Consider the following 72,089-nt stretch of genomic DNA (forward strand, 5'->3'; position numbering starts at 1 on the left):
AAACTTAAAAAATTTTAATTATTGCAATTATTGTATTAATCCTCAATCTTAGAATAAGTGTATAAATACATTATTAGGTGAAATATAATATTTCAAATTTATAGCTCATTATAGTCTTTAAAGCATTTTCACATATATGACTTCAGTTGATTAACCTTGAACAACCCTGGGAGATGTCAGACTAGAAATCACTCTTTTTAATTTTAGGATAAATTAAGTTGAGCTAGGTTACATGACTTTCCCAATTCCATTGCTAGAAGTTGGATCTGATATCACTGATTCAAAAAGAACTTTTTTATTTTTACTTATTTCTACTTTTGAAAAACTCAATTAACCAGAATCTACCATATTAATTGTGGTATGCCCTAGATCAGTGATGGCGAACCTATGACACACGCATCAGAGGTGACACGCGAACTCATTTTTTTGGTTGATTTTACTTTGTTAAATGGCATTTAAATATATAAAATAAATATCAAAAATATAAGTCTTTGTTTTACTATGGCTGCAAATATCAAAAAAATTCTATATGTGACACGGCACCAGAATTAAGTTAGGGTTTTTCAAAATGCTGACATGCCGAGCTCAAAAGGTTCGCCATCACTGACCTAGGTAAATGAATACCTTGGACCTTCCCCTTAAGGACTCTGAATTACCTTCAGGTGCTCCGTGCCTTACTCATCTGTGGATTCAAATGAGATCACTGTGTAAATGAACGTTTCTCCAGATCAGGTTCATTCCCTGAAAAAGGTAGGCACTTAAACCTCCATACAATTCCCACTACCCTCAAAGCCCCTCGCCAAGACATTTCCTTTTGAGCATGTTCCGTGAGTGCTCTTGAACCATCTTCTCATTTTTTTTCACACTCAGAACCCAAGTGCTCGATGTCACCCAGGGGCAGCCCCAGACGACCACTACTGCCATCGGTGCCCTTCTGGGATGCTGTGTCCGACAGGGGTGTCCTTGCTCTATTCTTGAGTTTCCAGCCTGGGAGGTACCAGAGCAGCAGGGAGAAGCTGGTACAAATGGTTGGACTTGGAGATACAGAAGGGAGTCAGCCCAACTGTGGAAACTGCCGATGTAAACTGTTAGTAAACAACTTAGCCCATCTGTCATTAAAGAGGGTCTGGAATTCTTTTTTTTTTTTTTTTAAATGAGATCCAAATGTGCTTTTGGCCCCAACCTTCCCTGAGCCTCCCTGCTCGGCCGAGACCCTGAGAAGCAGGCAGTGTGCTTGGCTCACCGGTTCCCTGTTCTCTTTATCATGTGGGCATCAAAGCAGAATACTTGGCTCCCTTGCCTCAAGACTTGCTCAAGAAAAACATCCCTCAGCCCCCTAGCAGATCTCTCTGTTGGGCTCAGACTTGAATCTGCAGGCTGAGCAGGGAATTCATATCTAAAGTCAGTCACCAGACTTCCCTCAGTTCCTGGTCTTGCCCTCACCCATCCTGGCATGCACATACCCATGTGCTCAAAATCTTCAGCAAAAACCATATACGTCTACATCTGAAACTGTTGTAAAATAATACTGAATGTCAAATGTAATTGAAATATAAAAATAAACAAATAACAAAAAACTTCATATGCAAATAAATTACGGTGGCTGCACCTATTGGTCACCACACAGGCCAGAGTGCTCAGAGATATCAAATCTCGCTTTTGGTTGAAGCTGGACCTCTGCCTCACTTCCTACCCAGCTGGAGAAACAAGACTAACACCCGTGAAAAGATTAGCGCACAGTCCAAGATAGAATGTAATCAAGTGCTAGACAAACCATATGTACTGTAAGTGCTATAGGGTTTCAGGTCCAGAAAGGTCCCTATGGGCAGGTGTGGTTAAAAAAGACTCCATGTGAGGGTAGAAGTGTGCTAAACCTAAAACAATGATAGGGTTTTGATAGGAGTGTCCCTGTGTCACATTAATTCTACCTGAGGGACAATATTATAGAGGTCATTACATGATTTTTCTAATTTTCAGGTTTTTAATTAAAACCAAATTGCTGGCCTTCCCTCCCCTCCCCCACCCCATCTTCTGGCATTAGAAAGATAAGAGTTTCCTATGCTTCAATATATTGAAGTGATTCAGGCAGGAGATGTGGCTCCTAAGACCAAAGACGGAGCTACAGAGACACTGGATTTCAATGTTTGCTGATGAGTTGCATGTAAAGGCGAGGAAAAGAAATGGCTCAAAAACGATTGCAGGAATTTTGGCCTGATCAATTGGAAGGATAGAGGTCCCATCAATTGAGCTAAAAAAAAAAAAAAAAAAAAAGACTCTAAGTTGAAGATGTTTTTGAGGGGAGAATATTAGGAGTTCAATTTTGGACACTTTCCATTTGACATCCAAATGGAGATACACAATAGCCAGTTGGACATCTGAGTCTGGAGTGCAGAGGTAGAAAGGTTTGGGATGAGATGCAAAAGTAAAGTCAATGGCATGGAGATGGCCTTTAAAACCACTTAGAAAGTGGGAGGAGATGGAGAAGAGGCCAACTCCCAGGACTGAGCCTTGAGCTAAGGGGTCCAGCCAACATTTATTTATTTATTTATTTATTTATTTATTTATTTATTTATTCATTCATTCATTCATTTATTTATTCGTTTTTAGAGAAAGAGGAAGAGAAAGAGAAAGAGAGAAACATTGATTGGTTGCCTCCCATGCATTCCCGGACCGCAATCCTGGTATGTGCCCTGGCTGAGAATCTAATCCACGACCTTCCAGGGCACAGGACAATGCTCCAACTAACGGAGCCACACTGGCCAGGAGGGCAAGCCAACTTTCTTAATAATCAATGTGTATTCCCATCATTGGGCTTCCCTGCCCTGCATGCCATCTCCAGCCCAGCTGCCATGTGGTGTCTGCTGAGCACTGAGCAATTTTTTTCTGGTAGGTAGACACTCACAGACTGGGCGACCTGGGCCAGGCACCACTGCCATCTGCTGGGCACTCATGGGGCTTCTCCACCAGCTGTATCCTCTGGATGCCACAGTGCTGTCTCTCGCAGAGTTGTTGATGTCCTGGGTGGGTGTTTGAAGCCCTAGAGGTGGGTGAATGGTAGAGGTGAGTATTGGGGACATAGAGGTTTACCAAAAGGAATATAAGTATGGGCCCAAATCCAACAGGTGAAAACTCCAAATTCTCTCTCCTACAGTCACCTACCTTCATCACATTCATGAGACTCAAATTCTAGTGACAAGCACCATGCTGACCTTACAGCTGTCCCTTCCCTGACCCATGGGCCAGGCTTATTTATTTGACCTTCCCTTTCCTTGGAATTAGTTCTCCCTGGGAGGTTTCTTCATCCCTCATTCAAATAGACATTTGGCAAGTCTAGCACATTGGTTTGCCAGACATGCCTAGATATGGATTTGTCCCAGCAGTGGGGCTGTTAGGCATTTATGGGGCCTAAAGAGAGACTATTTCTACTTTACATGAGAACACACCTCAAGTATTAGTTAATCTGAAGCCTATTGCTTTACACTTGATTTATTGTAACATGCAAAAGATATGTTTTGATGTGTAGGTATCTTTTCTGAAACCTCTGATCATTAGTATGAAGAAAACACAATTCAGTTGGCATTCGCAAAGACAAGGCAACTGCATGGCAGTTGATGGGCACTTGCTATTTAGCCGGTTTAAGTGGTGAAATTATGTGAAAGGCTTCTAGACTGTCATCACACTTTTAGGCAGTGAATGATACTTAAAAATGTGTGGAAATGTGATGGTTAAAATCACATTTTAATTCATTTTAGTAATATTGTATTATGATGATGCTTGCTTTAAATTTTGTTTCAAAAATTTAACATTTAAATTACCATTAGAAATTTATGTATGCCTTAACAAGTACTTATTTTTGAATGGGGGCAGGCCCCACAAAAGACATTGTCCATGTGCCTATTTTGCTGGCTACACCACTCCCCCCTCTGTATTATATGTAGATCCTGCCGAGTCAGGGCTGGCATTCTGCTAGCAAGCCCCAGAACTGCTGGTCCGTGTTTACCCTGACTGCTGAGTGTCCTCTGATTAGTTCATGCCAAACCACATCAGCCAATAAATACTTTGAGGATCATTCCTGGTTTTAAATAGAGCTCCTAACCCATTGATTTAGAAATTTACATTGTATAGACTACTTTTACATAGTGATCATATTAGAAAATTATAACAACTCTCTGGGGAAGATACAATATTCATTACTATTATTCTATATAATAAAAGCCTAATATGCAAATCAACTGACTGGCAGAATGACTGGTTGCTATGATGTGCACTGACCACCAGGGGCAGGCGCTCAATGCAGGAGCTGCTCCCAGCCTGCAGGCCCCAGGCTGGCCAAGGCAGGTGCAAGCAGTCCACCGCCCCCCCGCCCAGATAGCCCTGCCAGTTGCCTCGCAGATCGGCCCTGATCGCTGGCCAGGCCTAAGGACCCTACTCGTGCATGAATTTTGTGCACTGGGCCTCTAGTTGGAAATACAAGAAAACTCAGTCATGATGACCATGGCCCAAATTATACCACAAGAAAGTATTAACATTATCTTTAGAATATCTTTAAAACTAGGTACTTTGACCCCCAGAAAGGGCTCTCTCCATTAGGCAGCCCTCCCTCTGGAGGCTCTTCTGCCCTTTGGGTCATTATCTACAGGCAGTTTCGTTTCTCTTCAGAGTTACCATAAAGGAGGAAAAGTAGAAACTTTTGCTAGTGCATGTTTTCCATAATTTTAAAAAGTGACATCTCTCCTCATTATGGGTTTGTGTATTTGGGAAGGATGTCTTATCTAAAAGGGAAAATTAGGATGTGAATTTACAGGCTGATGTATAGGTAGAGGAGGGGAGTGTTTTGTGGGTGATGACAGGTGTGTGAGGGATGTGAGGTTGGGAGCAGGTGTGTGAGAGGGTGTGATGGAACACAGTGATGTCAGGCTGAGTAACATTTCCTCTCCACAGGGTAATTTACTATGGGACACTTGACACAGCAGGAAATGGGGGAATGAGTAGTGTAAGAACAGCTGGAACACCTGGAGAAACTTTATATTTGGAGGGAACTGTGGATTCAACATCTTTATTTCCTTTGCTACCTGGTATTGTTTATTACCTTTCTCTGGGTGTGTTTATTTTTTTTTCTAAGTGTATGCCAAGCTTCACAGATGGAAAAAATGGTAATTTGCTTCATTTTATCCCTGTAATGTCTCACCACTGCTAGGCTCATTGTATAAGTTTAGACCCCATTATTAATGAATTGATTCCTGCCATTCCCAGTGGTCATATATCGTATTTCTTCACAAGCTGTAGTTTAAAAAAACCTCCAAAACACAAAAATCCATGAGACCCCTAAGGAAAATCAATTAACAGGCACTGCTTCCCTTAAGTCAGAAGAAGTCCTAACCCAGTAAAGCTGTCATTTGGGTCTGCAAATAGATTTTTAGAAAACATTTTAATAAAAACTGAACAAACATTTTTGGAAAGTCTGGCCAAAATAGTCTCTCTCTAGAAGGTTTTGTTTTTCTAACCTTAATCATTCTATAGACTTAATCATTTATTTCCTGAGATTTGCCTCATGACCCATCTCACCCCAGATTTTCATAATTACCATTTGCTAGCAGTAGACACTCTCTAGTGGCAGAGAGGTTAAAATGTAACCTCCATGAAGGTAAGGACTTGGCACCAATAAGATGCTTGTGGTTGATGGCACAAAAGGCCTCAGATTATTCATCTCCCTCTTTCACAGCCCCTTGCAATTGACTTTACAGTTCTTATCAAGTTTGGAGTCTTTATCTCCACTTCTTAGATCTGGGCTGAACTTGATTTTGTCAATGGGACATTAACATGATGAAAGCAGAGACTTGAAAAGAGCTTTAGGAACTTGCTACTTTTGGAATCCCAAGACACATGTGAACAAGCCCAGGACAGCTGACCACATGAGAGCCATGTAGCCCAGTTACCCCTGTTGTCCCAGCTGACAGCCAACCAGCCCTAGAAGCAAAACTGCCTTAGGTGACTGACAGCTGACTGTAAACACATAAATGAGCCCCACTGAGACTAGCAGAAGAACCACACAGCTGAGCCCCGCCCAAATTGCCTCTCTGCTGAATTGTGAACTAAATAAATGTTTGGTGTTTTAAGGTACTAAGTTTTGGGGGTGGTTACACAGTAAAAGTCAACTAATATAGTGCTCATTAAAATTTTCTTAAATAGATAAATGAAATGAATGAATTAATAAATGAATAAAATTAGATAGGTGGTTATTTAATTCAGTCCCCCTATTTCACAAGAAACTGGAAACAGAGTAGTTAAAAAACTTGGTTAATATTAGGCACCAAGTTAATGGAAGAACCACTATAAAATATCTGTTTATTTCTTTTAAATTAATGTCCAGTCTCTCCAATGAAATTGTAAGCTCCTTGAGATCAGGAATCTCTCTTTGTTTAGATCAACAATGTCCAACAAAGTATTTTATGTATTTTCTATTCTAATGTCACTTATAAATATAGAATACATGCACACAACGCACAGAGTTGAAGGTACAAAGGCTTCAATTAAAAGCAAATCTCCATCCCACCCCTTTCATGGAGCCACCCAAATTTCCTCCCCAGAGCCATTTACCTGCAAAGTTTTTGTTTGCTTGTGGCTTTGTTTTGTATACTTGTGTATGAAGTTTATCATCCATTTGATATAGCTGTTGGTGACTAAAACTCAGGGCTTGCTTGTTTCTAAAAGTCAGGGAACAGAGAGTGGAGGCAACAAATAAGACCCAGTATTTGTCCCCTCCCTCCCCTCCCCCCTCCCCCAGCCCAGCCATCTGCTATACCATCTACAAAGCTGAACCATTTGAGAGGCAGAGTTAAAATAGAAAAGAATAAGGACTTATCAGAATACTCAGAGTAAGTGTACCTTCTGGGTTATTGTGATCTATATCTATCCCAGAAAAGCTAAGGAAAACAACAGCAATGGGAAATGTAGAGTTTTCCCTGGACACTGGCCAAGATCCATGTTCTTAAATATTTTGTCTGGATCAGAAACAACTAGAACACACCTCCAAAGCATTGCATAGGTACTGCTGTACTCTGGAAGTGTACAGCAAGGACAGCCGCGCAGAGAGAACACAGATGCTCAGCATGGGGATTGGGAAAGATGCAACAAAGAGAAAGGGAAGAATCCCAGAAGTGGGGGGGGGATGGGGCTTTCAACAATTCAAAACGTGGCAGAGAAATTCAAAGGATGAAACTTGGAAAAGGGGTTGGAAGGAGCCTATGGAAATATTATACATTTCAATAGCAGCAAAGATATAGAAGCCAGAAGGGTGGCAATTAAAAAGTAGGGGAAGGAAGGAGAGAGGACTTGTAGGTAGCAAGTGAAGACCGTGTGTGCTTTTATGAGAGAGTGAAAAGTGGGATGGTGTAGAATAGGAGAAAGCACTAAAGTAAGGTTTTTAATATATTTTTAGATGGTTTTAAGATAAGGAAGTTGAGAACATGGAGAGGGGTCAATAGGGGATGAAGGAGACATATGTAATACTTTAAACAATAAAGATTTTTTTTAAAAAAGAAAATTATATGTTGATTTTTTAAAAAGGGGGGAGCCAAAGAAAGAAAAATTGTGGCCCTAGCTGGTTTGGCTCAGTGGATAGAGCGTCGGCCTGCGGACTGAAGGGTCCCAGGTTTGATTCTGGTCAAGGGCGCATGCCTGGGTTGCGGGCTCGATCCCCAGTAGGGGGCGTGCAGGAGGCAGACGATCAATAATCCCCTCTCATCACTGATGTTTCTATCTCTCTCTCCCTCTCCCTTCCTATCTGAAGGCAATAAAAATATATTTGAAAAAAGAAAAATTGCAGAAAGACGTCAGTCTTGGATAAAGAGTACACATTTAGTTGTATTAATAATATGGATAACATTATTTTGTCAAAGTGTTTCAATGTACTTTATGTCACAGATATTTCCTATTATAAAATACTTCCATGCTATACAAATTTATAGTTATTTTCCTTGTTTCAGCAAGCCAAGCATTTTTACAATTACATTTTAGCTTTTTATAAAATAAAATAAAAATTCTTTTCTCCTCTTTTCTTTCTTTTTCTTAATAATTTCTCCTCTTATAGTCACCACCTTCCACACATGCCTACTTGCTTCAGCATTTGTCCTGAAATGTCTTGAAGTGTCATCTACTGTCATTTTCTTTCAAAACAACTCCACAAACTTGTTCTACCTTACAGTGTTTCTCCAAATGTTCATTGTTAAAATTTCATAGCTCACCTCTTTTCTACAAGGGTGCTTTAGGCAGCCTCCTTTCCTCCTTCAGGGCGACGTAGGTTTTTACCAGCCATCTGATACATTCCTCACACTATCTAGCCTTTCACTGTGGTGGCTGTCACAGGGGGCAGGCTGACCTGACTCTTAGCAGAGTCTTTTTCTGCCACCACCAGCTTAGTTGTGTGTGGTGAAGGTCTTTTAGGTCCTGGTGGCCTTCTCATGTGTGCCAGCATTTCCTGGAAACAAGAGAACTGGATTTCTTTCTGGAGGTGCCCATGGAAACAGGCCTTTCTCCATACCCCCTGCATTTGCTCATTCTTGCCTTGCTTTAAGGTATGGCTTCTCTTTGGAGGCTAACCAAAGGTAAGGCAGAAGACATTTCTCCACAACAGAACTGTACTCATGCCCATAATCAGGAAACCGTGTAGATACTATAGTCTGGAAATTTCCTGGGCCTGGGAAATCAGGGGAGTTTGTTGTTGGTACTCCTAATAACTCTTTTCAGCATTCTGTTGTGTCTCCCCACCATTTCTCTCCTCAAAGTGCTCTTGCTGGTAAAACTGGAACAAACACAGTCATGAGAAGTGTGATTTGGGGAGAAGGCAGTGCTAGACCTGACCCTCCGAGGTGGTTTCTGAGAGCCCATGGGACCCTGAGAGGAGGTGCGCTTGCACAGGGCAGAGTCTGCCAGGTGCTCTCTGGTCCACCCAGCACGTTCTCGCCTCTACTTGCTCATAGATGGCTGTGGTGATAAGTGTCGGTACTTATGCAATGGCTTGAGGCTGCCTTGTAGCTGGTGCCTCTGCTGAGTGATAGCTTCTCCTCCCCTCGTCGCCGCCTGGAAGCTTGACCTGCTGGGCCACGTTGGCCACCTGCACCTATAGGTTGAGCTTTGTCTGTATGATCTGTCCCTGCAACTTCCCTGAACTGGAAGAGGAGGAAGGAAGAAGAACTAAAAAAATTCTCCTCGCTGAGAATTCATTGCAGCAGAATTACCCAGCACTGGGCTATGATTTCCAGGTTCCCTCCCACGCACTGCCCGCCACGCTGGAAGCCCTATCTGCACAGCCCGGACCAGTGTCGGCTTTGATAAGAGCGGGAGTAATCAGCACAGCCACTGTTCTCCGGCTCCCGTTTCCCTTTGTGGCTTCTTCATTCCTGAGGATAATTAAAGGAGGCTTTTCTTGCCATGCCGAAGGCTATAGAAAATATGTTAATAGGTAATTCATTAGCTGCCAGGGAGCCAGGGACTTGCTGCTGCTGGTAAGGTTCCCATCCTTAGGGTATAGTCACTGAGGGGGAAGCTTGACGCTCAGACTCAGCCCTTTGGAATTGGATGACTGGGAGAGTCAACTTGGCTGGGTGCTCTGCTGAAATGTAAGCAGCGTACAGAACATCCTATGAGAGTGTTTATAGGGCCTTGAGAGGGACCATTGGTCTTTCTTCTTACCTTCCTATCCAGTCTTTTCTTTCAAACTCTAGATTTCGTAATTCTCTTTCACATTCTTTTCACTCTGCAGCTCAGTCTGATTAAATTTAAAATAAATGTAGAGGGGACGTGGTCTCTAGGTGACATGGGTATTCAGTTATCAGTTTCTTTCTGCCTTTTCAAGGTTGCACATGGACACAACCTTGATGATAGGTGCCTTGAAAGAGTGCTCTTTATTTTGGGGTTACTGGGTGTTCACTGATGCTCTCTCACAATGGCCGAGGGCCATTTTCCTTTTCCTGGAGGCCTTGGCTAACCCCTCTGTAATGAGGGTTAGGCTCCATCACAGCCAAGGAAACTTCCACTGAAGTGTTTGGGCCTGGAGGAGTGGGGGTAGTGGGAAGCCTGTTTTGATTAGTCACAGATGCTTTACTTGCATTCAGTCCGCCTTTGGCACAAAGGGAGAGAATAGTTGAGGCCATTATTCAGGTTAATTTGTTTAAAAAGAATATCCCCCTAACTCAACTTCCCTGTCACTGAAGAAGGTGAGTTTGGTTGTGAATGAGCCAAGATTTCGGATTCAATGAATGAGTGTGATGCTCAAGATATACATTTGCTTTTATCGTCGGCCCACATTGTTCTCTGGCATAGAAAAGGCACAACACTAGAAAGGACTGGGAGGGCAGTTCCAGGAGCTCATCACCGCAAAACCTCGAAGGCAGCGATTTTCAACCAGTGCGCCGTGGCACACTCGTGTGCTGCAATAATTTGTTAAGCGTGAATAAATAAAAATTATACCTATTTTTTTTTTGTCAGATCGACAAAAAATATATTTTTTGATATGCTGCAGAATTGTAGTAATTAGTTTATGTGTGCTATGAGATGAAAAAAGATTGAAAATCACTGCTCTAAGGCAACCCCTCTGAGTCCTCACAGCGCCCAAATCCACTAGCACCTAAGTCAGGTGCTAGCAACATTACTTCTTGCACTCCTAAATGCTACCCTTGACTCTAAGGTTTATTCTGGAATCATCTATAGCTCATTTCTGGTTTCTGTTTTGGACGTTAAGATTCTGGTTTCATACATTTCTCTCCATCCATCCTTCGGTACTATCTTCACAGTTCCATTCCAAATCTTACCAACAACTCTTTTTCTTTCCTGATTGCTAATGAATCATTTCATACTTGCTGCACATGTACTGTCACGTACAGAGTTATTCTTGATCAATTCAGAATTTCCCTTTGGTTTTCCACCCTAAGTTGACTTCAGACTCCAGCTCTTCTCAAGGTTATTCATTTGACTGCAGGGTAGGTGATGAAACAGTTACCACCACACATCTATTTGCTGACTCATCCAGGAATCCCAAAGATATAATTATGATAACTTACAAGGGAATTACTCAACCACATTATAAGACCAGGGCTGCCACAATGCACAACTGCAGGGGACACAATTCACAAAGAATGTAATGGGCATGGTGTGGCCTAGAGCTGCGCTATGTAAAGACTTGGATGAAAGCTTTGACCATGTAAAGCAACTTTCTCTTTAACTCCAATATGCAGAATTATATTTTAGAAGAAGCTGAAATTGGCCTGTTTAGAGATTGAAAGATTTTAAGATCAGACTTGCTATAGTTAACTGATTTATTATTGCCTTCTGTGCCTGCACTCTAAATATAAGTGATAGAGCCACATTCAAGCTGGTCATGCACCATAGTATGAAAACAGAAAGTAGATCACATATGCCCACATACTTTTTCCACATCACCCCAACACACTTAGGCATCTCTAGTCCTAGTTTTCCCAATTGTCCTCAACCTGAAATATCCCCTGTGGTCTGTCCTATTTTTGGTTAATTTCCTTCCTAACATATACTATATCCTGATTCCCTCTTCTTTTTGTCACAAACGTATTTCTATGAACGTTTCTCTTATTGGATTTCTTTGCTGATGGCAATTTTGCAGGGTGGTTTCTCATGTAACTTTCAGAATTCTTTGTTAGAAGGCTGGGAAAGATGGGTTCTTTTACTATAAGAAGAGCACGGGGTTTGGCTAAGCTATAAACATATCCTTCCTGTGTAGATATATGATTAGGACTTTGGTAACTACTTTTTATCCCTTTACTAGTATGTATTTTCTGTTATGATCAGATAATTGGACTTTACAGCTCCAGGGATACCACTGATCATTGAACATATTACATATAGTGATTTAGTACTTTTTAAGTGTCTACTCTGTGCCAAGTTCTGTGCTAGAACTATAGTAGCAAACAAGAGAGGTGTGGATCTGATGTTATAGCAAAGGAGATAAATATTTCACAATTAATTATAAAACATTTCATTATAGTTCCTTTAAAGCCTTTGAAAGAAAAGTATAGCAGGCTGTAGTAGCTGATAATATGGGTACTAGCAGGTCTTGGAGGCAAGGGAAGACTTCTTTAAGCTGGAGTTGAGATTTGAATATAGTGTGAGAATTAATTAGGCAAAGAGGTGAAGTGATGGTGATGAAGGAATGGGAAGTAGAAGTGAGCTGGCAGTATTCCAGGTATAGTCTAAGATCCCAAGGCAGGAAGAAAAATCTCATATCCAAGGACTTGAAAGAAGGTCAGTGGCATGTCTATAGGGAGCTTGAGGAAGCATGGTATAGGGTTAGAAGAGGTCAGATCATATAGGACCTTCTAGATAAAGTTAAAGATATTTTGTAAGCCAGGCTCCCAAGAAGCATACTCTGAGATACAGATTAGATGCAGGAAGTTTATTGGTGAGTACTCTAGGGGTCAATACTTATGGATGAGTGAAGAAAATAGGACTAGGCAGAGAGAGAAGTTGGGCTATAATGCAGTCTTAAGAAACATATTATGTCCAATAGGAAGCTGAGAGGTGTCTTCAGAGTTGTCACAGTTTAGGTAAGAGGCTGTGTCTTCATACTTTCTCTAGGGCCAGTTGAGAATGCGAACTCCCCTGAGAAAGAGTGTGTGATCTTGGTTAAAGTGGCTGTCTTTATTCAAGGGCAAATCTTGGAGTGGGACTCATTTGAGAGCTATCAGCTGCTACATGCCTAGCAGCTGGCAGAATGTGTGCCTTGGTGCAGACAGGGAGTATTGCAGTGCACACCGCAACATCACTATATACAGTATATTATTCTAAATCTGGTGAGAAAATAAGGGGAGGTTTCCAGCCTGGAAGTAATATCATATTTGTGTAAAAAGATTCTACTGGCTGTTGCAGGGAGGATGGGTCAAAAGGGTGGCTAAATTGTCTTCAAAGAAACTAGTTATGAAGCTATTGTAGTGACTCAGGCAACAGATGAAAATAGATTGGACTGGATGGTGGCAGAGGAGATGGACGGGTACATATATTTGAGTGAAAATAGATCAAATATGGAAAAGGGGATCTGACAACAGATTGGTTGGGAGAGATTGAATGGTAGAGAAATTCAAGTTAAACTGCAGAGTTCTTGGCTTATAGTAATGGGTTGATGGTGAGACCATTCACCAAGATTCTTCTATTTTGAGGAGGAGAATGAATTTTGAGTCCAATTTAGGGTTAGTTAAGTTAAGTTGCTTGTGAGATATTCAAATAGAGGAGGTAGTTGGATATATAATTCTAGAGCTCAGAAAAGATGTCTGGGATGTAGATGGAAACTTTAGAACTCTTATGGTGTTTGAGACCATGGGCTTAGATAAAAGATGACCTAGAAAATGCCCTAGCCCTGTGGTCGGCAAACTGCGGCTCGTGAGCCACATGCGGCTCTTTGGCCCCTTGAGTGTGGCTCTTCCTAAGCCTTAGGAGTACCCTAATTAAGTTAATAACAATGTACCTACCTATATAGTTTAACTTTAAAAAATTTGGCTCTCAAAAGAAATTTCAATCATTGTACTGTTGATATTTGGTTCTGTTGACTAATGAGTTTGCCGACCACTGCCCTAGCTGGTTTGGCTGAGTGGATAGAGTGTCAGCCTGTGGACTGAAGGGTCCCACGTTCAATTCCGGTCAGGGCACATGCCCAGGTTGCAGGCTCGATTCCCAGTAGAAGGTGTGCATCATCATCATCATTGATGTTTCTATCTTTTCCTCTCCCTTCCTCTCTGAAATCAATAAAAATGTATTTTTTAAAAAAAGATGACCTAGAAAAGAGTGTGGGGTACAAGTAACCCTAAAGGGGTGCCCACATTTCAAGATCAAGTGGCAAAGTGTTCTTAATTAAATAGAAGAGGAACAACTAAAGGGGTAGGAGGAAAGTCAGGGGAGCATAATATAACAGAAAACAAGAAGGTTGTTATGATGAAGAGTCAAATATTGCCTCTGTAGTAAGTAGGAGTATAGTCATGCTTCAGACACCTTTTATATTGTTATAAAATGCTATCGTCTAAAGATGATGTAAATGTATATAAAATCTGGTTATGGTGTTTTGACATTCTTGTTTCAATATGTGTTCATATATCATGCTCCCAATTAAAGAAATTCTTTACCCTGATGCAAAGAAGGGAACATTCCTTTTCTGTCTTATCATAAAGACAAATACTTGGTGAGAATCTACTGAGTGCCTGGATACAAGAATGTCCAAAGCTTAAAACTAAATGAAGAAATAAGACTTGCTACTTCATTAGCTGAGACTTAGTAACAAACGAATGGTGCCACAGCACAGCGATAAGAGCAAAAGGATAGTGATGTCAACAAAGCCGTAGGTGGAGACGCTGAAGTTTGTACTTGATTCTGAAGGTTGGGTAGGATCCGAATGGTAGGGGAGACACTTCAGGTGAAGGTAGAATTTACAAAAAGGGAGAGGGTGAAATACACAAGATACATTTAAATAATTGAGGAACGCATCAACTTGGCGTTACTTGAATGCTGTTTGAAATAACTGCCATATTCTAAATTCTTACCTTGTTTCAAGGCCTTTAAGTATCTGATATTCAGTTGGTGACACCTGTTGAGGTTCTGAAATCTTCTGATGAAATATTTTTGTTTGCATTTCTTCTGAATTTTAATCCATGTGTGCTTTGCTTTGTGTTTTTAAATTTCAGATTAGCTGATTTAGGCATTAAGCCCAAAGAGGTTTCCTCTGAAACATGGTCCAGTGAACTCCCACACTGTACTTCGTTTTTTCACCCCCACTGCACGCACAGAGCGTATAGCCTGCACTTTTATTGATGAGTTACAGACAACAGGTTTGGTGATGCTTTATAATCCAGAATGAGTAATTCTTTGAATCATCTAAAATCTTTGCTTATACTCTTTCTACATTTATTTAGAATTGATAGACTATAAAAAAGGGAATATATGAACAGCACATTTATGTTGAAATAGCAGGCATATCTGTGCAGCATTACTTTTATGAGACTTGAACTTATTTATTAAGTGGCAGATTGCTGTCTGGCTCTCTCCCAAACATATGACACTTAATATCATTTCACAGGTTTGTAATCTTCAAACTTAAATTGCTGGAAGCTTATCTCTTCATGCCTGCTATGACCAGTTCCAAAATATAACAGTTCCAGAGAGCACCACTGACCTCATGCTTTATGTAAGTCCCGCCATCTACCGCCCTCCCTGCGCAGTGCATAGCCTGTGCCATATGTAGAAACTCTGCTTGCAAACGGTGTAGCCGGTAGAGGTGGTTTCCAGACGATGCCTTTAGTAGAAACAACCAGCTTCCCCAGCCGCAGGAGGAAGCGATAGTTCTAAAATCTCACGCCATGTTGCATGGGCACAAACCAGCCTCTACCTACTCTAACACTTGATTCATAGTTTGGTTGAATGAAGAGCTCGAGGTTGAAATTTATGTTTCCTAAGAATTTTAAAGACTGTTCCATTTCTTTTTCTTAAAAAAAAAGTATTTCTATTTAAAAGGCGGATATACTTGATTCTTTGTATATGGTAAGTTTTATCTCTTTAGATAGTTAGGGTCTTCTCTTTGTTCCCAGGGCTATCAAATTTTCTGGATTCTGAGTTATTTTCTCTCTTGTTTACTTCTTTCTTTTGGTAAAGCGCATTGCTCAATAGCTTGAGAGGTAAATTATCCAACACATTACGTATCTGAAAATATCTTCAGATATTTTAGTTTTTTTTGTTTGATATTTTGGCTAGGTATAGAGGTCTAGGTAAAAATTATTTTCTCTCACAGTTTTGAAGAATTGAATCATACTCATAACCTCTAGAGTTGCCATTGCGAAGGTGATTGCCATTGTGATTTTCCTCCCTTGATAAGATTTGTATTTTCTCTTATAAAGAAGTGGTTCTTCTTTTTACCCTGGGAGTTCTAGAATTTCATAATAAAATGTCAAGGTGTGAATTTGTAAAAAAATATTTATTATGTTTGAACTTTGATAGGTGCTTTCAATCTGGAAATTCATTACTGTAGTTCTGTGAACTCTTTTGTATTAATAATATATTAATTTTTCTTTCTGGAAAAGAATCAAACTCTTAAAAATAGACTATACTAGTCTGATTCTCTAAATTTCATAGTTTTTAGCTTCCTTTTAAAAAATCTGTTTCTGTTTAATCTTTTCTGCTAGCTTTCTTATATTGAGTGTTTTATTTGTACTTTCACATTTTTAATTTCCAAGAATTTTCCTTATTCTTGGAATGTTCTTTTTTAAAAATAGCATCATGTTCTGTTTCGTGGATTTAATATCTTTTCTTATCTCTATGAGAACATTAGTGATAATGAAAACAATTTTTGCCTTCTTTTTCCTTTAGGACCTTTTTGCTTGTTTCTTTTGGTCTCTGTCCATCATTTTTTCATGCTTTTCTCATATATCTGGTGATCCAGGGCATTATTTAATATTTGAGAATGAAATTCATAAAAGGTAACCTCTGTGTGAGGCTCATCAACTGGTGGATTCATTGTTGGATGACTGTGCCAGGCTGTTTCACTGGGCTGGTCCATTGATCCAGAAGGGCCTTTGAATCTTCTGCTGGAGGCTTATAAGCATGGCTGTTTTTATTCCAGGAGTGAAATAGAGGATGGGACTGCGAGTCTCACTGTTCAGTGTCTAAACTTTCCTGTAATCTGATCCTCAGCTGTGCCTGGCATTCCTATAAACCATTCTTACTGAATGTCTAGGAAAATACAGTCTTTTCCTGGTTGGGGCGGGGGGTGGGGGGGCCGAGGAGAGGAGAGTGATATACGTCTATTGTCTTTGTCCTTATAGATTTATGCCTTTAAAAAAAGAAATTTACCTTGTTTTTTTAATAGATATTTGGGAGGCATTCAAAGTTTATCTCTCTTTCTTTCTCTTTTTTTGTTAACCTCCTGTATTTAACCTGGGCCAGTGGCATCCTCTTTGGAGGCCAGGGCCTCTTGCCCATTGGGCACCCTCTACGGCCATGATGTGGATGTCAGATTTCCATGTCACTGCAGCCACAGCAAATTTTTACCAGAAAGCGGTGATTCTTAAATTTGCCTCTACTACCTGTGCAAAGTCTGCCTGTAGGTGTGGTGGTTTCTCACCCTTCCTGCAGCCTCCAGTTCCTCTCTTCAGAATCACCAAAAAATAGCACCTCAGTAAGATTCTGTATGAATTCCAAAGCAAACAAAATTTGTGGACTATTGGCCAGGTCACATTCTGTGAGTTCATGATGCCTCTGGTCCCCTGGGAGACTCAGTCTCCACACATGAAATCTCGAGTCCAGATGGTCCCAAACTTACGTTGAATCTCTGTCACCGTGTCATCTACAATGCAGCCCTTCCAGTCCTCTGTCTTCCCACTTCCTACTGTTGTCACCCCTCTGCTTACTTCTGCATCACTCTTCTCATCGCTCAGCGTCTGTGTTAGGAGCATCGCCACATCTTCAACAAGCTTTTCTTCATCTCTAGTCTCTTTATAGAAACCTAACGGTTTCCTTAACTTGACTGCATGTATAAACTTATGTGCCTCCTTTGCAATATTTCATGAATCTTTTGACTGTTTTTTAGAATTTCTAATTCATTAAATTATTTTTGAGTGGCATATAATAAAGAAGTACTTTCAAGGAAAAAAACTTTTATTTATATCAGTATTTCATTAAAGTTCTTATTATAAATTTTTTTAAAAATATATTTTATTGATTTTTTACAGAGAGGAAGGGAGAGAGATAGAGAGTTAGAAACATCGATGAGAGAGAAACATCGATCAGCTGCCTCCTGCACATCTCCTACTGGGGATGTGCCCGCAACCCAGGTACATGCCCTTGACCGGAATCAAACCTGGGACCCTTCAGTCCGCAGGCCAACGCTCTATCCACTGAGCCAAACCGGTTTCGGCGAAGTTCTTATTATAAATTTTATTAAAATATAACTTCTATATTGGATTCTCAAATCAAGAAAAGGAAAAATAGAATTTTTTATATATAAAATAAAGATGATTTATTATTACATATTTAATACTTCCTCACATGTATATTTTAATTTTTCCATTTAAAAACTGAAGCATACACTTCATTTTACTGGAAATTGAAACATATATTGTAGAAACTACATTGCAACTTAATCATATATTACTTCACCAGGAGAGCACTTAATGGCCTGATGTTTCCCATTACTTTATTTTCTATTTTAATTGAAACATAGTTCTTCTTCTAAGAATGTCATCTTCTTAGAACTCTTGAGTAGAGACAGCTGTTCTCTCATCTCCCAGGCAAGGATATGCCATCAACAATTTCTCCCTTCCCTTTGCCAATCTGACCATTTCTATTGTCTGGATTTCAGGCATTCTCCTCCATTAGTTGAAGGTATTGTCATCTGACTACAATGCTCTTCCATCCTCAACAGCACTGTATGCTATGATGGGTGAGTGTTGTCTTCAGTGTATGGAGGGGAACATCCCATCCCATTTGACAATACTAGCCTGTGCCCATTCTGCATCGCCTCTGAAATCATCCGCCTCAATAACCATTCTCCATCCACAACTCTCCATGCCTCCAGTCCTCCCCCTTGTACTCCCCCAGTGTCCTGGCCTTAGACCTCACTATGACCTCCAATCTCTCTTTTCCTTCTCTTTCAGACCCAAGGGAGACAGAAGATAGAAATATTGTATAGAATAATTATTTTTTTCTGGAATGTCACTCTAATATAAACTGGAATGCAAATTTTAAAGAAGAAATGCTTTAAAAAATTTTTTAATCATCACTATTTTGTTTCTAGACAGTGGAATAAATTTCAAAAAAATATGTTATTGAGAAAAATTCCTGATTTCTACAATTCTTTGTTCTATTGTTCTAAGTTTCCATTTACTACATGTCTTGCATGTAGTAGGTGCCAAGTAAGTATACAATTGATTGAATTTGTTTTAGCTTCACTACACACCACTCCCCATTGGCTTGTATTTCAGTTGCCAGGTAACTTTCAAAGGCTTCATTCTGCAAGAAACAAAGAAGAGAGAAAAAAATAAAAGACAAACAGCCAGGCAGGTGTGGCTCAGTGGATGAGGGTCGCTCTATGGACGAGAAGGTCATGGTTCAATTTCCGGTCAGGGCACATGCCCAGGTTGTGGACTCAATCCCCAGTAGGGGGCATGCAGGAGGCAGCAGATTAATGATTTTCTCTCATCATTGATGATTCTATCTCTCTCCCCCTCTCCCTTCTTCTCTGAAATCAATAAAAAAAATATCCTGAGGATTCTCCCCTCCCCAAGTATCACATAATAAAAACAAAATAAGACATGGAGTGCTGTTATACATTGTGGAGAAAGATTAATTTTAAGGTTAGGAAGTAGGCTTCCCTCCATGCCTGGCTTTGGCTAAACCATGGTGCATCATGGCCAAACTGTATATGGCCAGGGCAGGCCAATGGGAAGTTCCTCTTTCAGAAGTGGCTGGGCCCACACCTGCACAAATACCTTTAAGAAAGACCAGCCCCCATTACTCTTTCATCCGGACTTTCTCTTGCTTTACTCCATTTGTCCAGCATGTGCCTTGGCTAGCCTATCTGAAATGGACACTTCTGTGGCTTTCCTGGGGTCATGATGTTGAAGACGCTGGGTATTGGCTTCCTAGGGTTAATGAAACAGTGTCCTTTCTTGCCTGGAAGCACTGAAGCCCCAAGTGTCAGGGTTTTCACAGCTGCCTTATATTCAGGAGAAGGTGAATCACCACCAATTATTTTGTCATCATTATGTCCTGAGGTAAAATTGTGCCACATGGGAAAGAAAATATGGGAATACACTGGCAGTTGTTGCCTGTGGAGAAGGTGCCATGCAAATTTCAGCTTTATCTCAAAACCAGGTGGATCCTTAAGAAATTCCATTGTCAACTAGGGAAATCTGAATCATTACTTTTCAGCCTCCATTTTATCTTCTGATTTCTGTATTCCTTTATAATTCTACTTAAAAACACCTCCTGCTGGCAGGCATGCAGCAGGAAGGTGCATGTCTGGTCACCATCGTGTGATGCTGGACATCTGTCTCAGTCTATAGGCTAAGTAGGTTTTAAGTGGCCAAGCAATCCTACATAAGCTGCTCATTTTTATAAGAAATTATACACTTGAGTTATATGCCACCAGGTGAACAGTGGAGCTGGAACCAGGTTAAATGCATACTGATTGGAAAATTGAAAAAGGCAGGAGTGTTCTTTTTAATAATCTCACTTGTTTCCATATAATTAAACACTTGATATTGTATATTACATTAAATTTTATATTAAAGCAAAAAACAACCATTTTAAATGAGGCTTTTATTCTTTCTTATTCCTTTATGAGGGGCCCAGTGCATGAATTCATGCACCATGAAAGGAACTGTGGGCTGGGAGGCTGTGGTGGGCACAGGGGTGGGTCTTGGCCCATCTTCTGTGGCTCTGCCTGGCTCCTCCTTCTGCAGCCCCTGGTCCCCCGTCTGCTGGCAGCCCCACTCCTGCTGCCACTACTCCCATGTGCTGACAACGCCGGATCCACTTGCACCTGCTGACGGCATGAAGCGATTGGGGCCAGCACCAGCAGCAGGTGCGAGCGGGGCCAACACCATCAATGGATGCAAGCTGAGGCTGCTGCCCTGATCACCCCTCAGGAGCAGGGGGGGGTGGAGAAGCCCTGAGGGGTGATTGGGGCTGGCAGCTGCCACTCACACCCACTGATGGCACTGAGCGATCAGGGCTGGTGCCAGGCACCGGCAGTGAGTGCAAGCAGCGGCTCCAGCCTGAAATGGGTGTGAGTGGGCCCACATTGGCAGCAGGTGTGAGTGCCGGGCAGGACCGTGGCGCATGGCAGCAAAGAATTTTCAGTAACCACCGAAGCTCACCCCGATGACAGCGACCAGCACCCTACCTTGGTCTGGCACCCCCTCTCACCTGCTCCACCATCTCACCATGGCTGACACCTGCCATTTCCGTGTGTGCCCCCTGGTGGTCAGCACATGTCATAGAGACTGGTTGTTCGGTTGTTCTGCCATTTGGTCTACTTTCATATTAGCCTATTATATAGGATAGTCATTTTTCCTATGTTCATTCTCCCCACAAAAACTGATTGAGGGCCTTTTAATGACCAAGTATTGTTTTAGATTTTAAAATTACAGGAGAGAAAACAGGCAATCTACCTGAATTCATAAGCTTATGTTCAAGTGAGGCAGAGATGAAGTCTTTAAAGAAAAGTGAAGCAGTGAGAAGGGAGGTAGAGTTGCATTTTAACTAGGATAATCAAGGTGGACTTCTCTGAGGAAGAATCAGTGGAGATCTGAATGCTGTGAGACAGTGAGCCAAGAAACCAACTAAAGAAAGAACATTGCACAGATTAAACTATAATCTGTGTGTGTATACATGCATATGGCTACCCAGCTTAAAGCAAGTGATAAATATTTTTATTACATACTTTATATTTATCTGTGATGAGTAATATGATATACCAACTGAACTGGCCATGGGGTGCCCAGATTAAATATTATTTCTGAATGTGTCTGTGAGGGTATTTCTAGATGAGATTAGCACCTGAAAGGGTGAATTCACTAAAGTAGATTGCCATCCCCAATGTAGGTGGGTGTCATTAAAGTAATTATTCAATTCAGTGAGGGCCTGAATAGAGCAAAATGTGGAGGAAGGAAGAATTCACCTCTTTTTTTTTCCCTGCTTCACTGTTGAGCTGTGACATTTCATCTCATTTTCTCCAGCCAGCGGGCTGGGATTTACACCACCGACTCCCCGTTTCTGGTTTTTAAACTCAGACTAAATTACACCACCAACTTTCCTGGGGCTCCAGCTTGCAGACAGCAGATCCAAGGACGTCTCAGCTTCCATAATTGCATAGCCTGTGCCTCATAATAAATCATACAGATACACACAGATTTACATAAATACACATTAAATACACTTACATAAATGAGACAGTCTAGTAAGCCAGGGCAAGTGGAATAGGGAAACTGAGGCAGAAAGCTGAGCAAACTGACAGCGATTTACAGCAGAGACAGAAGGTCACCTCCCTAGAAACAACATCTAGGCCTCAGTTGTATGTCAGCTCCAGACCCAGAAAAGCAGCTAAACCAGGTGGGCAACACCAGGACCAGCTGCAATGGCTAGTGACCCCCTGCCCTGACATTGACCAATCAGTGGAGACCATGGCCCTGGAGGAGCACGCTGAGAAAACTGAGGAATATTCTACTAAAACCCTCTCCCGAAGGAACCCCTCTAAGATTCCCTCCTTCCACAAAGAGATAAAGCCTCTAGACCAGTGGTTCTCAACCTTCCTTTAATACAGTTTCTCATGTTGTGGTGACCCCCAACCATAAAATTATTTTCGTTGCTACTTCATAACTGTAATTTTGCTACTGTTATGAATCATAATGTAAGTATCTGATATGCAGGATGTATTTTCATTGTTACAAATTGAACACAATTAAAGCATAGTGATTAATCACAAAAACAATATGTAATTATATATGTGTTTTCTGATTGTCTTAGGCGACCCCTGTGAAAGGGCCATTCGACCCCCAAAGGGGTCGCGACCCACAGGTTAAGAACCGCTTCTCTAGACAAAGGACCCAACCCCCATCATTCCTTTCCCCTCTTCTTCCCCCACTTTTCCCCATAGGCATGCATCTCCCAGACTCTAAGGGACCCCATGAGACTTGCAACCAGGAAGCAATGGGCAGTGGCAGCTCATCACAAGTGAGTCCCCTGAACCTGTTCCTAAGGCCCCCTTTTCTCTAACTTCCCAGAGAGTTAGGGAAGCCCAGCCTAGGCTCTCCTGTTGCTTCTTCTATGCTAAGCCCTTTCTTGTTTTACTGTCCCCAGTTTTAATAAATGTTCCCTCCTAGTCACCTGGATTCCTCTTGTGAAATATTTCCTGCACAAAGTCAAGAACCCACACAGAACCTAGACAGACCCACTCAAGGCTAAGTCCCTTTTCCAGTAACATAACACATATATAAATGTTCTGTTTCTTTCAAGAACCCTGGCTAATAGTTTATCTATTTCTCTATATCTATCTATCTATCTATCTATCTATCTATCTATCTATCTATCTATCACCTACCTATCTATCTATCTGTATCTATCTATCTATCTATCTATCCATCCAACTCTATCTGTCCATGAATCTATTTATCTCTCTATCATCTATTTGCTATGGTCATATCTCTATATTCTTTCTATCTATCTGTCATATATTATTTATCTATCATTTATCTATCTATCTATCTATCTATCTATCTATCTATCTATCTATCTATCTACCTATCTATCTATTTATCTATCATCTAATCTATAAAATATGTTGCTATTCCTGTTTGAGTCTGTGCTTGTTTAAATAACTGTGACCTTGGTAGCCACTCAGCCCAGATGATGGGACAAGTGTATTGATACTCTGGAGACCCAGGAATGATCTGAACCAGGGACTGAGAAGCTTCAGTAACCAGGAAATAGGAGAGCGTTACTCCCTGAGCCTGAGTGACTTGAATGGCTACAGTGGTCACATTCCATGGGTTAACTATGCTCATAGATTTCTTGGAAGCAGAATAATCTTTACACAGTAACACTGGGCTTGCTAGTCAGGCATGCAAGCTCTCCAATAGGCCCTGCATCTGTTTGGTTGGTGACCTGCGTTGGCTCTGAGAGATGCACATCTGGAGGCATCCAGTTTGACTGTAACAGAGGTTTTGAAGAAAAGTGAAAGAAAGTATTAACAAGGTAGGCTACATTGTGGAGGGACTTACACACAGTGCTTTACGCAAGTTTTTATAGGTGAGTAAGTCTTAGTTACCTCATCTCTAAAATGGGGATAATAATACCCATCTTGTAGGGTAAGAACGAGATGACATAATACATATAAAATGTCTAGCATTACCCTGGACACATATTAAGCACCCAATAAAGAGTAACTGTTACTGTGATCATGCCAGTGGTGTTTAAATATGATTAAAATGGCAACAGTGTGTAGGATGAGTTGGAGGAGGGAAAGAGTGGAATGGGAAGCCCAGCACAAGGTTATTTAAACAGTCTAGTCATGAATATAGTACTAATGAGGCTGGGAAAGAAGAGACATGAGAAATAACATGAGGAAAGCATTAAGAGACCTTGGAGACTGCCTGGGAATATGCCATGAAGGAGATAGAGAACTTAAAGATAACTGAGATATGGGCTTGCATGATGGGGAGAATGCTAGAAAGTTCAAATTATGGAACTGGTATTGACTAGGATTGTTAAATGACAGTTCACTTAGAAAGGGTGAGCTGCGAGAGAGACCATAGTTGCAGAGGAGTCATACTGGAGGAAGGAGGGTGGGGAGAGTCAAGTGAGACAGAGAAGAATTGCATAACAGCAAGGCCTAATGGTCAGAGAGTGAACAGTGCCAAGGATAAGCTGCTTAGCCAGTTGTGTTAACTGGAGTAGAGAACAGAGGACTTAAACCAGATTCCCTCCTCCATCTATTCCTCTCTCCTTCCCTCCTTCCATCTTTAATTCCTCCCTCCCTCAGTTAAAGGGTGGGCTAAGTCCTGTGCCCGGGACTGGATATAGAAAGCTAAATAAATGAGATCCTTGCTCTCAAGAAATTCACTATCCAAGGTGAGTTAGAAAAGGCTTGTACAAATACCCAGGCATAGGCTCAATCAATAAGGTCTGATTATATTGAATTGTGAGAGAAAGAATTAACCAACAAATTAGAGGTCTTCACCACACCACACCCCCCAGCGGAAATCCTAGAAGTAATAGATAAGAAGAACTAGGTATATTTATTATTTTTTAATCTATAATTGGTACAAATGTATTTTCATCTATATGAGTGGATTTTCAGTGATATGAGTGGATTTCGCTCCAGACTTGCTTCTTAAGGTGAGAAGCATGGAAGCCTGTGGTCTCTGAAGGAAAAGGTTGATTTTGATTTTCATTGGAAGAGTGTTGAAAGGATTCATCTCATGGTCATGATACATTGCAGAATTTGGTGCTTTTCTTTCTGAATTAAATAGCTCCAACTCATTTATTCTTCTCTGATGATGAACCATTCAGTCTGAGTATGGCCTGTGGACCAACACCAGCAGCAGCGCCACCTGGGGGCTGGTGAGGAATGCTCACTCACAGGTCCCACCGCAGGCCTACTGAAGCAGAACTTCTGGGGGTGGGGCCCAGGTATTTGTGTTTTCAGGAGTTCCCAAGTGACTCTGAAGCCAGCTAGAGTTTGAGAATTTCTGCTTTAGGTTCTTAGTCCTTACAGATCCTTGCATTTGGTGGGTAATTAATAACATCTGTTGAATCAAACTAATAATTAATACCTGATGCTTTTTGCCACATCTACCTGGGAGATGTTAATAGACTCTCAGGGTAAATACTGTATGAAGTTCTCTTAGAAAGAGGAAGAAGCTCAGATTTCGTGTCCTCTCTCTGCCTGGCCTGATTGTCCTTTCTAACGGAACCTCAGCAGTTGATTACACTTAGTTTTCCATGTGAAACCCTGGCTCAAGTCTGGGGAGAGCAGCACTCTCTGCTTATTGTATCACAGTGAATAGCACCGTGAAAGATCATCATGGGTGGCCGTGTTTTAGTACCTTCTTCAGTCTCTAGGTTTGATATGGAATCAGAGAAAGGTGCACTGCTGCTTGGCTAAGCCTCAGTTCCTGGCCACAGGACAGTATTTGACCCTATTGATTAATGCTGCCCTTTCAGAGCTTCCCCTCTCTTAGCTTCCACCTGACCTCTGCTCTCTATCCTTTGCAAGCTCTTTTCCTATTGTTTCCTAGAGTTGTTCCGACTCTCTCTTTGTTTTTTCTGTTTTCATGGTTTCTTCCACGTCCATGGCTCCGCCTAGTATTTCTAAGAGAATTTCTCCCTAACATATCTCTCACGCCCAGGCCTTCATCTGAGCACCAGATCTCTATCTCTATTTCTAACTGTGCTCTGGGATCTCCACATGGACATCCCACTGACACCATAAAATTACCCATCCTGAACTAAACTCCTCAGTTTCCTTCATCATTTGGCACTTTCTCCCAACTTCTCCATTTCTGTTTAAAGTGCCATTATCCTTCTAGTTACACTTGAAACACTAGCTACAACTTTAATGAGGAGAATCAAAGTAAGTTCAGGAGAATGACGGAAGTGTCAGCACTGAGGCTCTTCCCCTGTTTCCTCTCAGTTGTGTCATGTTTGCTCAGTCCCTCCCTTCTGATTCTGTTCTTCACAATCTCTCGCCTTGGCTCCTGCAGTAGCCTCCTAGCCCCTTTCTCTCTGTGTGGCAGAAGAAGAGAAGACTCCAGAAAATTGCCCTCAGCTTTTCTTTCTCATTTTCTAATTCCCAAATCATAACTAAATATGTGGGGGAAAATCCTCTTGCTTGGCAATTGTATAATAAAGCTCTTGGTGGCAGCTTGTGCAGCGTGGGCTTGGGAGCATAAACAAATGGAGGTCATTCTGCCTTCTGAGGGGTTATTTTAATATCCAAGATTTTTGAGTTCCTGCTCATTTTCCCTGCTTCTTGCTGCAGAAGTCCCTCACAGCTAAACCCATTGATGTCTTTCACAAAGCCTAAATCCCAGAAAAGAATGCATAATTTACTCACAGAGGAGACCCTCAGATCTTTGATCAAAACATAGGCAATAATGAATCGGACACATTCTAACACATGTAATTGCCTGGCTTTGCACAGCACATGGAAAGAACAAGTTAGATTTCTGGAAGCAGAAGAGGACTTCTGTTAATTCAGGATTTGCTGACCTGAAGAGTGACCTTTCAGAATGAGCAAGGGAAAGAAAGGAAAGGAGTTAATATATTTTTGAAAAGTATTTTACATTCACTGTTCAGTTAATCCTGATACAACTCTTATTTCACAGATGAGGAAACTCAAACTCAGAGATGTTTAATCAGTCACTCAAGGTCACATTTATGCAAGAACTAGAGATTCTCACTTGAGTATCTTGGACTCCTATAGCCAATTGTATGTATATATATATATATATTTTTTTTTTTTTTATTGATTTTCCACAGAGAGGAAGGGAGATCGATAGAGAGTTAGAAACATCGATGAGAGAGACGATCAGCTGCCTCCTGCACATCTCCTACTGGGGATGTGCCTGCAACCCAGGTACATGCCCTTGACCGGAATCGAACCCGGGACCCTTCAGTCCATAGGCTGACGCTCCATCCACTGAGCCAAACTGGTTTCGGCTGCCAATTGTATTTTTATTACAACAGCATTTTCCAAAATGATTCCATGAAATATGAGTTTGTTAAAATGATGACAGGCATTCTGCATAAAATATTCATGAAGATGTTCAGGACAGTCTCAACTCTGCTCTTTTATAGTTGACTTCTCTTCCTCCCATAGCCCCTGGCGGCCATTGATCTCTCTCTGCTCCTATAGGTTTGGCTTTTCCAGATGGCGTATGAATGGAATCATGCCGTATGCAGCCTTTTGGCTTACCTCTTATTCTTTCACTTAGCAAAATGCATTTGAGATTCATTATGTTGTGTGTATCAATGCTTTTTTCCTTTTAATGGTGAAATAGTATTTCATCGTATGAATGTACTTAGAAGACATCTAGGTATCTAGTTTTTGGCCATTATGAACAAAACTGCTATGGACAATTGCAGTTTTCTCCTTTCTTCCCTTCTTTTGGACTAATTTAATATTTTATATGATTTATTTTTATTTTCATTATATACTTTTTAGTGATATCTCTTGTTTCATTTTTTGTGATGTTATATGGTTTACAATATTAACTTTAATATCACAACCTACCACTTTATGTGCCATTTCCTTTATTCTGGCTTTTGACTTGTACAAAATTTAAAACAAGATTTATTATTTAGGTCAGGTCATTTCCACTATACCATTTGGAAATACATTCTGTGATGGACATCAAGAATACTAAGACACAGACACAATTTCCAAGGCACTAACTTAAGAATATGGCACATATTTAAATGGAATCCTATATAATAAAAGGCTAATATGCAGATTGACTGAGCAGCAGAACTACCAGTTGCTATGATGTGCACTGACTACCAGGGGGCAGATGCTCAATACAGGAGCTGCCCCATGGTGGTCAGTGCACTCCCACAGGGGGAGCGCCACTCAGCCAGAAGTGGGGCTCATGGCTGGCGAGTGCAGTGGCAGTGGCGGGAGCCTCTCATGCCTCCGCAGCAGTGCTAAGGATCAGTCAGACATCCCCCAAGGGCTCCCAAACTACAAGAGGGCGCAGGCCGGGATGAGGGACACCCCCCCCAGTGCATGATTTTCATGCACCGGGCCTCTAGTCCTATCTAATAAAAGGCAAAAAAGGTATTTGACTGTACCTTTGCTACGCTTCCCATTGGCTAATCAGGGAAATATGCAAATTAACCGCCAACAAAGATGGTGGTTAATTTGCATACGTAGACTCCAAGCAGTGGAGTGAAGCCAAAAGGCCCTGAAGCCGGCCCAGCAGCGAGGCCTCCAGCCCCGGGATCAGCAGAGCCGCGAGGCCTCCCGCCCCAGGATCAGCAGAGATGTGAGGCCTCCCAGACCCAGGATCAGAGGAGCCGTGAGGCCTCCTGGCTCCGAAATCAGTGGAGCAGCGAAGCCTGATGGCTGAGGGGGGTGGGGGGGGCTCTGGCCGGAACCCAGTCAGAGTGAAGGCCTTGGACCTGGGTGCCAGAGGAAAACTGGTGCCAGCAGCCAAGGGAAGGGAAGGCCTATTGCACGAATCTCTTCGTGCAACAGGCCTCTAGTGTAATTATAATAGGGCAAAGAGATATACATGGTAAAAATCTAATGATCAGAACAGATATCAAGTACAAAATGAACTGAGGGAGGTTGGTATGGACTGAGGTGGCCAAGGAAGGCTCCATCAAGAGGAATGAATTCAAAAGAAGAATTTTTTTTTTTTTTTAAAGCATTACTTGAACAGGAATGAACAAGATGGCAACTCTTAGATCTGGTAGTAGTCAGATAAAACTAAGCTTGACTGTAATGAAGAATTCAAGCTGCAAATGGTAGAATATAAATTTGGAGAGATTGGCATAATAATTTTGTAAAATTAAGTGCAATATGTTTTTGCAGAAAACTCTCATTATTTTACAAATTGTTTTTCTATAGCTTTGTCCCTTCCACTCTTTTATGCTATTCCATCCCTTCTTTTAGGTAACAGTGAATTGTTATACAGTTTCCCAGAAGCAGCTCTACTTTCACAAACCTTATGTCTAATATCTGTTTGTTAATGAATCACTGAAGAGGACAGGCTAGGAGGCAGAGATTTAATAAGTAGTGGAGAAAGCAAAATGAGTCCAAGAGAGCTTATTACTTTTAGTCTTGAGAAAAATTTGCTTGAAAAAGAAGAAAAATATTTCTTAGTTTCATTTTCTTTTCAGTTCTGCTGTGCTGCATGTTAGTTAGATTTACCTCTTTTTAAAAAATTTTTGTTTTATTGAGTATTACATATGTCTCCTTTCCCCCCACCCCTTGACCTTCTTTCAGCCTCCCCTACCCCCCAGTGTCCTGTGTCCATTGGTTATGCTTATATGCATATGCATCATACAAGTTCTTCGGTTGATCTCTAACCCCCCCCTCTTGCCCCCCAATCCTCCCTGGCCTTCCCGCTGTAGTTTGACAGTCTGTTCTATGCTTTACCTCTTTTTAAAAATACATCTCGAATTCATCTCTCATGTCACAACTCATGCTGCTTCTTAAGCCATAATGAACATTTCAATAACTCACTCAGCGACCTCACACCATAGTTGTTGCCTGAAAGCAGATGTGGGAGTGGTCTGTTACTTCTTTAATGGAATCACCTGAGTGACTGTGCAAGTATTCCAGTCTTCATTTACTATCTTATGACACCTCTCAGGAGAACATTTTAGCAAAGAGATAATTCTCATTGATACATGGAGACTATTTTTCAGTCATTTTTTTTTAGTTTCTATATAGTCAATGATACCTAAACAAATTTTCTGTATGATTGCAAACACGACACCCCAACACTTGCTCCCACTGTCACCCCTAGCAGTACACAGGCACTGCCACAAACCACTGCTATCACCAGCTACACTTCCACTTCCATTACTGTCTCCTCATGTTTCCTGCCATCCCAGAATGCTGCACTATTGCCCTCATGCTATCCCAGTATGCTAATTATCACAAAGATTAAGTCATGTGTCCAAAGTTGATGATTAGTAAAGCCAGGAATTAAGCTTAAATTTGTCTGATTTTAAAGCTAAAGTTCTTTCAACCATCACAAACAGCCTATCAAGCAACCTCTGTTCATTTAACAATTAAATTAAAAAAAATGTTTATTGATTTTTAGAGAGAGGAAGGGAGGGAGGCAGGGAGAGAGAGAGAGAGAGATGCATTGGTTACCTCCCACATATGTCCTGACAGGGGGTTGAACCCACAACCTAGGTATGTACCCTGGTGAGGAATTGAACCTGCCACCTTTTGGTGTTATCTCTAGATTACGCCAACCAACTGAGCCACACTGGTCCGGGCAACAATTCCTTTTTTAAAACCTACAATGGATGCCCACAGTGCCTATGCTGATAAAACTATTACTGATATGTTCACAAATGTATTTTTGATTGTCTTAATGTTTTTTCCATTTCTATTTTCTTTCTTGTTCTTTTTTATTCCAAGTTAAAGGTCTGATTTGGGGTTGGGGGCCTCTGTGGCAGTTGGTGATCATCCCAGTGAACATTGCTTTTATTTTGAAAGTGCTGTTTGACACCATTTTCAATGTAAGCTCATCTCATAATAATGAAAGATTGGCACATAAGTAGCTTCATATTCTTAGAAGTGGTGGCATATGGCAAATCTAGTTTGAGTCCTTTTTTGAGCGGGAGGGAGGTGTGATGGTGCAGAATGGCACAGGTTGCTAACTTGTTTTAAACATAGTCACATTTCCACACCAATAAGTAGCCAATAGTATCTACTCTCAGGTTAAGCCATACATGTGTTTCTCATAACAGAAAAATCTGCTGTAGCTGCTGGCTTTAATTATTCCATGAGTTGCCACCTTAGCTCTTACCCCCAACTTCGAGTTATATTCATTTTCTGTGATTTCTGGCTTCTTGGATTTCCATCTTGTCTTGCTATGTTTTAAATTTTATCCTGCCTCCATCAAATGCACAGAGATTATTAGTTGTTCTTATTCTCACTGTAGGCAGCATTGCAAGCTTGGATTTGTTTCATCAATGAGAGGATGGATCCTGATTACTTTTAACTAATTATAGGTAATTCAATTGGCCTTGACAGTGAATAATTTAAGCATTGACATTTAATGTCATTTTGGCTAATGAGACATGAAGGGGAATCTGTTGACTAATTTTTCTCTTTGGTAAATATTATTTTTTCTTCTATCTCAATATTTTTGTAACTCCTGTAATGCATGGAGCTACAGCAGCCATCTTGTGATGATGAGGAACAAGCATAACATTGAAAGATCGAAGGTGCAATGCCAGTGATGGGAAGAAACCATGTCCCTAGTAATGTTTCTGAACTACTGACTTAATAAATCCCAAAGCTGATATTAATACTTATGTGACATCCTATCTAATAAAAGAGAAAGATGGTAATTAGCGTACGACCGCTACACTTCCTATTGGCTAATCAGGGCGATATGCAAATTAACTGCCAGCCAAGATGGCGGCTGGCAGCCAGGCAGCTGATGCGAACAGGGAGGCTTGCTTGCTTCAGTGACCAAGGAAACCAACGTTCCCCGCCTGCCTTGCCAGCCTCTCAGCTGCACTCTAAGCAACATTGTAACAAATATAGAAGCTAAACAAAACCCAGGGCTTCAGCCAGCAGGACTGCAACATTGTTTCAAATACAGAAGGTAAACAAAGGCCAAAAAACTGCTTTCAGCAGCAGAGGTCTCATAGCTGGAGCCTAGCCTCAGAGCTAAAGCTGGCCCAGAATAAAAAAAAAAAAAAAAGGGAAAAAAGACAGGTTGGGAGCTTCAGTCACCCGCCAGCCTGAAAACGGCCCTCAGCCCCTCACCCAGGCTGACCAGGCACCCAAGCAGGACCCCCATCTTGAAGGGGGTGTGACCAGATGCAAACAGCCATCATCCCCTCACCCAGGCTGGCCAGGCACCCAAGCGGGACCCCCACCCTGATCCAGGACACCCTTCAGGGCAAACCAGCCGTCCCCCACCCATGCACCAGGCTTCTATCCTATATAGTGAAAGGGTAATATGCCTCCCAGCACTGGGATCAGGAGAGCAGCGAGGCCTCCCAGCACTGGGATCAGCGTGACAGGAGGCAGCGACCAAACACTCTGATCACCCTGCGGCTCTGTGTGTGACAGGGGGCAGGGCCACAACCTCCCTATCTGCCCTGCTCCGTGTGTGACAGGGGGCAGCTCCCCAACTGCCTGATCACCCTGCGGCTCTGTGTGTGACAGGGTGCGGCACCCTAACCCCCTGATCGGCCCTGCTCTGTGTGTGACAGGGGGGAGCTCCCCAACCCCCTGATGGGCCCTGCTCTGTGCGTGACAGGGGGCAGCTCCTCAACCCCCTGATCGGCCCAGCTCTGTGTGTGACAGGGTATGGAGCCCCAACCCCCCTGATAGGCCCTGCTCTGTGCATGATAGTGGGCAGAGCCCCAACTCCCCAATCGGCCCTGCTCTGAGCCCGACCAGGGGCTGAACCTAGGGTTTGGGCCTGCCCTCTGCCACCTGGGAGCAGGCCTAAGCCAGCAGGTCGTTATCTCCCGAGGGGTCTCAGACTGTGAGAGGGCACAGGCCAGGCTGAGAGACCCCCTCTCCCCCCCCGAGTGCACAAATTTTTGTGCACCGGGCCTCTAGTTTATATATTAAATCCTAAGTGACCATTATGACTGAACAACTGGAACAACTGAAACGACTGGTCAACCAGTCACTATGATGTGCACTGACCACCAGGGGGCAGACACTCAGTGCAGGAGCTGCCCCTTGGTGGTCAGTGCGCTCCCACAGCCAACCTCCCATGCCCAGCCTGGCGACAGTCACCTCCTCTCCTGACCCCGCTGGGCATTTTGGGACCCAAGCTGGGTTGGAGAACCGGGGCTGGTGGTGGCAGATGTGGACTCTTTCTCAGGGGGGCTGAGGGCCGGCTCCCTCCTCGGGGCCAGTGGTCAACCTCTCGAACCCCATCCTTCCCCCCCAGGCCGGCAGGCCCTGATCAGCCCGGCCCTGATTGGCCGTGATCGCCCCCTAGGCCTAGGAACCCCACCCGTGCAGGAATTCGTGCACTGGGCTTCTAGTCATAATAATAATAGTAATAATAACACCAAGTGTGAAACTTGAGAAGTGGTTAATTTTTTTCTTTTCTTTTTCTTTTCCACTGCAACGATTTTCAGAGATTGAAAAATCAGTGGGTAAGAAAGAGGTTCATCAAGCGGGAGGAGATGGGAACCTTACCGTTATTTGGATGTGAATATCAGACGTCATTTTTTTGTTCTCACTATGCAGTTGCTAATGTATGCATTCTATTAAGCGTGATCTAATTATTATGGCCTTTACTATTCTCAGGAGTATGAGAATCTCTAGGAAACCATGGTGATAAAGTTTTCTGCTGACCTCAAAGTCTTCCCGAAGTGCTTTCGTTTACTGGCCGCATCCACTCAGCTACGTGTGATTTTTCAAGCAAGATCATTGCAAGGGGCACAACTGGAAGAGTTGGTTTATATAACCTTTAACAGAATCTCACACTCAGACTTAGGTTGTTTTAGAGAGAATAAATAAGAATGGCATACATAAGCCTCATCGACTTACAGGATTTTAAGAAATAAACAGATTTGCCAAATCCTGCAATCATGTGAGTGACTAATGTTAAATAGTAATAATAGCTAAATGAATAATTAAAAGCATTAGCAGATGTGCTTTATTTTTTCTGCATGGAACATTCTAGCCAATCTTCTTGTCAAGATCTAACTCTTCTGAGAACCCAGGTCCTGTATCTTCTTCCTTTTTTTGAAACCATATCTGTTTTGTTTCTTATTACATCAAATGTTGGAATTTACTTACAAATTGAAAATAATCTGATAAAAATACAAGATCATCAAAGTGGGAAGTCAGACCTGGGTTCTGGATGCAGGGAGGTGATTATCTCACTGTGTAACCATGCAGATCTTAGGTAAATCTATTTTCTAAATGACATAATTCAAAGCCAAGTTGAACTAAGTTTTGGATAAGTACAGCATCTTCTGTTAGAAATGAATCACTGAGGATTGACTCCCAAGTAAAACTTACATTGCTTATCATATCATGCACACCCAGTACTATTTTCTCTCCATAGACTCTGAAGGCTTCTGACCTTCAATGCTATTAATAATACACAGGAATAGTTGATCAAGATATGGTCTGGAACCCTGAGGTCAAGTAAAGCTCTTTGCCCCCCATAGACACATAGCATTTTATTTTTTATTCCTAAATGTCCACCAGCTGTGTTTATTGGCCTTGTTGCATATCAACTTATTGTGGCTATCCATGCCAGACACTGTTGAGATGGGCGCAAGATACTGACCAAATGCACAAATGCCCTTAATGGATCTTCTAATGACAGTGAGCTAGAGAGCTGATTGCATGCTGTGTGTCATGTCTGGGCTAAATGCTGGCTTTGAAGATGGCATCTGATCCAAGCTGCTCCCGTACTTCTCCGGAGTTGATTCATAACCTGTTGTCAGGTGATAATTTGATGAGATTAAATTATGTTTTCAAGATAAATAAGCCTGCATTGCCACACTTGAGGAATTTGTATGTGACACCTGTATTCTGAATCCCTCACATACAAATTGAATTGCACATGCTGGACTTTTATTATTTCCTAGAGGCCCAATGCATGAAATTTGTGCAAGGGGCTCGACTCTCACAACCTCTCACAGCCTCAGCCAGCCCCTGATGCCTCAGCTGGCCCTCACAGCCCGGCTTTGTCCGGAACTCCGTCCAGATGGTCGTTCTGCTGTTTGGTCTAATTAGCATATTAACTCTTTGTTATATAAGATTGGCGGGGCCTCCACTGATCCTTTTCAGACAGCTCACAAACAAGAGTTTTCCTGTCAAGTTTAGACTAAGACAATAGGACGCATGTTTTAATGAGCTTACTTATTAGGAAAGGAGAAATGTGGAAACCAAGGAGGAGAAAACAGGATGAGGAATGGGGGAAGGACAGAGTGCATATAACTAACTATGAAGAAAATGTGCCCTGCAGAAAGTGATAGGGAAGAATTTTCTTTTTAAGAGTTAGCAGAAAATGGTGTCCTACAACTTTTTTTATTTTTATTTATTCTGGTCCTGCTGTTATATTTGTGAGGCCAGATAAGTTCATGTGCTGAATTCAATTATCTCAAGGTCAAGGAAACACTAAAATGTTGAAGTTTTAAGAGTCAGAATGCAAGGTTTTTGTCTGTTTTCTGTTAGCTTTGCACCTGTGTTTGAGACTCTAATTCTAGATATTCAGTTATTGGCTAGAAATGCTGTAAAGATGAAGTGATGAGTGTGGAGAGGAGACAATGTTATTATCATCTCCAAGACAGTTAGCATGTGACAGTTTGAATGCACAGAGCTTTGTAGAGAGGATGCTATTGGAGGTCTCTTCATTGAAGCACAGACTGATAGAGCAGGGGTGTGGGCCTTGGTGATTCTAATCCCCCCTCCTTTTATAGATAAGAAATTGAAGATGAAAAAGATGGGGTGATTTGTTCAAGACCACATGAAAAATTTGTTCCAGGGTCACTAGGATATTAGGGAGACCACATATCAAAGAGTGTAGGTGTGTGGATTTTGAAACTGGACTCTTTGAGCTCAAATCAGGGTTCTGCCACCCACTAGCTATCTGTCCTTAAATAAGTTGCCCAATCTCTCTGGGACATATCTTCATATAGAACATAGAGATATTATCTATTCCATGGTTTGCTTGACCTTCCCCACAAGGTTAGCACATATGATAACGTGTGTAAAATTATCAATATATATGAAGCAAATAAATGTATGCCTGGGCAATATCTACTAAGTGCTTAGTAAAATTAGGTACTATTAGTTATTATTATAGCAACTAACATTTTATATTTACTCAGATGTTGATAATAGTTAAGAAGATTCAAGGTTATGGACAGAATGTTCCATCATTTCTGAGTGTAAAAACTTAGGATCTGATTCTAGGGTCAAGGAATAATACCTGAATAGCTAAGTAGTAGTGAAAGGTAGTAATATAAGATGATTATCCATAGTAGCTGGCTTGTAAATTTATGCAAATGAGGGCACTTAAGATGGTGCAGTTACGGAAGAGCAAGTGGCCTTTTAGGGGATTTTCTTTCAAAGCTGGGGTCTTTAGCAAATGATCCTAAGAAGGGGTGGTGATTAAGTACAAGCATTGAGTAAGGGTGTCACAAAAGCCCAAACAAAAGTGGAAGCCTCACAGGAGAAAGACTGATTTAAGTATCTGCTGGGCGAAAGCAGATTATGATGGTGCTGGGCAAGTAACAGGTTTTTGTTATTCAGTTTGCTTCTTTTCTCTTCCTTTCCCCAATCTCAGAGAAGGGGACCAGTATTAGCAGCTGATATGTGAGGGGTAAACTGAGTGAGAAAGAGAAAAATGATCTGCAATCCCTTTACTAAAGGCTGAGGCACTATGATAGGTAAGACGTGGCTTGGGAAGGGTGGGGGATAGTCTTTCTTTTTTTATAATCCTCACCTGAGGATATTTTTTCCATGGATTTTTATTTTTTTAGAGAGAGTGGAAGGGAGGGAGAGAAAGAGAGAGAGAGAAAACATCGACATGAAAGAGATACATTGATTGGTTGTCTCCTGCACACACCTTGACCCTGGCCAGGATGGGGCCTGTGATCCAGGTACATGCCTTTGAATGGGAATCCAACCTGGACCCTTAGGTCCTCGGGCCAATCCTCTGACCACTTAGCAAAACCGGCCAGGGTGGATATTCTTAGTTTTGATTAATGTAGGTAGTTAGACTAGGTAACTTTAATTACTGAAATGAAAGAGTGTTTGTGACTCAAACTGGTAATAAGCATTTTTGTTGCCATAAAGTATCTAAAGAAGTTAACTGAATTTTCATCCAATGGCAGAAAAAAATTCCTAGATTATTTGATACAATTAAAGAGAAAGTGGACCAAAGGGACAAAAATAAAGTTACTTTATGACTATCTTCATAAGTTGTCTGTCTTTAAAAAAATCATTTAATATTTTGATCCAAGTTTGCTATTAGTTCCAGCCAATTTTGTTACCTGAAGCCCTCATGGTAAAACAGATTGTCATTCTTTTAAATCATTTTTTAGGACAAAGGAAAGCATATCTACCTATGTATCTATCTACATATATAAATACATATTTACACACATACTTGGCAAAAATCTCTGGACATTTCTATACCCTCTTCTACAGGGCCCTTTACAAGGTATGGCAAGTATCAGGCCTGCACTTTGAATTAAAGAAACAGTCCAGAGGGAGTATCTGCTTTAGTTGGTCAACCAATATAACAAGACAGACATTTCAAACATTTGAAGAGGGAAAAAAGAGTAAAATTTTAGAATGGCAGAATAAAGACCCTGGTGAGCTCACTTTACCTCTATAGCAACACCAATATGGGTAAAACAACTAACGCCAGTAAACCAAAATCAATGTAGATATCTGGCAATAATCAAGGTTGGTACAAAATCCACAAATCAATAAATGTGATACACCACATAAACAAAATGAAGATAAAACCACATGATCTTATCAATAGATACAGAGGAAGTATTTGACAAAACCCAGCACCCATTTATGATAAAAACTCTCAGCAAAGTGGGAATAGGAGAAACATACCTCAACATAATAAAGGCCATATATGAAAAACCGACGGGCGAAAACTAAAAGCATTTCCCTTAAGATCGAGAACAAGACAGGACTGTTTACTTTCACCATTCTTGCTCAACATAGTACTGAAAATCCTCACCACAGAGATCAGACAAGAAGAAAAAATAAAAGGCATCCAATTTGGAAAGGGAGAAGTAAAATTTCATTATTTGTAGATAACATGATACTGTATCTAGAGAACCATAAAAATTCCACCAAAAACTCCCAGAACTGATAAATGATTTCAGTAAAACCTCAGGGTACAAAATAAATGGCCAGAAATCAGTTGCATTTTTGTACACCAAAAATGAACTATCAGAAAGGGAAACTAAGAAAACAATCCCATTCACAATTGCTTCGAGAAGAATAAAATCCCTAGGAAGAAATTTAACCAAGGATATAGAAGACCTGTACTCAGAAAATTATAAGACTCTGAAGAAATAAACTGAAGAAGATATAAGCATGGATAGAGAGCAGCTAACAGCTGTTGAGAGGTGCTGGGTGGGAGTGAAGTGGAGGGATTGAGTAAAAAAAAAAAAAAAACAGAAAGAAAGAAAGAAAGAAAGAAAGAAAGAAAGAAAGAAAGAAAGAAAGAAAGAAAGAAAGAAAGAAAGAAAGAGAGAAAACTCAAGGGCACTGGAGTGTGGTGACTGGCAAGGAGGGGTGTTGGTGGAGGATAGTATGGGGGGTAAATGGTGATGGAAGGAGACTTGACTTGGGTTGGTAAACATACAATACAGTGTACAGCTGATGTGCTGCAGAACTGTGCACCTGAAACCTTTATAATTTTGTTAACCAGGGTTACCCTTAAAAAAAAGGAATCTAGCAATAATCAAAGCCATAGAACAAGATGAAAATTTTCTATCAAAGAGAAATGATTGAGCTCAGTAAGGCAGTGGGGTCTGTGACATTTTAAGTTGGAGCTATTTTCTTCTTCTCTCCCTCTCCAGTTCAGTAGTGGGGTGGCCAAAAGTTGGCAGCATGCAGATAATAGAAAGATCTAACTACTTTTTGAGATTTGTTTAAAGCACCATTTCTACGGCATAGTCAATACTTTTTCCAAACATGAAACACTGTGCAAAAAACCTCTCAGAATGTATTGATTATTTAATTTGACCAGTATTCAGCTCAGTGAGTGAGTGTGTGTGTGTGTGTGTGTGTGTGTGTGTGTGTGTGTGTGTGTGTACAGGGGGAAGCCTGCCCGAGGACATTACTAAAACAATAGCAAACTGTTGGCAAAATGTCAGTTGTCTAAGGTTGCGATTTCAATTGGGAGAGCAAGAACCTGGCTGAGGACTTAGAAGGGAAATCCTGGAGAACTGGATAATCATAGTAAACTCCAAGGGCTCAGACATATTTCTGAAAGGCTGTACATGTGCACAGGCAGATAAGACCTGGGAAAGCAGACAGCACTATTCACTCACCTGTGCCTGACCTTGAGGCCCTGAACAAGTAAGCAGTAAAAGCCAGGACTGTCTTGTAAACTGCCTGAAGTTTTAAGGCTTGCATTTTCATGGAGATCCCTTTGGCAAAGCATATTTTAAAGGCAAAGCATTTAAGGAACGCTTCTGACAAACTATTTGCTGACCACTAAATTATACTGTACCAGTTGGGACTCCTACAAAGTCAGATTTAAAAATAAAAATAAGAGTTACAATAAAGCTATCAGGGAACTCAGAAGCCTCACACTCAGGGAAGACAGAATCAAGGAAAGTTACTAAACAAATAATCAGTAACAAGAAAAACAGCAGTAACAACAAAAAATGTGGGTGGGTGGCCAGAGAAAATTTGATACCATAATAGTTATAATATTTTATTTTGAAAGTCCAGTTTTCAACAAAAAATTAAGTTTTTGTCTAGTAATTCCACGAGGACATTAAATGCTGGATTTACCAAACAAAGACTTTAAGCCAGCCATCCTATATAATAAAAACCTAATATGCAAATCGACCGAACAGTGGAATGACCAGTAGAACGACCAGTCACTATAATGCACACTGACCACCAGGGGGCAGACACTTAACGCAGGCCCCAGCCCGCAGGCCCCAGGCCAGCCAAGGTGGGTGCCAGTGGGGGCCTCCCAATCATCCCACCAGTTGCCCCACAGATCTGCCCTGATCTGTGGGGCCAGGCCTAGGGACCCTACCCATACATAAATTTCATGCACCAGACCTCTAGTTTTAAATATACTCACAGAACTAAAGGAAACTATGTCTTAAGAATTAAAGGAAAATCTGACAATAATATCTCTTAAATTATAGAATATTAATGAGCTAGCCATTATGAGAAAGAACTAATAGAAACATGAAGTTGAAAAATATAATAACAGAAAAAAACATTACTATAAAAACAATAGCAGACTTAAGCTGGCAGAAGAAGAAAGCCATGAAACTCAAAAAGGTCAGTATATGTTACCTAATCTGAGGACCCTACAAAAAAAGAACCAATTAACAAAGTCTTAGAGATTTATGTAAAACTCTAAATCTATACTAATAAAAGGGTAATATGCAAATTAACCTTCATTCCATGACAAAGATGGCGCCACCCATAGCCACAAAGATGGCGGTGCCAGCCAGAGCCACTGAGCCGGCCAGAGCGGGCGGGATGCTTGGCTTCCTTCGGGCAGGACGCTTGGCTTCCTTTATCACTGGCGATGAAGGAAGCCAAGCCTCCTGCAAGCCCCAGCCGACCGCCAAGGGGCCGGCCTCTGGATTGTGGCCACAGAGCTGGCCAGAGCGGGTGGAAGGCGGCCCCAGCCCGGAGCAAAGGCGGGAGGCGGCAGCCAAAGTGAAGGCCTGGGTCCCGGGTGTTGGAGGGAAGCCGCTGCTGGCAGCCAGGGGAAGGAAGGCCTATTCTTGCACAAATCTTCTTGCATTGGGCCTCTATTATATACATAATGGGAATACTGAATGGATGAGAGAAAAATAAGTGACAGAAAAAATATATGATGAAATAATGACCAAACATTTATTAGACCCGATGGAAAATATTAATCAACACAGGCAAAAAGCTCAGGAAACACAGAGATCTACACATAAGCATATCATAAGTCAAATCGATGAAAAAAATCCAAAGAGAAAATAATGAAAGCAGCAAAAAATGACATATCATGTACTAGGCCAGTGATGGCGAACCTATGACACACATGTCAGAGGTGACACACGAACTCATTTTTTTTTGGTTGATTTTTCTTTGTTAAATGGCATTTAAATATATAAAATAAATATCAAAAATATAAGTCTTTGTTTTACTATGGCTGCAAATATCAAAAAATTTCTATATGTGACACGGCATCAAAGTTAAGTTAGGGTTTTTTCAAAATGCTGACACGCTGAGCTCAAAGGTTCGCCATCACTGTACTAGGCATTCTTTTTTTTTTTAAAAAAATTATTTTATTGTTTGAAGTATTACAAATAGTAGTACATATGTCTCCTCCCCCCCCACCCCCCCCATTGGCCTTCCCCAGGCCTCCCCTACCCCTTGGCACATGCTATACTAGGCATTCTTAACAAGGTGAACAGTTGACTTCTCAGCAGAAAGAAACCATGGAGATGGAAGTCAGAGGGATAACAACTTAAAAGTGTTAAAAGAAAAAGATTGTCAGCCAAGAATGCTGAATCTGGATAAGCTCTTACTTAAAACTGAAGAAAAATTAACATATCTTCAGACAAAAAAGATAGAGAATTTGTTGTGTACAGGCCTGCCCTACAACAAATAGAGAAGAAATTGTTTCAAGCTAACTTGAAAATACAACATACAGTAACTCAAATCCACATTTAAAAATAAAGGGCACCAATAAAAGCAAATGACACCCATTTTAAAAGATTGTATAGCTATATTTTTGTTTGCAACTATTTCTTCTTTCATCTGTTTCAAAAGATAACTACATAAATCAATAATTATGAAAGTATTCATTAAAAGTATTCATTTATACATTCATTAAATGTATAAAGATGCACTTTGTAAGACAATAATACCCAAAGGAAAGGAAGGAGCTATAGAAGAGCTAAGTAGTTGTATACTATTGAAATTTTGTTGATATTAAATTGACTATATTATAAGTTAATATATATATGGTAATCCTTAGGGCAACCACTAAGTAAATAGTTTTTGAAAGTATGTAGTCAAAGAATTGACAAAGGAATCAAAGTGGAACACTAGAAAATATCCATTTAACACAAAATAAGACAGAAATGAAGAATAAAGAAAAATACATGACATACAAAAAGCTGACATAAATTATACTTTATCAGCAATCATTGTAAATATGAATGGATTACATACACCAATGAAAAGGCAGAGATTGACAGATGGATTTAAGAAAACACGATACAACTATGTGCTATCTAAAAACAACACAGTTGAGTTAAAGACATAAATAAGAAATACCAGGCAAACAATATTCCAAAAAGCTGTAGTGGCTATATTAATACCATTTTTGTTTTAAAGCCTTAAGAGAAAAAGTGTTACTAGAGACAAAAAAAATGGACATTTTATGATAAACATTCACTTTTGACAATCTTTCAGAAAGATGTAATGATCATAAACATATACATCTTTATTTTTTAAAAAAATATATTTTATTGATTTCTTACAGAGAGGAAGGGAGAGGGATAGAGAGTCAGAAACAGAGTGAGAGAGAGACATCGATCAGCTTCCTCCTGCACACTCCCCACTGGGAATGTGCCCACAACCAAGGTACATGCCCTTGACTGGAATCGAACCCGGGACCCTTAAGTCTGCAGGCCGACTCTCTATCCACTGAGCCAAACCAGTCAGGGCCATATACATCTTTAAAAAAAGCCTCCAAATAAAGGAGGCAAAGTCTTAGATAATTGAAGGATGACATATAATATTTGACAATAATATTTAGAAACTCTAATACTGCACTTTCAGTAATAGAAAGGTAGAAGGAAATTGCAGATTTAAGTAACTAGATCTAACAGAGTTTTATAGGAAGTATCACCCTAAAATGGTAGAATAAACAGTCTTCTCAAGTGTACATGGAACATTCTTCAGCATAGATCCCATTCTGGTCCATCAAATAAGCAGTACTCTCCCCTGATCTGTGGTTTGCTTTCTATGATTTGTTATCATGGTCAACCACTGTCAGAAAATATTAAATGGAAAATTCAAGAAATAAACAATTTATAAGTTTTAAGTTGTGTGGTCTTCTGAGTAATGTGATAAAATCTCAAGCTGCCCTGGTCATACCTGGGACTTGAATCATTCCTTTTTCAGCATATCTAACTATCTAAGTTATATAAGCTACCTGTCTGATAGCCACTTACTAGTTGTCTTAGTGATAAGATTGACTACTAGTATTGTGGTACACAATTCTTGTGTTCAGATCAACTTTATTTTAGTTAATAATGATCCCAAAGTGCAAAAGTAGTGATGCTGGTAATGTGGACATGCTAAAGAGAAGCTGTAAAGTGCTTCTTTTAAGTTAAAAGATATGCATACGTAAGGGGGAAAGAAACATAGTGTATAGAAGATTTGGTACTGTCTATAGTTTCAGGCATTGCTCGGGTCCAAACCCAGCAGGTCCAGGGGTCCCCAAAGGTGTGGACGGAGTCGGCGAAGAAGGAATGACATGGAGGCAGCGTTCAGGTGATCAGCAGCCTAGCCAGGATCTCTAGCCAGGATCTCCAGCCAAGTTCTGGTCTGGATCTCCAGCGAAGTTCTGGTTAGGATCTCCAGCCAGGTTCTGTGTCCATGTTCTCTCGCTAGGTTCTCCAGCCAGGTTCTGCAGGTTCTCCAGCCAGGTTCAGTCACCAGGTTCTAGTCAGGTTCTCTTGCCATGTTCTATCCAGGTTCTGTAGCCAGGTTCTGTCTCTAGGTTCTTCAGCCAGGTTCTCTCGCTAGGTTCTGTCTCTAGGTTCTGTGGCCAGTTTCTGTCCAGGATCTTTTACCATGTTCTCTCCCTAGGTTTTGTCTCTAGGTTCTGTGTGGGTTCTGTGTCTAGGTTCTGTTTCCTGTTGTCTTGTTACATCTGTATTTATACCAGTTGATTCCAATCCTATCAATCTCTATTCCAAAGGTTAGGGCGTTTCTTATCTCCATTCCAGGGAGTAAAGATTATGTAGCTTAAGCATGATTGTTCATAGTTAAAGTGATTAATTACCCGCCTGGCACTTAGTTAAGGGGTTTTATTCCCTCCCTAACTTCAGGGGAAAATCCCTACGTGGGGAAACAACCTTTCTCAGAGAGGTGACCTTGGTTAAAACACATAGTGCCAAGAAGGTGAGCAAACATATTAAGAACAGTATGCCATATATGCGAGGTCCCTTGAAACAGCAAGGATGGACCGGCTCCCGGCAAGGCATCCAGTGTGTGTGTGTGTGTGTGTGTGGGGGGAGTCTTGAAACATATTTCTGAATGGATAAGCAAGGACTACTGTATTTAAAAGGTTTGAAATTATGCAAAATCTGATTTATGACCAAAATATAGTTAAACAAAAATTAATAACAGAAAACATTTGGGAAATTTGAAAATGTGGAAACTAAATAAGTCTTCCAAATAACTAATGGGTAAAAAATGCTATAAAAATTAGAAAATATTTTGATACAATGCAAACAAAAACACAATATACCAAAACATTAAGTGCAGCTAAAGTTGTGTTTAGAGGAAAATTTATAGTTATTAACAAATATACTAACAAAACAGAAAGATTTCAAAGCAATAACTGAACCATTCATTGTAAGAAACTAGAAAAAGAAATAGTTCCAGGAAGCAGAAAGAAATAGTAGAGTAGAAATTAATAAAGTAGAGAATTGAAAAACAATTGAGAAAAACCAATGAAATCAAAAGTTGGTTCTTTGTAAAGGTCAACAAAATTGACAAAACTTTAGATTGAATGAGAAAAAAGAGAAAAGACAAATTATTTAGTCAGGAATGAAAGAGAGGACATCACAACTGACCCTTCAAAAATAAAAATGGCAATAGAATACTGTAAATAAATATATGCTAACAAATTACTTAGATAAAATGAATAAATTTGTAAGATGATACAAGCTACTAAAACTGACTCAAGAACAAATAACAATATTAATAGAGACTTATAAGAAGCAAAGTTGAATTAATAATTAAAACACTTCCAACAAAGAAAAGACCAGGCCAAGATGACTTCATTTGTAAACTGTACCAAACATTTAAAGAAAAATTAATACTAATGTTTACAAACCTTTTAAAAAGTACTAAGAGGAGGTAATGCTTTTCAACTCATTCTATTAGGCCAGTATTACCCTTTTACCAAAGACAGGCAAAGACATCGTGATAAAACTATATACCAATATCCATTATGAATGCTACAGAAAAAAAAATTGAAACAAAAATACTAGCAAATGAAGTTCAGCAACATATAAAAAGGACTATACACCATAACAAGTGGGATTTATCTTATAAATTTAACATTTGAAAATTAATTTCATAAACTAAATTAATACAATAAAGGACAAAAACATCATCTTAACAAATACTTAAAAAGCATTTGATAAAATCTAAAACTCTTTAATGATAAAAACAATCAACAAATTAGGAAGAGAAGGAAATCTGATAAGGGGCATCAACAAAAGATCAAGGACAGGGTGAAGACACTCTTGGCACTTCTGTTAAGTCTTGCACTGAAAGTTCTAGCCAGGGCAACTGGACAAGAAAAAGAAATAAAGGCATCCAATTTTGAAAAGAAAAAGTACAATAATCTCTATTTGCAAATGTTTTTTTGTTGTTGTTGTTATTAAGTCTCATCTGAGGCTATTTTTCCATTGATTTTTAGAGAGAGTGGAAGGGAGGGGGAGAGACAGAAAGAGACAAAAACATTGATGTGAGAAAAACACATGGATTGTATTCTTCCTGCAATTATCCCAATCAGGGCTGGCTGGGGATCCAGCCAGCAACCTGGTTACATGCCCTTGACTTGAATAGAAACTGGGACCCTTCAGTCCGCAGGCCGATGCTCTATCCACTGAGCCAAAGCTTCTAGGATGCAAGTAATTTTTTAAATTTGTTTTATTTATTTATTTATTTATTTATTTATTTATTTATTTATTTATTTATTTATTTATTTACTAGAGGCCTGGTGCATAAAATCTGTGCACTGGGGGCATGTCCTGCAGCCTGGCCTGTGCCCTCTTGCAGTCTGGGACCCCTCACTCCTTACTGCCCACTTGCTCACTGCTCCATATTGCTTGGCTTGCTGTTCCTTGGTGCTGCCGTGGAGGCAGGAGAGGCTCCCACTACAGCTGCTGCGCTTGCCAGCCGTGAGCCCAGCTTCTGACTGAGTGGTGCTTCCCCTATGGGAGGGCACTGACCACTAGGGGGCAGCTCTTGAATTGAGTGTCTGCCCCCTGGTGGTCAGTGCACATCATAGCGACTAGTCGTTCTGGTCATTCAGCCTTAATGGTCACTTAGGCTTTTATTATATAGACTAGAGGCCCAGTGCACAAAAATTTGTGCACTCAGGGGGGGTCCCTCAGCCAGACCTGTGCACTCTCACAGTCTGGGACCCCTCGGGGAATGTCCACCTGCTGGCATAGGCCCGCTCCCCGGGGGATTGGGCCTAAGCTGACAATCAGACATCCCTCTGGTAGCCCAGGAGCCCTCAGGGGATGTCCAGTTGCCAGCGGGGAGCAGGCCTAAGCTGCAGTCAGATATCCTTAGCGCTGCTGAGGAGGCGGGAGAGGCTCCTGCCACCACCACTGTGCTGGCTTGTGGCTGAGCAGAGCTCCCCCTGTGGGAGCATACTGACCACCAGGGGGCAGCTCCTGCATTGAGCATCTGCCCCCTGGTGGTCAGTGTGTCATAGTGACCAGTCATTCCTGGTTGTTCTGCTGTTAGGGTCAATTTGCATATTACCCTTTTATTATATAGGATAGAGGCCTAGTGCATGGGTGGGGGCTGGCTGGTTTGCCCTGAAGGGTATCCCAGATAAGGGTGGGGGGCCAGCCTGAGTGAGGGGCTGATGGCTGTTTGCAGGCTGGCCAAGCCACCCAGTGGGGACCCTCACTCCATGGGGGTATGGCCAGCCTGGGTGAGGGGCTGAGGACTATTTTCAGGCTGACCACATCCCCTTCAGGGTGAGGGGGGGTTCTGCTGGGGTGCCTGGCCATCCTGGGGTGCCTGGCCATCCTGGTTGAGGGGTCGATGGCTGTTTTCAGGCTGGCCACAGCCCCAGCGACCCAAGCTCCCAGCCTCTACTTTTTTTCTGGGATTTATTTACCTTCTATAATTGAAACTTTGTAGCCTTGAGTGGAGCCCAGGGCCAGCCAAGGCAGGCAGGAAGCTTGGCTTCCTCCATCGCCGGGGGCAACCCAAGCCTTCTGCTCACTCCAGCTTCATGGCCGCCACTATCTTAGTTTGGTTAATTTGCATACTCACTCCTGATTGGCTGGTGGGCATGGCTTTTGGGTGTAGCAGAGTGGCGGAGTGATGCAGTGATGGTTAATTTGCATCTTTCTCTTTTATTAGTGTGGACTAGAGGCCCGTGCATGAAATTCATGCATGGGGGGGCAGTCCTTCAGCACTGCTTGCACCCTCTAACAATCCAGGACTGCTGGCTCCTAACCACTTGCCTGCCTACCTGATTACCCCTAACCACTCTGCCTGCCTGATCACCCCAACTGCTCACCTGCCTGCCTGATCACCCCTTACTGCCTCTGCCTGCCTGCCTGATCACCCCTAACTGCTTGCCTGCCTGCCTCATTGCCCCATATTACACTTTCATTATTATAGATAGTTGCCTTGCTCCAAGTTTTAAGGACCTGCTTGTCATAGAGTTAGAAAAGTTTTAATTTTTACTCTTGATTATGGCAATTAACTAACACAGATGGTCACCAAAATGGTGACTTACCAAAGGGTCTATAGCAAACGGTGTTGTTAAGTCCTCTTCCATGAAAACGTAGATATCATGCATTGTATCTGCCTGGGTACATGAAAGAGTGAAGTTTCTGTCTGTCTTTGCAATCATATGAGTGAATTGTGTGAGACCCCAGCGCAGTCTGGTTTGGTGCTCACAGAATAATAAAGCTCTTTTTTTTTTCTTTGCTCTATTGGTGGAGATTTCCTAGAAGTTGTAGGATATCTTTCTTTTAACTTTTCCTTGATACTTTGACTTATGTTTCTCACTGTTGCTTTCCCTCAATCCCCCACCCACAACAGTAATTTGCTCCAGGCTCACTTCGCTCAAGTGTCTAGGAGATCACGCAATGCGTCTGCCGCCAAAACCACGATTTCCAGCATTTCTGGTGCTCCCTGCGCTCTTGGCTTCCATTTGTGGCCCGAGGCCCCTCCCCTCCCACTGCACAACTGGGGCGGGGACCCTGGGCTCCCGTTACCATGAGCCCAGCATTCCTCGCTCCAGCCTGAGGCCCCTCCCCTCCTGCCGCATGGCCAGGGTGCGGATGCTGAGCTCAAGTTGCTGGGACAATGCCACCAGCATCCTGCCCTGGCCACTATGGGTGCTGCCATCTTTGTTGTGGAGTGACAGTTAATTTACATATTACTCTTTTATTAGATTGAGTTTATTTATTATTTACAGTATTACATATGTTCCTCATTCCCCTCCTTTACCCCTCTCCACCCAGTCCTTACCCCTTCCCAAGCCTTCACCACACTATTATCTGTGTCTATAAACTATGCAAATATTTTCTTTGGTTAATCCCTTTCCTACACCCTCCTCTTTCTTCTGAGGTCTGTCAGTGTGTTCCATGCTTCTGGATTTATTTTATTTGTCAGTTTATTTTGTTCATTAGATTTCACATATAATTGAGATCATGTGATATTTGTCTTTTGCTGTCTGGCATATTTTGCTTAGCACAATAATCTCTAGGTCCATCCATATAGGCATTCATAAAAACTTCACTAAAAATATTTGAATTCATTAACAAGTTCAGTAATGTAGCAGAATACAGGATCCACACACAAGACTCAATTGTGAGTTCTGCCTTGGTGGCTCAGTTAGTTGGTACATTGTCCCATGCATTGAAGGGTTGTGGGTTTGATTGCTTATCAGGGCACACACCTGAGTTGCAGGTTCAATCCTTGTGCGAGAGGCAACTGATCAATGTTTCTCTCTCACATCAATGTTTCCCTCTCTCTCTCCGTTTCCCTTCTCTCCTTAAAATCAATAAAAATTTTTAAAATTAGGTTGGCAGGAATTTGGGGAAATTGGAACCTTTATATATGGCTGCTGGGAATGGAAAATGATGACGCTTCTTTGGAAAACATTTTGACAGTTCTTTGAAATGCTAAACATAGAGTTTTTATGTGATTCACCAATTCCACTCCTAGGTATATATTCAAGAGAAATAAAAATATATGTCCATAAAAATAAGAATGCTCATAGCAGATTTATTCATAGCCAAAATGCAGAAACACCTAAATGCCCAATGTACTGATGAATCAATAAACAAAATTGGTGTAGTCATACAATGAACACTTTTTTAGCAGTAAAAAACCAATAAAATCTTGATATATGTTACAACATCGGTGAACCTTGAAAGCATTTGCTAAGTGAAAGAATCCAATCATAAAAGATCACAGTCATTCTATGACTGTGAAATGTCCAGAAGCAAATACATGGAGGCAGATAGTAGATTCACGGTTTCCTAGGATTGGAACAGAGTTGGGGAGCAGGAGTAGGGAATGACTGCTAATGTGTATGAGGTTTCTTTTTGGGCTGTCAAAAATGTTCTAAAAGTAAATTGTGGTTACGATTGAATAACTGCTAATATAGTAAAAACTACTCAACTGTACACTTTAAGTGGGTGAATATTATGTTATGTGAAATATATATATCAATAATGCTGTAAAAAAATGACCTGGAATCCCAATTCCTACAGATGCCTCTTTTCATATGTATAGTGAGCCTTTGTGAAATTAAATAGCTTGTCTAATGCGATATATGTCGAATGTGGCAAATTCAGGACAGAAATTGAATCTAACATTGAAATTAGTGTTTTTCACCTTCCCTAGATGTTTACTAGGAAAAAGATCTTAACTAACTGAGGTAATCATTTTATTCAGAGCTGTAAAACACTTAGTGATTTACAAATAGTCTTGGCTACCTGTCACATAGTATGCTAATGATTAAAAGGAAATTCATATAATTATAAATCATCTGCTTAAAATAGAATATAGATATTCATTTTCCTCACCTATATAATTTAGATTTCCTTTCACATTTTTTCCCACATTGATAAATATTTTTTTAAAAAAGTTAAAAAGTTGCATAATAAAGATTTTCCAACTAGATAGATGTTTGTGTGGGTGTGTGTATACATGGGATGTGAAACATAGGTTTATAATGTTTTCAGACCCCTGTATCATTTTGTAGAATGTCATGTACTCAGAGGACCATCAGAGGCTCTTTTTATTTGTACAATCTCAGAGGGAAGGCAGTGGTGGGTGGGTGGGAAGAGATCAACCAAAGAACTTGTATGCATACATGGACACAGACAATAGTGTGGTGAAGTCCTGGGGTGAGAGGTGGGGGCAGGCTAGAAGGGGTCAATGGGGAAAAAAAGGAGACATATGTAATACTTTCAACAATAAATACTTTTTAAAAAATCAATGGAAAACATATACTTGGGTGAGGTATTCCACGAGATGTTGAAAGGTGATGCAAGGAATCTGACACCATGCCTGATGAATAGTTCTGTCCAGTTCTGTGTCCAGTTCTGACACATGGCATGGTGTCAGATTCCTTGCATCACCTTTCAACATCTCATGGAGTCAATGCCAAGAAGGATCGCTGCAGTATTGAAGGCAAAAGGTGGCCCAATGTGTGTGTGTATATATATATATATATATATATATATATATATATATATATATATATCTCCCATGTTCAAAGGCTGTTAAATCACTTTGTTTACCCATATCTTCAGAAAAAAAATTACTTCTACTGTCATGGTAAACAACCTGCTTCCCTATTTATAATGGGTCTGGCCCTCTAGCAATTTTAGCACGAAATTATAGCTAATTTGCCTACAGGTGGTCATAATAATCTGGCCACTCAGTAAATATATGAAAAAGACCATATTTGATGGCCTAGTATTTCAGGCTCTCCATTAACTTATCAGCCATTTCATCATGTCTCCTGTAATATCTGTTCATATAGCAAATGTTATAGCCAAACTGCCTGTGGGTGATTCCCTGGTCACACCTTGAGCTTAAAAGGTTCTGAACAAGGACACAACCTTGGGAAATGTTTCAATCAGGACAGGGACACAGGAAAGAGACAGAGCAGTAGCTTCAGAGTCAAGAGCATTATTATAACCAGACTACAGTAGCTTATTGAGCACCCACTGTGTATTCACAGTGGCAGTGTAATAGAAAAAGAAAAATGTTAGGAAAACAAGGTAACCAGACAATTTATTGTGGAAAGATACTTAACATGGATATTAATGGATGATTTGAGGGAGAGCCATTTCAGTAGAGATGAGGCAGATAGACAGATGGTGTTGGATTGTGAGTACTGGAAACCATTATTATATGAATTTGACTGTGAAAGGAAGTCACAACTACAAGAGGGACAAAATATTCTGTGATGGGCTTTTCAGGCTAGATGCATAAAGTGTGTTTAAGCCAAATGGAAGGAGAAAATAAAAGGTTGGGATTACAGATTCTAGTTGCAGCCTGTTTGGAGGATATCTCAACAAGGCCATGACCAAGGGTTCAGTTGTCATCCAGGCCAGTTAGTCTTACATAACGAATACTTTATTTTGGGCCACAGCTGCACCCTTGACCTTGGGCAACCAATTGACAATTGCATAACTTTTGACACAAGGAAAGTCAGGCAGGCAAGAGCTTTGAAAGTTTTGATGCAGATCCATCTCAATAACTGAAGAGAAAACTTGGACTTATACCCTACAAGTCAGTAACAGTGAAGTGCAGTAGAAATCCCATTGGACTTGGATTTACAAAACCTGGATTGCAGTCCCTCTCTGTCATTTGTTCCCTTAATAATATCAGAACATTTCAGAATATGTTAGTGTTCTGATCACCTTGTATGGCTGGAAGTAGCATAAAAATCCTCAGTAAAACAATCTACCCTGTCTTTTAATAAAAATATAGGTACTGTACAACCTGGCATAATAGTGAAGAGTGGTAATTCTGGTTTACTCCTTTCTTTATTAATTTAACAAACATTTATTGGGTATCTATTACATGCCAGGTAAAGGGAACACAGTAGTTGAGAAGATAAAGTCTCAGAAAAAAAAACAAAACAAAAAAACAACCCACAAGTAAATAATAAAAAATAAGACTTTTAAAGGTTTTGGTAAGTTTTATAAAGGAAATAAGGTAGGTAAAGGATTTGAGTAACTGAGGGCTGCCTCTGTAGAGACAGTGGTAATGAAAGGCCTCTCCGTTAGTTTGTGTTGCTCCAGCAACAGATTCGGAGATAAGAATTTGAGTGCAAGTAGTTTATTTGAAAGGTAATCTGAGGAATCATGGAAGGACAGTGGGTGAGACAAGTAGGGGAAAGAGCCAGTCAAAGGTGCTTTATCAACCATGTTATCACTTGGGCCATTGCAGCTGAATCTTGGGGAACTCCAGGAAATGGTGCTGAACCCAGACCTCTGAGTTATCTCACCTGAGGGCAGAGGGAGCTGGGGTATTTATAAAACAACAACTGTCAGTTATTGGTTGGGAGTTGCTGGGGGTGAATGGCTTTAAAGAGAATATTCCATGGCATTTCCTGCTTGCTGCACATGTGTCTAGAGAAAATTTATCAGCTAAAGAAATGCAGGTGCAAGCAGGTGGAAGTCAGACCTGCATGGTAGGGGTAAGGGGATGTGGGCAGGACTGACAGTCTGTCACAGCTTCCAGATGATGACATTTGAGTCAATATTTGAAGGATGATAATAATGCCACCACATGAAGAGCTGGCAGAGGAAATTTAAGGGGAAATGTCAAGAGGTAAAAAAGGATTGATGTGTTTGAGACTAAAAGATAGGCTAGTGTGACTAAGTACTGACACTTAGGGGAAAGTTCTATGTGATGAAATAGGTGGGAGGATCTGAATCAGCTTGGGCCTTAAAGAACAGAGAAACAGGCTTCAGCAGTTATTCCAAGAGTAAAGGGGACCAATTAAAAGTTTTAGGCAAGGAAATGACATAAAAATCACTCTGGTTTCAATGGGCTGAATGAATTAGAAAAGGACGAAAGTGAACAAGGATGATGGTAATGAGGATGGAAGGAAATGAATGGGTTTGTTATTTGGAAAAAAAATATCTAGAAATAGAACCCAAGGGACATGATTTAATAAGAGGGTGAAGGAAATGGAGGTTATAGGGATGACTTAGACTTTAGTTTGAGCAACCAGGCAGATGGTGGTGTCATTTCCTGGGATAGTAAAGACAGGGATAGAAAGAGTTTTGAGAAAAAAATTAAGTTTCTTTGTAATAATTAAACGTTCAGCTGGAGGTGTTAAGTAGACATTTGGTAGATGAGTCTAGACCTCAAGAAAGAACTTAATTTGACATATAAATTTGGGAGTCACCAACATGTAGTTGACCTTTAGAATTATGGGGCTAGCTTAGCTTACCTAGGAAGAGGGCAGAGATAGAAAAGAGAAGAGGTTTTTGCACTAATTCTCAAGGGACGTAAGTATTTAATAGTTAGTTGGAGAAGGAGGAGTCAGCAACAGAGACCGAGAAAGGGTCTGAGAAGTAGGAAAAAAAACTGCATACACACTGAATTGAAAAATACATTTTGGAGGCAAGTGATGACTAAAAATAATCTTAGTTGGCTTAAGCCAGTGGTCAGCAAACTGTGGCTCGTGAGCCACATGCGGCTCTTTGGCCCCTTGAGTGTGTCTCTTCCACAAAATACCGACTTCTGCGCATGGGCCACGAAGTTTCAATCGCACTGTACGTGTGCGCCCGCACGTGGTATTTTGTGGAAGAGCCACACTCAAGGGGCCAAAGAGCCCCATGTGGCTCGCCAGCTGCAGTTTGCCAACCACTGGCTTAAGCAAAAGAAAGAATTTGCTGAACTGTGCAGTTAAAAAAAATCTAAGATTATCTAGCTTCAGGCATGGCTAGATCTAAGTGCTCAAATGATGGCATTTGCTATTTTTTTGGCTGTTTTCTTTTTTTCTCCCCACTTTATTCATAAGCAGGCTCTTTCTGCATGATCACAATATATTCTTCTGATGATAAATTCCAATGGTGAGAGAGTTTCTCTTTCCTAACACCCATCCCTGAATCAATGATTGTTGCCGGGAGTGTGAAAAACAGTAGCACAGTGATTAAGGGCATGGTTTTTAACTCAGCTCCATTATTTATTAGCTGTGTGAACTTGGACTTGTCAACTATTCTGTAGTTCAATTTTGTTATCACTGAAACATATCTAAAATAGTTCCTACCTCATGAAACTATTATTAGATGAGTTAATATTTCTAGTGTTTAGAACAATGCCTTGCACATAGCAAACACTATGTGCTATCAGTTTAATTGTTCAGGGCTGGAGTAGGGGTTCATCTTGTCTGAAATGGTAGGACCAAGAGAAGAAGAGGGGTACAAAATTAGGATATTGTTACCAGGTAGGAGAGTGGATCTTAGTGACAGACATTCAAAAGACATCCACCGCAGAAGCAGAAAACAGAAAAATGTTTCAAGAAGCAGGCATACTAGCAGCAAACTGGGTTACGTACTGCTGAAGAAGCAAATAAGGTAAGAACAGAGAAGTGTCTGTTGGATTTGGAAACATGAGGCCACTGGATACCAGGGTGAAGTGCAGAAGTGAAGAAAGGCAGTAAAGACAGCTGTTAAAGTTTTGCTGTGAAGTGGTCAAAGAAATTGAGCTGCCACTGGTAGGAAATGTGAGGGTTGAAGGATTTTGGGTTGTTTTGTTTTTTAGTGAGAGATATATTAAAGCATCCTTACATCCAATGGAAATGGCCCAACAGAGATGGAGAAGATAGTAACATAATGTACAGAGAAGGAATAAATGAGGCAGCTAAGTGTTTCAGAGAGCAGAGGCGATGCTTTCCAGATCTCAGGTGGAAGAAATTGCCTTCAATCGGGCAGGCCTTTTCTTTGATGTAGTAACAGAGACGGTGAAGAAGAGAGGGAAGTGTGCAGGTGGGTTTATACTTTTGGTTGAGAAACTAGGAGGTAGTTTTCCTTACTGACCTTCTTTTATAGTGGAGTTAAAAAAGAGGTCATCATCTGAGAATAAATGTATATTGTTGGGGGTTAGATTCTGGAAAGTTGGAGGAGAGAGAGAGAAGTTCTGATATAACCTGAACAGGGCTCTGTGGGAGTAGATTGTCATCATGGGATATAAGATTTGCTTTGCTGCTGGGAGGACTGCTGAGGCTGGAGGCCCTTTTGAGGTTTGGTCATCACTATGGAGGAGTCCTGGTATGTGGCAGGGAAGCCAATTACAGGGGTCAGGTTACACAGGCTGGAGCAGCCCCTGGGTGGAAAAGATGAGCAGGCTCATTCCCATGATGGCTGAGATGATTCAGAACAGTGACTTGGCTCTTCAGCAAAATTCATAAGCAATATGAATGTATAATTGTATTGATAGTTTTTGAAATATACATTCAAATATATAAATTTAAATATGGCATTGTGAGATAAAGATGAAATAAAAAACATTAATATTTACTTGAATATATTTAATTTATTAATAGCACTGGATAGCTTTTTGCTCTCACAAAGTATTACTAATAATTATGATTAAGAATTATATCTTTAGTAAGGGTAAGCTGAATAAATATTGTGTTTGGAATTAAATGGAGGTTTTGGGGCCCTGAAAGTAGTTTTTACGAGTCCATTTTTTTAACCTTGAATAGGCCCAGGTTAGTACTGAAGCATATTTAACTTGGCTTTAGCCAAACTTTACCTTGAAGCCATAATCAATTATTCCTGAAACTGCAAAGCAGATTGGGGCAATTCAGAAGATTGGCCAATTGGGCATGGGGTTTGATTCCAAGTTTGTGATTTAATTTGATATGTACATTTATTATTTTACCATTTTCTCATTGCCAAAAGTCAATTATTTCCTGAGCTAAAAGATTCCCCCATGTCATTTACAAGATTCATACGGCATGCTGAGGCCGTTTGAGGTAAAATATGTTGCTTTCCCACTTTCCCACCTTTTATTGAGGCTATAATTACAAAGGTCAGGTAAGAAGGAGAAAAGTCCTTATAAACCCTTTCCTCGCCCCACAATTTTTTACAAGTAGGTAGTGTAAAACATTAATGAATTCAGAATGATTGGTGACTGCTTTTCTTTTTAAAATCATTGATCATGTTGTTAGACATGAGCAGAGCAAGGACGGTGGGCCAGGTACAGAAACTCACCAGGGCAGAAAACCCTGGATGCCTTAAAAGGGGCAAAACTGGGAAAACAAGAACCTTGCTCCCAGGGTGACCTATCCTCCCCTAGCATATCGCTGGTCATGTGGTTTGGACCCCTGATCTTTCATATTGCTGGTCAGGCAGTTTAGCCCCTCCTGACCTTTTCCTCTCTAAAGATAACATCTCGGCCTCAGTGGTATTTTAGCTCCAGGCCAAGAAAAGCAGCAAAACCAGAGAAGTGGCATCATGGCTACCTCAGGACCAATACATTGACTAATGACCTCTACAACCAATCAGTGGAGACCTCTACCCTGAAAGAGCACACCTGGAAAGCTATTAACCCCCCTCCCCGCCCCCCCGAGACCTCCCCTAAGATTTCCACCTACAAGAAAGAAAGAAATATGCTCAGGACAAAGGACCCAGTGCACACTCTCCCTCCAAGGCACACGCCTGTGCCATTCCCCCAACCTCCAAGGGACCCCATGAGACTTGCAACCAGGAGAGCAGTGAGCAGTGGCGCTCATCCCCGGCTAACCCCCTGAACCCGCCTCCAAGGCCCCCTTTTCCCTGACTTCTCATTGAGCCGAAGCAGCCCAGCCTAGGCTTTCCTACGCTTCTTCTATGCCCTTCCTTGTTTCACTGCCCTAAATATATTTTTGCTGCTATCACAGACCATTGGGCTCAGAGATGTATAGCCCTTCCCTTTGGATATTTCCATCTCCTATCTCCTTTGCCTTAAATAAATTCATTTTTTTCTTCAATCACCATCTGAGATAGCAATTTAGTCTACCTGCACACCACCTACTCTAACCTTTCAATGCTAGATTAGGTCGATGTGGGAGAATGTTCCAGACCATGGAACTGATCACCTACATTCTATCTCCATCTTTGATTAAGGGATACCATTAAGGCATGGCTATGAGTGAAGGACACATTTTAAAAAATAATAATAAACATACTAAGTGAGTGCAACCTTTTAAAAGTGGGTCCCCTTCAAATGAAATGCATTTATACCAGTAATACTGTCATTAGACAAAACAATTTTTATAAGTTTTAATTTTTATTTTAGGAGGGCACAATGTAGACCTCTGCCTCATCACTTTTATTATTTTTTTTATTGTTGACAATATTACCAATGTTCTCCAATTCCTCCCTTCCCCTTTTAGTCTCCCTCCTCTTAGCCCCTGCTCCACCCCAAGCATTTTCCATGCTATTGTCCTAAGAATTTATCAAGGGCAACTCAGTGAAACCAGTGCTGGTATATGAAAAGTCAACTGTAATTGTTTTAACTAAGTTTGATTGCATGTAATATTTAGAAAACGCAAATTTGAATGACTTTAGGCTGTTTCTGAAAGTGGTGATGATACTCTCAAGAACATATGACAAGTTCTAAGTGCAGTTCCACATGAGACAGCTAAGCACACTTGTTTGGACATGATTAGGGAAAAGTGGTTTGGTTCTTTTCAGACTAAATAGTTACATACGGGAGCCAGCCCTAAAATTCTGGCCATTATTAGGTACAAAACAAATACTCTGTTGTCATGGTGACAAAATAAGGTCACATTTATTTGCCCCCTACCCCCATTCTAATGCCACTCCCCAGAGGCTTCTGTGTGCTTTATGTTCTGCCATTCACACTGCCCACCCTCCACTGGACTCTGGCCACTAGACCTGCTTAACCTCCCTGCTACCCAAAGAGTCCAGAAGTGCCTGGAACTTAATGTTTCCCCAGGTGGCCATAGGTATGGAGTATGTAAGCCCAGCTTCTTTTCCTTGATCAGATGTAAGCCATACTCCATGGGTGCTTGGCCTGAACTCACATCCTTCCCTGCCTTGCTTCCCTCCCTCCCTTGGGGGTTTTTCTGTAGCTGCATTTTTTCAGTGAATCACTTCCCCATGAACCCTGCCCCCAGGATATGTTTCTGCACACATCATCTTCCTGGTGCTGACATTTTCATTTAAATCAGCACTGATATCAATTATTGCTACCATGTAAATTCACTGCAGAGACCACTATCATGCTACAATTTTATTTCCTTTTAAATCTTTTCTTAGAATTTCTTTTTATTATGACACTAGAGGCCCGGTGCACAAAAATGTGTGCACTCAGGGGGGTCCCTCAGCCCGGCCTGTGCCCTCTCGCAGTCTGGGACCCCTCGGGGGATGTCCATCTGCTGGCTTAGGCCCGCTCCCCGGGGGATTGGGCCTAAGCTGACAATCAGACATCCCTCTGGCAGCCCAGGAGCCCTCGGGGGATGTCCACTTGCCAGCGGAGAGTAGGCCTAAGCTGCAGTTGGACATCCTTAGCGTTGCTGAGGAGGCAGGAGAGGCTACCGCCAGCACCGCTGTGCTGGCAGCCATCAGCCTGGCTTGTGGCTGAGCAGAGCTTCCCCTGTAGGAGTGCACTGACCACCAGGGGGCAGCTCCTGCATTGAGCATCTGCCCTCTGTGGTCAGTGTGTGTCATTGTGACCAGTCATTCCCAGTTGTTCTGCGTTAGGGTCAATTTGCATATTGCCCTTTTATTATATAGGCTAGAGGCCTGATGCACAGGTAGGGGCCGGCTGGTTTGCTCTGAAGGGTGTCTCAGATTAGAGTGGGGGTTCTGCTGGGGTGCCTGGCCAGCCTGGGTGAGGGGCTGAGGGCTTTTTTCAGGCTGGCCACACCCCCTTCAGGGTTGTCCCTGGCAACCCAGGCTCCCAGCCCCTCCTTGAGCGGAGGCCACAGCCGGCTGGAAGCAGGTACCTGGGATTTATTTATTTTCTATAATTGACCAGGGCAGGTGAGAAGCTTGGCTTCCTCCATTGCCGGGGGCAACCCAAGCCTCCTGCTCGCTCCAGCTCTGTGGCCGCCGCCATTTTAGGTGGGTTAATTTGCATACTTGCTCCTGATTGGATGATGGGCGTGGTTGGTGGGCATGGCTTGAGCATAGCAGAGGGATTGTCAATTTGCATGTTTCTCTTTTATTATATAGGATACTCCGTTATCACAGCCTTGATATTTTTCAAATGCATAATTCTATTATCATCCTAATGAAGCCTCTTTAATCTAAGATGCTTTCATCCCATAGCCCTTCATCCTCCTTCATCTGCTGGTCCGTATACATTTGCACTTGTTCTTCTCTCTTCTTAAAGGCTCTTCCTCCAGATCTTTACTTTTCAGTTTTGAGATTTCAGTTAAAATGTAAGTCTCTCTGAGAGGCCTTCCCTGATCATCATACTTAAGTAGGTGACTCACCTCCAAAACACCTCCATTTCTTCTTTATCTACACTGTTATTTTCTTTTCTTTTTAAATTTTTTTATTGGTTAAGGTATCACAAATGTGTCCTCATTTCCCATTAACCCCCATATAGCACTTATCCCATTTTTAAATCACCTCTCGATTAGTGTGTTTGTTTGCCTGTATCCAGTCCCACCCCTTCCATGAAAGTGTAAGTTCTGTAAGTGATTAAAGGATTGTTTCTGCTTTTTTATTTTCTATTCATTCCCTAATGTGTAGAACAATGACTGATATGGAGAAGGAACTCAGAGCATATTTGGTTAAATTTAAATGGATGAATGAACTGAAAGTGTAATGAAAAGTGAAAACATCAGGCAGGAAACAACTCCAAGCAGCATAAGGGCACTGGAATAGAATGAGGAAACCAAAATGAAAGTACCCCATATTATTTCAGAACAATTTCTAAAACAAAAATCATTCTCTGCCTAATGCCCTTCACTGGCTTTCCTTGCTCTTAGGGCAAAGTCCAAACCCCTACATACAGCTAACAAAGCCCTCCAGGATGTGATCCTACCTACTTTGCCTGATGGTCAGCTACTCTCCCCTAATTTCCATCGTCCAGCTATTCTGGCTACCTATCAGCACACATGCAGACCCTCTGTCCCATTTGCTCTCCCCTCACTTCCTGACTAGCTCTTTTTCTAGGCATTCTTCAGGTCTCAGGGAGGAGTTTTGATTCTCCAGATCAGCATAAACCCCCTCCCATAGTAGGCTACCAATAACACTAGTGTTTCTCTTGTAGTCATCAGTACTTTACTTGTTTTTTTCCTTCTGGTGTTTTATTAAGTATAATCTGATGATAGCTTGGATCAAGATCATTTGTAATTTTCATTTTAAAAAATTCAGATCATCAAACCCTACCTTTGGAAGTACTACACGGGAATCTCTTGAAGTCGGGAAAACAAAATAGCATTTTTAGCTAGCTCTCCAGGTGCTGCCTTTGCCCAGCAAGTTGGCAAGTCTCTTCCTTAGTCAGTAACATCTAGAGTCTGTATAGATATTGGTCCCTGAGCATCATCAGGGTCTATGATGGTACCCGCAGATGCCAATGAATATTGAAGAAATAAGTTCCTAGGTCATAGTACCCAAGTCATAGAGAAGATGAAACAGGTCCTAGTTCCAGGTAGCAGGGGAAACCCAAGATCAAGATACATGAGAAGAGGGTCAGAGATACTACTGGTATTTGATGAAGGAATCAGTGACGACTCTTCAATTCTAAGTGACAGAAATCAAAGAGGCTTAAGTGAGACAAGAATGCATTGAGTTATGTAGCTGGAAATACAGGTATATATTTGCTTTTAGGCATGAATGGATTCACAGTCTCAAAGGCTATTACCGCTAGAACTCAGTCATTTACCTTTCCCACTTGGGATCAGAGCTCTATTTCCTATTTGGTGCAGATCCTGTCCTCTTGGTGGCAAAATGATTACCAATAGCTCCAGGCTTATGTTGTTCAGTTCAGCAACATTAGCAGCAGAATGACTCTTAAGCAGTAACTCAGAAAAATACCTAAACTTGAGACCATTTGACCATTCCTATGTTAGTGTCAGAGAGATGGAATTGATTGGTCATGCCTGAAAAATGTACTCACTTCTTCAATGGAGGGGAGTAGGAGGTGAAATCTGACCCTCATAGACTGAGGGGAAGGGGGTGTTTCAAAAGAAAACTGAGGATGTATTAAATCTCTGTTATTGTAAAATCATTTAGTCAACTATTATTCATTGATCCCTGTGCTGTGTGCCAGGTTGCCTTATGCACTAAGCATACAGCAGGGAGCAAGACACATAAACGTCCCTAAGTTTCTGTTCTTACTGAGCTTAGACTCTGTCCAAGAAGGCAATTCTATCAGAATTACAATACAATTGGGTGATAGGGAGTTAACATAGGTATTTTTAGAGGGAGCTTATCTAGGCTACAGAATTAAGGAAGCTGTCCTAGAAAGAGTGAACTTGGAGCAGCTTCCTGAAGATTGATTAGTGGTTAGCCAGAATTAGTCAGAAGACAAACGAGTTCTAGGACTTGAAATAAGTGCAGGGTGAGGGAAAGAATGATCCTCTCTGTCTCTATGGTCTGAGCTACAGACACACAGCCCTTTTGTGGTACCAACTTCTCCAGCCAGCCTAGCTTATGAGTTCTGGTAATACTGTCTTCCCTGGGTCTCTCCAGTCCTAGGAGTGGTCATAACTCCTGGCTGAGGTTAAATGTCTGGATTGTTTCACCATCCTTTCGTTGGCTTTCAGTTCCTCCATCCAATTTCCGGTATCAAATGCTCTCAGTTTGAAATACCTAAAGTGGCTTTTATTTTCCCCATTGGACTATGGTGCAATTTAAAGCCATGAATGGTTACCTTGTTTCAGCATTGATATGAGAGAAAAAGCCTTATTAGAGTAGATTCAAGACAAGAAGAATTCTGTCTATGGTTTACCTAATTTTCATTTCTGGTATTCCAAAGTTTCCTCATTGATGTGCTAGAGTTCTTTATTTATTGATATTCTAATATTAATATTTCTTTTTCTTTCCTTCTCTCTCTCTCTCCTCTATTTCTCTCTCTCTCTCTGTTTCTCTTAAAGTTTAATTTTTGTATGTCTAGAATATTTTGTTATACTGGGTAAGATAGAGAGCTAACTAACCTTCTATTTTTTGTTGTGCTATTGCATGTTTGAATCCTATTTCTTTATCCAAGTTCCCTAAGGTTTTCATTATAATGTATTTTTGTGTTCTTGACCTTTATTGACCATCAATAGAAGAATATTTTATTTAAGATATTCTTTAATATCTTTAAAGATATTATACATTATCTGAAGATATTATACATTAATCATGTTAGGAGGCATCAAGACAATCAGGGGATGTGTTTCCTTGAATTTAATTAAAAAATGTTTACTTATTGCCCAGCGGGCATGGCTCAGTGGTTGAGCATAGACCTGTGAACTGTGAGGTCATGGTTCGATTCCTGGTAAGGGCACATGCCTGGGTTGCGGGCTCCATCCCCAGCTGGGGACGTGCAGGAGGCAGCAGATCAATGATTCTCTCTCATCATTGATATTTCTGTCTCTTTCTCCCTCTCTCTTCCTCTGAAATCAGTTACAAAATGTTTAAAAATGTTTACTTATCTAATTATATTTTATGCAGATTGACTTGAAGTGAATTTTTTCCTTCGGATATAACACCATGTAGCATACTATACCATTTGACCAAAAAGTGAATATATTTTGCTCTATATTATTTGACATACAAATATTTAAGCCTTTCAATTTTATAGCCTAACAATCACTATTATTTCTGATATCATGAGAAAAACCTGATTTAGGGCACTCTTAGTTTTTAAGACTGATCTGCAAAGTTTCCTAAAATGAAACAAATTTTCGGAGTCACAAATAGTAACAGTAACTAAGTTATTTGATATAGCAGTCTCACCGTAAAAGATCACATGAAGTGTAAAGTGACACCAGTTTTACAAATACAAAGTGAGTAAAAGTTTGTTTAGGTTTGTCTTTTATCTAAAAATAAAATTCAATGCTAAGTAGCTTATACAGAACTAATCCATGAGCTCATTATAATTCAAGTCAAATTAAACTTTAAACATCTAGAATGCATTAATTCATTCAATCAACAAATCAATCAACAGATTTTATGCTAAAAATATCAGTTAGATGTTAGAGAGTCAAGAGGAAATAAGATATATATAGTCTCTTCTTCCAAGTAATTTCCAATCTGGTGGGAGAAATAGTACATTATCAATGTGATGCAAAATTAGTGGTTGCTATTAACACACATGGGAAGTACATATTTTGGGAGGTCAGGGAATATGTCTCACAAGAAGCTCCCCTGGAAACCTGAAGGACACAGTAATAATGGGTAGTCTATGTATCTTCCAAGACAAAGAAATGGAGTATACAAAGGCTTCATAAGAAGCTTGTGGGGTATTAAGAGAACTTCAAGAAGTATAGTGTAAAATTGAGAGCAGTGAGTATGGCTTGATGAGAGAGGATAATGATCATAAATGCTATAAATCAAATTAAAATATGTGTCTTGCCCTGGTTGGTTTGGCCCTGCAGACTGAAGGGTCCTGGGTTGGATTCCAGTCAAGGGCACATGCCCGGGTTGCAGGCTCGATCCCCAGTGGGGGGCATGCAGGAGGCAGCCGATCCATGATTCTCTCTCATCATTGATGTTTCTATCTCTCTCCCTCACCCTTCCTCTCTGAAATCAATAAAAAAAATATTTTTTAAAAAAATATGTGTCTTGAGGACAGCAGGGAGACACTGAAGGGTTGTAAGCACAGTGGAGGACACAATCACATTTGCCTTTGGTAAGCCTCATTTAGAATCCACTGAAGAATGAATTAGAGAGGGTAGGCAAGAAGGGAGGTAGGACGACCATTTAGGAGGTACTTTATTAGGGTTGTAGCAGGGCCAAATGAGAGTAAGTGGACAGTTTCAAGACAGCTTAAAGATGGAGAGTCTATAGGACTTGGTAACACATTGGAGATGGGACAGAGGAAAGACTTCAGGATGACTTAAGTTTCCAGTGCTATGACAATGAGTGGACAATGCTGCAGTTATTGACATGGTGACTCCAGGAAGAACAGATGCAGAGAGAAGGTGCTGTGTTCCGTTTTGGACAGGTTAAGTCTAGGGTGCCGGTGGGACATAAGGGGAGCTGTCTAGTAAAGGTTACAGCTCATGGATCTAGAACTCAAGGATGAAAGTGGTGCTGATTCTGAGAAAGGAAATTCCTACCAAGAAAGGCTCCTGGTAGCTCACTGGGCTCAAAATTTAAAAGCTAAACAACAACAACAACAAAAACTGAACTTAGAAGCCGTTTTTAGATAGGAGCCTCTAAGAAAGCCCTGGTTCAGGGAAAGCCTGCACTAAACTGCCTTCCTGAACTGTGTTCCTGCTGTCTGAGCAAAATCTTATAAAGGAGTTCCTGGAATTGTATTTTAACTGATGACTGAGACTTTCCCCATCCAATGGGAGCTGAGCAACTGTGTCTGCACCAACCAATCAGAGTGACTCCATTCTGATCAATCAGGACAGTGCTTTTAGGACTAATCAGACTATGAGGATTTGGAGTCTTCATTTGCATGAGGAAAGAAGAATCAGGGACCAGAATGGGGACTCTCTATATAAGTCAGCTCCCTTCTTGCTCTGGGAGCACACTTTCCCTTTCCACCAAAGACTGTTTCACCTGCTGGAGTGAAACACCAAAGATGTCCCCTGGCACAGAGTAGAGCAGAGATGTGCTGTTTCAGTGGGTGGGAGCTGAGCGTCTAGCTGAAAAAGGTACTCACAGGAGGGCTGTCCACATGTGCTGTTCCACACCCGTGCTCTTCCTCAGCTGTGCTGTATCACTATTGAGCTGTTTGGAATGAATAAATTCTCTTCAGTCATCACTCCCAATTACTGTTGGCATTGGATTGGCACCAACAATCATTGGTTGACAGTGAAGAGGTAGGAATCATCAATATATGAATGGAGAATGGCATCATGGAAATAATTGAGATAATTTGTTATTGCACAATTGATTGGGTCTACTATGGTGAGCAGGAACTACTACTGAGCAAATGGAATTAAGCCTTGGCACTAGATGACTGGTTTTGAAGCACAGGTAGGCTAGTAGTATTCCCACCTGAACAATTTGCCTGTGAATTTTGAAAAGACAGGTGCAAAACTGCAATATTTTAACCCATGACACATGGGCAAAAATGTAAATTTAAGATATTATTGAAGAAAGATGATTTTTAAAAATCTGTTTTGTCCAGTGGTGTTTCCCAAAACTTACAAGACTGCCTGGCATACAGTATACCCTTAATAAATATTTGATGATTAAGTGAATGAATTACAGTTTTATAAAAAGAAATATAGCATTAATCTATCAGCATAGTATGGTCTCCAGGCTTTTAATGTTATTAAAATTCAGTAAAGGACAGAGTGTTTCTTTTTTATAACTTAAAAATGTCTAAAATCCATGTCTACAATGTGAATTTTATTTTATATTTAAAAAATAAAATTTATTAAAATGTCAATAAAATAAAATTCTATTTTAAAATAAAATTTCTATATAGAAAGGGTGCACATCATAAGTGTAGAACTTAAAAGGTGAATTTTAAATAAGAAGTTTCAGAGCCTAAGCCCCAGAACCCTAAATTGCAGAGGCAATTTTTATAGCAATTTTGGCACTGCTCCCTCACATCCCTTCTAATTCTGAGATTCTAAAATCTAGTGAAAGAGGAAACAGATTACATTGTTTTCCCACAAGCTCATCCTGACTTTCCAGTCTTTATTTTCCCACGTAGCCAGCATTCCAGATTCTATCCCTTGTAATATCTGCTTCTACGTATCTGTCCTCAGGTTTGGAGAAAATAGTTTCTTTACATGTATACCTTAGATGGTGACTCTTACTTGAAATATTATAGTTAAAATGTATTTTTCGACCTCTGACAACTTCCTGCCCTTTGTTTGAAAAGAATGAAAGAAGGACTTAACTTTTTGACCTTTGAGCATTCACAAGGGACACAGGGGCCATGCAGTAGGAAGGCCCGAGGACGCATGCCCATAAACTGCTGTTGCCCTGTGAGCCTCTAAACAGACAAGCATGTTGCTAAGGAAACTGCTGCTCAGGGAAGGCTACACACACAGTGAATGTAAAGGCAGGGAGAGAAAGGCACAAACAAGTCAGATGCTTGGGGGAGGGTGACATGGAGCAGCCTGAGAACTTCCAAACCTTTATCGCTGGGAACACATCAAAGGCCGGGGTGTGGGGTCAGGTAGGAGGGGTTCAAGCATCCGTCCTAGAAAATAACTAGCTGGTATTCCTGTGAACTTAGTTTTGCCCAGCACACAGCAGGAAGACAAGTGACTTTTTTTTAAAAACAATTTATTGTTGAAAGTATTACATATGTCCCCTTTTCTTCTCCATTGACTCCAGCTAGCCCGCCCCCGCCCCCTGACCCAGGCCTTCACCGGCCTATTGTTTGTGTCCATGGGTTATGCATATATGCATACAAGTTTTTGGTTAATCTCTTCCCACCCACACACCCACCCCTGCCTTCCCTCTGAGATTCTTCAGTCTGTTCCATGCTTCTATGTCTCTGGATCTATTTTGTTCATTCAGTTTATTTTGTTCATTAGATTCCACATATGAGTGAGATCATGTGATACTTATCTTTCTCTGACTGGCTTATTTCACTGAGCATAATCCTCTCCAGATCTCTCCATGCTGTCTCAAAGGATAAGGAACCCTTTTTACAGCTGCACAGCATTCCATGGTGCAGATGTGCCACACCTTTTGTTATCCACTTATCTACTGATGGGCACTTGGGCTGTTTCCAGATCTAACTGTTGGAAATTGTGCTGCTGTGAACTTAGGGGTGCAAATGTCTTTCTGATTGGTGTTTCAGGCTTCTTAGGATATATTCCTAGAAGTGAGATCACTGGGTCAAATGGCAGTCTCATATTTAATTTTTTGAGGAAACTCCATACTGGTTTCCATAATGGCTGCACCAGTCTGCATTCCCGTCAGCAGAGTATGAGGGCTGCCTTTTCTCCACGTCCTCACTAGCACTTGTTGTTTGTTGATTTATTGATGGCAGCCACTCTGACAGGTGTGAGATGGTACCTCATTGTTGTTTTAATGTACATCTTTCTGATGACTAGTGACGCTGAGCTTTTCTTCCATAGGTCTCTTGGCCATTTGTATGTCTGCATTGGAGAAGTGTCTATTCAGGTCATCTGCCCATTTTTTATTGGGTTGTTTGTTTTCCTTTTGTTGATTTGTGTGAGTACTTTATATATTTGAAAATTAAGCTCTTATCAGATATACCATTGGCAAATAAGTTCTCCCATACAGTGGTTTCCCTTTTCATTTTGATGCTGTTTTCTTTTGCTGGGCAGAGGCTTTTCATTTTCATGTAGTCCCATTTGTTTATTTTTTCTTTTGTTTCTCTTGCGCTACGCATTGTATTAGTGAAAATTTTGCTACCTGAGATGTCTGATATTTTGCTGCCTATGTTTTCTTCAAGGATTTTTATGGTGTCACGACTTACATTTAAATCTTTTATCCATTTTGAGTTTATTCTTGTGTATAGTGTAAGATGGTGATCTAGTTTCATTTTTTTTTTTTTTACATGTAGTTGTCCAGTTATCACAACACTATTTATTGAAAAGACTGTCTTTAGTCCATTGTATGCTCTTGCCTCCTTTATCAAAGATTAATTGAGCATAATGTCTTGGGTAGATTTCTGGGTTCTCTGTTCTGTTCCATTGATCTATATGTCTGGCTGTTCTTGTGCCAGTACTAGGCTGTTCTGATTATGGTGGCTTTGTAATATAGCTTGACATCTGGTATTATCCTTCCAAATTTATTCTTCTTTCTTAGGATTGCTGTGGCTATTTGGGGTCTTTTTTGGTTCCATATAAATTTTTGGAGTATTTGTTCTAGATCTGCGAAGTATGTCATTGGTATTTTAATATGGATTGCATTGAATCTATATATTGCTCTGGTAGTATGGACATTTTAATGATGTTAATTCTACCAATCCATGAACACAGTATATCCTTCCACTTGTTTATATCCTCTTCTATCTCTGTTTTCAATGTTCTATAGTTTTCCAAGTACAGGTCTTATACCTCCTTGGTTAAGTTAATTCCTAAGTATCTTAATTTTTTGTTGCAATGGTAAATGGTTTGTTTGTGTTTTTTTTAGTTTCTCTTTCTGAGTGGTCATTATTGGTGTATAAGAATGCAAATGATTTCTGGGTGTTAATTTTGTATCCTGCTACATTGCCAAAATCCTTTACTAAATCTAGTAGTTTTTGGTGGCTCTTGATTTTTCATTAATCTTCAGGAAATTTATAGCAGTTTTTGAAGTTTAATTACCTTCATTTATAATATGCAGTATCATTAAAACAGATTTACAATGCTCAAAAGCACCTGTTGATTTATTTTGATGTCAATGCTTAATATTAATGGGATAAAATACTATAGATATAGTCATTTTGAAAATTATGTGATTTTTAAAAATTGTATTACTCTCCACCTTTTTTGAAAAAAAAAATAGTTTTGTCCTTCTTAGAGAATGGTGTCTGACTCTTATTTTCTGTTGCTCCTTTAAAAACAATGAGTCCTGAGGTGTTTAAATGACTAAGTCAGCTAAGTTGTGAAATATTGGAAAGGTTATTTTTAAGTTTCTACTAAAAAAGTGAGGAATAAAACTGCAATGTAAGTTCTTATTATTATAAAATGTCTCCTTTTTACACCAATGAAATATTGACTGTTTTGTGTACAATGAGTAGGTACAGAATCTAACATGCACAATCTTTTTTTTTCTTTTCCATTCTCTGGCTTGCAAGAAGGTCTAGTAAGTTGAGCTGTACAGAATTAAGTGAGAAGACAGCAGAAAGGTCAGGAAGCATTCACACACTTTGTGTCCACCATTGTATGTATGTTCAGATGCATGGGCAGAGTAGGTTTGTGTGTGTGTGTGTGTGTGTGTGTGTGTGTGTATATGCGTGTGGTGTATGCGTGTGTATGTGCACGTGCATGCGCACGCACGCACACGCACGAATGCAGGTGTTACCATAGGTAGCTAGATATTAGGAAGAAAGCAAAGGGAATTGGACACTGAGCCTGTTTGCTTCATCAGGAAGCTACAGCTTCACACACACCCCACACCACAGGGGATCATAGCATTATCCATCCAAGGGAATTAACACTCCTTCTTTTCCCTCTCAGGTACCTGATCTTTGGATGGTCCAGGAAGCAGGTGGAGATAAGAACATGCACGACAGAAGTCAAAATAGTGCAGGGGAAGGTGCTTGACTATAGAGGCCTGTCAATTTAACCTGGGAAAGAGATTATTGGTCAGTGGGTGGACCCATCAGAAGTTCACAAAAGCTTAGGAAGTTCATTGGTTATTTTGAAAAAGCTCCTGGTTAAAACCCCAGGGAAACAAAGAACCCTTCCTTCATGGAAACTCTGGACACTGGCCTTTGTTTTAGACCTCTGAAGATAAGATTGGATTTTTCCATGGTGGGATGAAGGGAGATGGGACATTGGAAACCCAGGGGCAATCTTCCTGAATAATCCTGCCATACCAAAATCTGCCATGCATGGGTCTTTGAAATATTTTTTTTGCGTTCCCATGGAAGAGCCTGATTTCTACCAACAGCACAGGTTTATGAAGGTGTGGGAAATAAAAGCATAGATATAAACCTAGTTTTGTTAGAACCCAGCATTCAACAAGGTTACTTGGAAGGAAACTAGCTTATCATTAAACAAATGTTTTAGTACAATAATGTTTACTTCAAGAGAGAGGCAAGTTGTCACCTGAAGATTGTTGTCACCAACAGGCTTTCCCAACTTGGGGTGTAGTGAGGGGAAGGACTTTATTCAGTGAAAGCAGCTTAATTGTAAAACAGTTTGGCTGTGGAACAGTACAGCTCTGAGATAGTTTAATTGTGGAATTAGCCGTGGTAGAACAACCTAGCTGTGAGGCAGCTGGGTTGAGACAGCCTGGGTGAGGAGGCTTTGGTGTTACAGCTCAGCTCTGGTGTTGTAGCTCAGCTTTGGTGATATAGCTTCAGCTGGGCAGCTGCTGGGGAAACAGTCTTAGATGGAAACTGTAAGTGTTCCCTGGAGTCAGAGATGAAGCTGGATTATATAGAGAAGAGTTCTCAGCCCTCATCCCCACCCCCATTATTCCATTTCTATGCAAATGAGGACTCCAAATCCTCACAGTTTGATTTGTCCAAATAGCACAGAATGGAGCTGCTCTTATTGATCAATGGAGATGCAAATGAGGATATTACTGTGCAATCCTGATAGGCCAGGCCAGGTCTTCATCCCATTGGTTGACTTACAAGCCTTTATAAGGGTTGGCTCAGATGTCAGAAACACAGTGCATGAGGCAGGCAGGTCAGTGCAGCTTTTCCCTAAAATGCAGCATCTGTGAGAGGCTCTGCAAAAAGAGGCTGCTGGGTTCTGATTATGAACTTGAACACAATTAACCATAAGGAATCCTTTTTGGAAAGCATATTTTTCTTGGGGTCAGCAAAGTAAACATCAAGTGTGCACTTTGCTAAACCCCTATCCAAACCTACCTTGACTAGACTTTATTGTTTATCAGGTCAGTGTTTTACTTCATTACACAGACAAAATATAATTTCATGGCAAATGAATAAGTTTATTTTCTTTTAAATTGATGCTAAATTTATAACAGTATTTTCTTGAAGATATTTTGAAAGAAATTCTTACATTCTTAGTGATATTGCTACTAGTACGGCGTTTTAAGAAAAATCAAACAGACAAGCATCCTAAATACTTCTACCTTATCTAACTATGACAATGAAAAGGGCAGGAATGACTTAAAAAAAAGGAAGGTAAAATAAAGGGTCATTATAAAAAAGGGAGCGTTTAGTAAGGTTTTAGAATAGACAAAGCAGTTACATCATTATCTTGCCTATTTGCACAGTGTCATTGTGGAATTCATTACCTCCTCGCACGGATATAGATGTTGAGACAGAGAGAAGTGAGTGGCTTTCTCAAAGTTACTTGGCTAATAAGAAATAGCTCTAGAGTTTATATCTGTACCACAAATGCTCTTTTTTTCCACAATATCTGCTGCCTCTGGAGCTGTGTGTGCAGTTTATTTTTTAAAGAATACTTTTTCTGATTCTAAAAGTATTGGATTATATACATTTTAAAGTGAAAATAAGAAGTGTTAGATCATTACTGAATTTTCTTTTTATCAGAGACTGCAATATTTGTTCTAGTTCTGTGAAATACACCATTGGTATCTTGATAGGAATTCTATTGAATCTGTATGTTGCTTTAGGTAGTATAGACATTTTAAGAATGTGAACTCTTCCTATATATGAGCATAGTATATGCTTCTACTTAGTTGCATTTTCTTTCATTTTTTTTCTTCAGGGTCTTATAATTTCTGAGGATGTATAAGTTTTTTACATTGTTGATTAAATTTATTCCTAGGTATTGTTTTTTATGCAATTGTGAATGGGATTGTTTTCTTAGTTTCCTTTTCTGATAATTAATTATTGGTGTATAAAGATTCAACCAACTTCTGGATATTTATTTTCTTTTCTATCAATATTAATCTGACTTGCTGCTCCAAGAGATCAATATAAATGAAATCGTACAATATAACTCTTGGTCCTGCCTTTGGTACATTCATTGCTGGGTAGCATTCCACTATATAAATATATTTTAAAAATTTAATCTATTCATTAATCCATGAGCAGTTGTGTTGTGTCAGTTTGGGGCTATTTTAAGTATAGCTTCTATGGATATCCATGTAGAGTATAAGTCTTTGTGTAGACATATGTTTTCATTATTCTTGTGTAATTACCTAGGAATAGACATGCTGTATTACAGAAAAAGTATATGTTTAACATCTTAAGAAAATGCTAGACTATTCCTATAGAATGAGAGTTTTAGTTGCTTCATATTCTCACTAATGCTTAATATCATCATTTTTTTTAAAAAAAAATAGCCATTCTAATGGATGTCTTATATCACATTATGGTTTCAAATTGAATTTCCCAATACCTAATAATTTTTATGTGATTATTTGTGATTATATACCTTTTTTTGTGAAATATTTGTTCAAATATT

The sequence above is a fragment of the Myotis myotis genome, unplaced genomic scaffold (genome assembly GCF_014108235.1).
Source record: "Myotis myotis isolate mMyoMyo1 unplaced genomic scaffold, mMyoMyo1.p scaffold_m19_p_6, whole genome shotgun sequence".
NCBI lineage: Eukaryota > Metazoa > Chordata > Mammalia > Chiroptera > Vespertilionidae > Myotis > Myotis myotis.